Below are 60,948 nucleotides of genomic sequence, written 5' to 3'. Positions count from 1 at the left end.
AACCTTTAAACAAAAAACACTGTTTTATCATGCAAAATTTTAGGCATCCTGTGGTGCTGTTATTGTCTTCTTATATTAAATCACAACCACATATGCTATTTACAGTTCTACAGTTATTTGTCTCCTTGTATTTTTAAGGCTTCCCATAAATATTTACAAACTTGCTGTGTATATGTGAGAAAAACAAATAGGCATGTTTAAATAGTCTTGTTAGTGAACTTTTTACTAGATGTCTTTTTAAAATATTTCAGAGACATTATATTTAAAATCTGCCAAATCTCCTGGATTGCTAGCTTTCAGTCAATAAATGTCTTGGACATTAAGCTAGACTCATCAAAATAAGTGTTGATATCTCTGAGATGATTTTCATTTATCTGTCAAGGTATTCAAGAAGACTTGAAATTACCAGAAGACATTATCATTTGAAAATTACTTGATATTTTATTCAATGAAGAAGTAGACTTCTATAACACACTCCTCCAACCAGATTACTCTGTATATAATTGATTACTACATAGAGAATAAAGCAGCTAAGAACAATCTAGTTATATCCAATTTAATAAATGATTTTTATAGTTTGTTAATTATGTTTATTGTATATTCAGAATTTAGATGTCTCCTTTAGTATTTTCAGTTGTCAAGTTTGTACATGCCTGCTTTGATGTTAAGTGTTTTTGTTTCTTCAACTCTTGGGATAGCTTTTCAGCGGTAGTTTTTATAACCGGTGTTCACCTATCTTTGAGAGCTCAATAAGTGGAGAAGACACCATACGTCTAGAAATTCTACCACTGTTCCCCATGTGACCTCCAAACCCGCTGCCTCTGGGATCTTCAGCATTGCCTCTAGGAACTTGAGGATTATCTATGGGAATTCCAACATTAACCATGGGGATAGTATTGACATTATTCTTGGGGATTCTACCATTGCCTCTGGGACGTGCAGAATTATCCTCAGCAATTCCATTGTTTCCTCGAATTGCAGAATTGTTGAATTTTGGCTTGATGGAAAGATGTCCAGAAAGTGGCGGGATTTCTTTTTGCCAAGCTCCCTCCATGTTGTATCTTTTCTTGATGTTTTCTAAAATACAAAGCCAGAAGTTAATAAGTGACTAACAGTTTTGATAACAAGCTATGAATAAGGATGAGAGATGTATCACCAATTTGTACTGCAGTCCAATTACCTCAAAAAGACATGGTGATTTTACTGCAGTATGTAACTTTATTTAGCAATCTCACTTTTGGATGCAAAAGATGGACAAAAGAAAAAAAGTGAGTAAATGGTTATTATATATCAGAAGTGTAGGTTGATAGGAAAGTAGAGGTGGAGCAAGAAGATGAAAAATAATATAATAGAAGAAGAGCTACAAGCTGAAAGAATTTTAGGAACAAAATATTTTACTATGCAATTTTATTTCTTTGATAGTATGAAAAATTAATGCAAGTATTTAGTAGGAACAAGAATTAGATGAGAAGTAACCATGAAAACTATATATACTCAGGAATGTGTGTGTGTCTGTGTGTGTGTGTCTGTGTATGTGTGTGTGTCTGTGTGTGTGTGTATCTGTGTGTGTGTAGGTCACACAACAAGATAGGGTGTTATTCACCTGGAATTGCTCACTTTTTTATTTATTTATTTATTTATTTATTTATTTATTTATTTATTTATTTTGAGGCAGAGTCTCTCCTTGGTTTGAAATTCCCTAGATAGGCCAAACAGGCTACCCAGCAAACTCCAGTTTCTGGATAACAAACACACATACTACAATGTCTCTCTCTTTTTTAACCTCACTTAAAAATCAAACCCAGTTCTCTTGATTCTAAGGCAAGATCTTTATTGACTCAGCAGTGTCACTAGGTAACCCTATAGCATTCTTTTTTTTAATATATTTTGTTAATTTATTTATATTACATCTCAATTGTTATCTCACCCCTTGTATCCTCCCATTCTTCCCTCCCTCCCATTTTCCCATTATTCCCCTCCCCTATGACTGTGACTGAGGGGGACTTCCTCCCCTGTATATGCTCATAGGGTATCAAGTCTCTTCTTGGTAACCTGCTATCCTTACTCTGAGTGCCACCAGGTCTCCCCTCCAGGGGACATGGTCAAATATGGGGCACCAGAGTTCATGTGAAAGTCAGACCCCACTCTCCACTCAACTGTGGAGAATGTTCTGTCCATTGGCTAAATCTGGGTAGGGGTTCAAAGTTTACTACACGTATTGTCCTTGGCTGGTACCATAATTTGAGCACCTGAGAAGGGTTTTCAATTTGAGAATTAGGTTAAAGCAACTTTACATTTCAAAAGGTAATGTGACCTGAGTGCTGACCTTAGGTTAGACTTTAATTTCTTCCTGTGATAACTTCTTAGGGTCCTCAATATTTATAGAAAAAAATTACAGAATGGGATGTTTTAATTTCCAGATAAACCCTGAGTTAGATTTCAGACTTATTGTCGAAATCATCTTCAGTAGTTTGGTGATGCCATTTTATAGAAATATTTCTAGTTGGTATACTTTTCATGAAGTTATAGAAATTGGTTTCTAACAGAAGTTAGACATGAAAATTCCTAATACCAATGCTGAAGCATTTTTGGATATGTTTATATAGATAAAATGATAAAGCAAAAATGTTATTAGCAAATTTCAATCTAATATTTAAAATACAATATAAAAATAAGTTATGCTAATATTACTTTTAGTCAATTATAGGTTAAAATATTAATGGTTCATTTGCCAATTCATATTTTGTCAGTTGCTTCTCTTATACAAGAGGAGATAGAGAAGTTATTTGGTTTTTAACCAGTTGGTTAACAATTACCATTATCTCATTGCTTTTTGTTGTATCTACTCTTAGCTATTGGGTAGTAATGAGTGTGTTAGGGAACTTCTTTTCTCTATTCTATGGGTTACAACTGAATGAGTGAGGACTACTAATTTTCTCATGCTTTTCTTCTTAAGTTGAAGTTCTTTTTAAAAGGTGAAATTTTATTCCAACCTTGAAGTCTTAAAAAGTTTGTATATTCCAGGACACACCTCTATGTTTATTAAATGTTGTGTGATTGAATTAACCTAACTTAGCATCATGTTTTAATCACTGAACATGAATATAAGGCATACATTTGTGAAAGAATAATTAACTCCTTCATAAAAATGTTTAATGATATAGAAATGGATAGATAATCTAGGTGGCAAGTTTGAAGATAAACTTACCAGGGAAAGTCTACTTATATGAAAAATTATATGTACTTACAATATAGTGACAGCAAGAAAAATCTTACCTTCTGTTAGCAAATTATGGTCATGTGCGGAGAACCGAGTTTCTTCTGTGTCTACTTCGAATTCAGGTGTATTTAAGTATTTGCCTCTGACTTCACTGTATCTTGGTAAGCTACGACTGCGCTGCCTCTGGAGCTTAGGGCGCTCTGGCAACAAGGGGAAAGGGCCTTGCAAAGCCTGGAAATGTTGATCCTTAGGACACGTGGATACTTGATTCTCTTCTTCTGATGTTAATTTGTTGAAACCCATATCTCTGTCTTGATTATTGGGGACAGTTTGGAGAATATGGAGCCCCTCACTGTTTAGTGGTGCCTCTAAGAGCTCTGCCCAGGAACGCCGAAAGATGGATCTTTCTCTAAAAGGATACATGCTTCTTGCTACTTCCATATCATCACTTCCCGGGGACTCTGCATTTTCTGGAGATTCCATCCATAGATTTCTTGGGGTTCCTGGGCGACTGTATTCTGAGGATGGTGAAGATTTATTTATTAAAGCTTCCAGGTGAACAAACCCAGTGAATTGCAAAGTTGGAATTTCTGTATCATCTAGCTCCTCCTTTCCAGGCACACCGGCAACAAGTATTGCGGTGCCTTTCCCCCTTTCCTCTGGACTGGCAATTCCTGTAACGTCTAAGCGTTGAAATTCTGGAACCCCTGGAGACTTAATTGATATTTTCTCTATGCGAAGAAGCCCTGAAGTTTTTGGTTTTACAAGGGCAGTGCTTTCTAACTCGTTAGTCAGTGGGGGGGTGGTAACCATGACCACCTGACTCATAAGCCCCAAGTCCCTCTGATGAATACCTTCACGGGTTGATTGCTGGGAGGTCAATGTTGGATTCTGTTGTTTTTGTTTTCTGTCCCTTTCCGGAATTTCCGCATTAATAGGACGGAAATAAATGAACTCATCAGAAATATTTTGAGGACGTCTGTATTGGAAGTTTGGATTCATGGAAACAATCTGAAAGAAAATTCAAATATACAATTCATTAAGTCAACACTTTGAATAATATTCTTGATTCTGATATATCATGTCTTTTATAAGGACAGGATAACACTAATAAAGATACTATAGACATTTTGTTGATTACTTCAAATTGAAAAATATGAAAGATTTCCACCAAAGCATCTATTTCTTTCAGGAATAGATTATTTTATTCTCGTCTTTCCAAAGTTTATTTCCTAATAACCTACTCAAAGACTCTTTGTTATCCTCTGAGAAAATACATTATCTATAGAAAATAGTCATCATAATATGTAGGAGAACTCATTAAAGGTTTGTAGAAAGTATTTAAAATCTGTTTCTTAATTTTTGTATGCATGTCCATGTGATTGCTATGTATACATACATGCATATGTTTGTGAAGTGTGTGTGTATGTATGAATGCAAGTACACCTATGCCATAGCAGCTGTGTGGAGGAAAGAATAAAACTAATCAAATCAGTTCTCTCCTTCTATTTTGTTTCTCAGGCACAGTCTTTTTTAATATTTATGCTGCTTCGATATGTGCCATAGGTATTCTGGGGTTACAGATGCAAGCTACTATATCTGGCATTAAAAAAAAAATGAGTTCTAGGAGTCAAACTCAGATGTTTAGGGTTGTGTGACAAGAGCTTTTAGTTGAATCATTTTTGCTGGCTTAGAAATCTTTTAATTGATATATTGCTTATCTTGAAGGGATTGAGCCTTCAGGGTTGCTACTTCTTAGAGACAGTAAACAAGTTATCTTTGAGAACACTTTTCAAATGCAAGCCAACCAAGCTATTGTCCATATTTCCAACCACTAGGCCACTATTGTACGCATATATGTATGCCACTTGCATATGGTTGCACACAGATGTCAAAAATGGTGTCAGATCCCTTGGAGCTGGGGTTATTGGTGGTTTTGAGCCACCTTATATGGGCGATGGAGGACAGGCTTAAGTCATTTGGAAGAGCAGCAATTTTGATGGACTGCTGAGCAATCTCTAACCAATGAGTAGTATTTGTCTTAATGTAGTCTTATGAGCTATTTGTGAGTTTTTCCTTGTTTGATAAGTATTAGGAGGTGTGGCTTTGTTGAAGAGGATATGTTATTTGGGAGTGGGGTTTGAGGACATTCCTGTGGCCATTCCTGGTTAGCTCTCTCTGGCTTATGTTTGTAGATCAAATGTAAGCTTTAAGCTACTACTCCAGTGCCATGCCTGTCTTCCTGCTGCCATATTTCCAACCATGACATGATGGTCATGGACTCACCCTCTGAAATTATAAGTCCCCAATAAACTCTTTCTACTGTATTAAAAAGTTCTCCTAATAAATGCACTGGAAAAAAACACTGCAGAAAACATCAAAATCAACTTTCAAAACTCCAGAAATTAACCAAATGCTTGGAGTAATTTCTGTTCATTTGAGCAATGTGAATGGGTGAACTGAAATTCTGAGCTTGTTGCACGTTCATTTTCCCCATTCTAACATCACTGTCTACTCCAGTTTTACAGTTATTCTACAAACTATCAATTTAGAATCAGGGTGAAAACCCAGAGCCTAACAACCACTGAAGGAGATGAAATAGAGTTAAAGCATCTTCAATATTCATTATTATTAATAGTCTGACTTGCTTTACAACTATGCCACATTGTATTCTAGTCAAAAAGTAAGAAAAATGAAAAAAAATAGGAAAAAGAAAAACAAAGGAACTTGCAGACACACGTTTGCACACACCCAAACAAGCTATGGTAAAATTTATCACACTCACTATTGGTAATTGGTAACCTTTAATTCATGAGGCTGCTGGTCTTTATATTGTTCTCTCCCTTTTACCATATGTTTGTATAAATGAAATCAAAGAAAGAGTGACATTAAAGTACCAGTATCATATTGAAAACGTTTGGCTAGTATTTGTCAGTTACATGCTGGGTTATCAAGTTCAGTTTGAGTTTCATTTTTTAAAAATCTTCTAACTCTAGAGAAAAGTGTGGGTATTTGATAATTCTTTTATTTTGTTAATTTGAGAGTGATAGTGTGAAGAGATCTTTGTGATTTGATTAGAGAAGGCTTTTTCCCAGAGTACTTACAAATGATAGTTCTAAAACAATATAAGTAGTTATATAAAGTTGTTGCATAATAAACTATATTTTGAGAAAAAGCTAAGTTAGACACAATTTTAGAAAACTTTCCTGGTTTACTCTCATCAAGAGTAAATAAGGATTCAACTTTATGCACACTCATCCTCACCAGCATCTGTGGTTATTTTTGTTTCTTGATGATAGCCATGCTAATTTGTGTGAGAGTGAATTTCAAAGTACTTTTAATGTTAAATTCCATTAAAAGTGGAATATTTTAAAATATTTATTGGCTACTTGTGTTTCTTATTTTGAGAACTGTCTATTCAGTTCATTGGTGGATTTACTATTGCCAGTTTACATAGTTTACATATTAGATCCTTGTCTACAGTATACTTGGTGAAGACCTTCTACCATTCTATAACATCTCTCTCTATTCTGTTCATACCTAGTTTCGCTGTGAAGAGAATTTTTAAATTTATGTAATGCTATCAATTCTTGGGTCTATTTACTATGCTATTGAGGGTCTAGTCAGAAAGCTATTGTCTATAACTATGCTTCAAGGTTTTCCTTTTGTATCACCTCAGTAGTTTCAGTATTTCCAATTTTTAAATTAAGGACTTTGGTTTGCTTTGAACTAAATTTTCCAAGGTGGATTTAATTTAATTTTTTGTAGCTATATGCCCAGTTTTGCTGATATCATTTCTTGAACAAGCCATTTTTTCAGTAATGTTTTTGATATATCTGTCAATAATTAAATGTACTCAGCTGTGTGGATTTACTTTAGGATTCTCTATTGTATCAACATTACCATGCGATTTTTGTCACTCTAGTTCTGTAGTGTATCTTGAGGGCAGCAAACGTTATAATTCTGGCTGTGCATTTTCTGCTTTGAATCACTTTATCTCTGTATTACATTTTGTGTTTCCATATGAATTTGGAGATTACTTTCTTTTTTAGTTTTGTGAAGAATATCACTGGAATTTTTATTGGGATTTCATTGAATCTATAGCTTACTTTTGATAGTATACTCATTTTTAGAATATTAATTCTTTCAATTCAGAAATATGGAGTCTACTATATAATATCTTTATCAAAAAATTTTCAGCATCTTAAGATTTCCATGTAGAAGTCTTTTACCTTTTTCATTGACTTTATTTTATTTATTTTTTTTATTTGAAGCTGATACGAATGTGATTTTTTCCAAATTTCATTATTAATGCTTGTTATTAGCATGTATACAAATCTACAGATTTTATATGCTTTTATGTATACTGTAACATTATTGATAGTTTTATCAAATCTAATTTTTTGTTGAGTCCTTGGGCTTTTTAATGTATATGTTTTCTGTAAATAGGAATAGTTTAACATCTTCCTTCCCAACATTATCTGCTTTACATTTTTGTCTTGTTTTAATTTCTATAACTAAGACTTTAAGCTCTATACTGAATTAAAATGGAGAGTGAGCAGTTTGTCTCAATCTAGATTTTGGTTGAAATGCTTTCAATTTTTCATGTTATACTATAACATTAGCTAAAACTTTGTTATATACAGCTTTTTATATTGAAATGTGTTCTAGTTTATGCAGGACTTCTTGTCAAATGCTTCTTTTCTATTAAGAGGGTCATATGATTGCTATTTTTAAATCCATTGATATGTTGTTTTACATTTATGAATTTGTGTATTTTGCATCCCTTAGGTGAAACTAACTTTGTCAAAATGTATGCTCTTCTTAATTTGATTTTGAAATGAACTTATCAGCAACTTTTGGAGAATTTTTATATTCATGATAATCAGATTATATTGTAACAACTCCCCTTTCGTCTCTAATTTTATTAATCTGGGCTTTTCTCTGTGTTTTTGCGTTGGTTTGCCAATCTTGTTACTTTTTCCAAAAAACAAACTCATTTTTCTGTCTCTATTAATTTCTTTATGATTTTCATTATTTTGTTCTATTTACATTTGTTTGACTTTTTATCTTTATAGAGCCTTTCATTGCATCACTAGGTTATTTATTTGAGGTTTAAAATTTTAAAAATATGAACACTTATAACTATAAACTTTCTTAGGACACTTTTGGCAGTATGTCAGAGGCTAAGATAGGCTGTGCTCTCATTTTCATTTGATTTTATGATGTTGAAACTCCCCTTTTGATTTCTGTAGTGTATTATTTGGTTTCCAAGTATTTTGTGATTTCTGACGTTAATCTTACTATTTATTTGAAGTTTGATTCCATTGTGGTTTGTTGAGAGGCAAGCAATTATTTTATTCTTTTTTGTGTTTGTTACTGCTTTCTTTGTAGACTATAATATATATTATATGTACATATAATATGTATACACAAATATATACCTATATAATTTTTTTAAAGTTTCTAGCACTGTTGATAAGAATGAATTTTCTATCTTCTGGGGTTTTTGTTAATGAGTTACTGCTATACCTACTGACTAGTATATGGCAACCCTCATCAGATAAATCAAGTCTCTCTTTGAAGTCAATGGACATTAACACAGAGACTCCTTAACTGGTCAAAGAGAAGGTGGTGTGCTCATCCCTAAAAGGATTTTTAGCCCTACCACCAAGGTTCAGGAGTTTTTGAGAAAGATAGAACAGAAATATTTTAAGAGCCAGAAGTGGTAGGTAACATCAAAGAAACTGTGTTTTCTAGATACCAAAGGACAGTTGCATGCATAAATTCACTAACATTGTGATAGAATGGACAAGATCTGCACAAGAACCAAACAGACAAATTCTAGCATAGATGGTAGAAGGTGAGTGTGAAATCACCATTACCTAAGAAATTTTGGACAATTAATAGCTCCTGGGAGACAGAGAGTAAGGTTTTTTGTTTTTAATGATATGACTCCCTAGTACATTACCCACATACCAGGCTGAGTCCCATTCCCAAGATTCTCTGGGGAAAACAACCTGGACTCAGTGAGGGAAAGAACAATAACAACAACTTAATTTTTTATTTTCTTTCTCTTTTTTTTAATGGTATAGTTCCTGGGCATGTGTAGTTAAAAATCTATAAATATGTATTTTAGAGGAAACATGTGGCTTGCTGCCACCTTTGCTGCTGTCTCCGCATCAGGATGGAGGCAGCCACATGGTTCACAGTCATCTTTGCTAGGGGTAGAAACGATGGACTTTGTCATGTAACTTTACTCCCATCTTGATGTGTCATAAGCTAACTAAGAAAAAAACAACTCTTAGGTGTGAGGCCCAAACCAGATGATTCTTCAACTATTTTTTATCACACTAAAGAACCACAATCCACAGTCTGGTTTTTTCTTTTCTCCCACCTCAGTGACAGGCTTCCCACCCAGTCAGGGCTGAGGCAGTCCCTGACCAGGACCATACCCTAGGGGACATTCTTGCCAGGGAACAATTTGTAACTTGCCTCCTGGCTGGTCTTCATAAGGGCACCATTAAGGAGGTAAATTATGAGAAATCCAAGAGGTCATCCAGAGCAAATAGAAAAATACTAATTTGGATCCTGAGAACCCCAGATGGAAAACAACTCCTTATGAGTTACTTCTCCCAGAGTATCCATGATGGGACAAACTTAAATGTCTAGTGTCTTTTCAATCTTTGTTTTTATGGTTTTCTTGAGTTTGTGAATGGGTGAGTCCCCATATATATATTTGTTTCTCATGCTTTTTCCTTCTGTTTGTTTTGCCCTATTATGGTGTGCTTGTTTGTGTTTTATCCTATTTTATTTTATTATTATCCCTTAATGTTTGTTTGTTGGCCTTTGAAAAATGCTAATAAGTACTTTCAGGAAGCCCTTCGGCCTTATAAATATAAAAGTGTGAATGACTATCTGAACATTTGCCAAAGTATAGATACTACTCACATAATGGGACAAGTAATAGCTTCTGCTGTTCAGGGATGGTCACCTTCTGGGGGAGTCCCGCCGAAAACATGTTTCAGATGTGGCCAGATAGGACACCTTAAGAGAGAATGTACTCAAAGGGAGACTGGACAAGCTCGAGATGGAGTTGATCATACTAAGCCAGGTTTGTGTCCTTTTTGCCAACGATGGTATCATTGGGGAAATGAATGCCACTCTAAGACAAATAGGCAAGGGAGGCCATTGCAGGGAAACGAGCCCTGGGGTCAGCTCCAGGCCCTGTCAAGACAGGTGTGCAGAACATTGCAGACACCTGCCCTTCAAATGACTCAACCTGTGCTTTCTATCCCCCAAAGAAACCCATTTTTATCCGAGATCTCACCCGGGGGACAGCAGGCAGGGCAGGATTGGACCTCTGTACCTCCATCAGAGTCATATTAACACCTCAGATGGGCCCCCAGGCCATTGGGACAGGAAATTTTGGTCTGTTACTTGATGGCTCATTGGGACTGTTACTGGATCGAAGTAGTGCCCTTATGAGAGGTCTTAAAGTTATTCCTGGAGTCATTGATGCTGATACAAGGGGAGAAATAAAAATTATGGTGGAAACTACTAAGGGTATTCTGGTGATTCCCCAAGGAGCCCATATAGCGTAAATAATCCTAGTACCTCAATTCTGAACAACAACCAATTTTTAAAGGAAAAGAGAGACAAGGGAGGGTTCGGCTCTACTGGGCCAGTGGCTTATTGGATTGCTACCCTTAATGACCACCCTATGCTTACACTGAAAGTTGATAGCGGAGACTTTAAAGGCCTACTGGACATGGGAGCAGACACCTCTGTCCTTTCTCTCTCCTATTGGCCTATGGCCTGGCCATTGCAACAAACAAATGCCCAATTGCAAGGAGTGGGAACAGAAAACACTCCTTTTCGCAGTACTAAGATGTTGACTTGGAAGGATGAGGAGGGACATCAGGGAATATTTCCGCCATATGTCCTCCCTCATATTCCTATTAATTTATGGGGAAGAGATATACTGGAAGGAATGGGGGCTGTATTGACCACACAGCTAGTACAAAGAATGTTAAATCAATAAGGAGTTTGTCCAGGACAAGGTTTAGGCAAAAACCTACAGGGCAATAACTGTCCTGTCTCAGACCAAGAGATAACTCTCCGCCATCCTTCTGATAAAAGGAGGCTAGGGTATTTTCCATAGGGGCCATTGTTGAACAGCTTCCAATTCCCACTATTCCTATTAACTGGAAAAATGATACCCGGATTTGGGTTGAACAATGGCCCCTGTCTAAAGAGAAGTTGGGGGCTGCCAATATGCTTGTACAAGAGCAGCTCGCTCTAGGTCATATTATACATTCTACATCCCCTTGGAACACACCTATTTTTGTTATCAAAAGAAATCAGGAAAATGGAGATTGTTACAGGACCTTAGAGCTGTCAATGCTACAATGGTAGTTATGGGGGCCACTCAACCTGGCCTCCCTGTTCCAGTAGCCATTCCTAAGCATTGGCGTATGATTGTAATTGACTTGAAAGATTGTTTCTTTACTATTCCCCTACATCCCAATGATTCACATTAGTGTGCCTTTAGTGCTCCCTCTGTTAATTTGTGAGAACCTTATAAAAGATATCAATGGGTAGTATTGCCTCAGGGTATGGCTAATAGTCCCACCATTTGTCAGAATTATGTGGCATCTGCCATAGAACCTGTCAGGATGCATTTCCCTGCCATATATATTATTCATTATATGGATATTTTGCTGGCTGCACAGACAGAGGAGGAGGTATTATCTGCCTTAGCTGACTTACAGGAGATGCTGAAACGGGCCAATTTACAGATCTCACCTGAGAAAATTCAAAAGCAATTTTCTTATCAATATTTACGTCATCAGTTGTTGCAGAATGGTGTTAAACCTCAAAAGATTACTTTAAGATTGGATTCCCTTTCCACCCTCAGTGATTTTCAGAAGCTTCTGGGAGATATTTATTGGATTCGTCCCAGTTTAGGAATTACTTCTGGACAGTTAAAACCTTTGGTCCATATTTTGCAAGGAGATCCTGATCCTACTTCTTCCTGATATTTAACACCGGAGGGTTGTACTTGCATAGAACTTCTGCAAAAGGCCGTATCTCAGGCCATGTTAATTATATAGATTATAACCAACCATTATTGCCATTGATATTCTGCACAGCCCATGCTCCTACTGGAGTTTTTTGGGCAGACCGGGCCTATCTTGTGGGTACACTCGCAGGCTTCACCTGCTAGAGTGGTAATTTCTTATCCTCAAGCTGTAATAACACTATTATTTAAGGCCCAGAAATCCAGCCTGCATTTTTTTGGAAAAGAGTCTGATAAATTAATCTCTCCTTTTTCTTCGGCCCAAGTAACGTGGCTTCAAAATAATAATGATGATTGGTCAACTTTTATGTCTTCTACCCTCAGCAAATTTGACAATCATTATCCTCCAAATAAGTTAGTTGAATTTTTAAAAATGCACCCTGTTGTTTTTCCTAAAATTATACAGAAGCAGCCTATTCCTCATGCTAGGGTGGTCTTTACTGATGGAACTTCTAAAGGTATTGCAGCAGTCTTTTCCTGGATGATAATCAAATGAGTTACAGTCACCACCCTTTCTGCTCAGGTGGCAGCATTGCAAGCTGTTCTTATGGCTCTACAGTTATTTCCTAATGCATCTATAAACATTTATTCTGATAGTAAATATGTAACTGAAATTCTCTCTCCCCTAGAAACATCTGCCTACGTAGCTCCCATTTCTTCCGTACATGGCCTTCTCTTACAGATTCAGGGATTAATTTGGCTGAGACAACATCCTCTTTGTATTGGACACTTAAGAGTGCACACATCCCTGCCTGAACCCTTGAGTGAGGGAAACAGGATGGTAGATGCCTTTACTCAAGAGCTCATAGCTCTGACAGTAATCACAGGGGTGGATAAAGCTCAGCAACTACACCATAAATTCCACCTCAATGCCAGGTCCTTACATTATCATACTGGTGTTACCAAAGATCAAGCCACCCAAATAGTTAAAGACTGTCCATCACGTGCAGAGTTCCTTCCAATTCTGCGAACTGGGGTCAATCCTAAAGGGCTCCTGCTGAATCATATTTGGCAAACAGATGTAACTCACTTTCCCAGCTTTGGTAAATTACAATATGTTCATGTATCTATAGACACATACTCAGGTTTACTTTTATTTCAGCTCACTCAGGGGAAAAGATACGAAACGTTAAGGAACATCTGCTCTTGGCTTTTGCCTATATGGGTACTCCCAAGCAAATAAAAACTGATAATGGCCCTGCATATATTAGTGCTGGTCTTGCCAAGTTTCTAGATGACTGCGAGATCATTCATAAAACCAGGATCCCATATAATCCCCAGTGACAAGCATTGGTAGAACGTGTACATTGCAACATTAAGGCTTCTCTTGCTAAAATAAAGAAGGTGGAGTATGGAGGAAAATCCTCCCCGCATTCTCAATTAGCATATATTTTGTATATTCTCAATTTTTTAACTGTGGACGATTCAGGCTTATCTGCTGCGGATAGACATTGGAGACCTCCCGAGTCACATAAGGGACTGGTTAAATGGAAAGATCTTTCCACTGGTCAGTGGAAGGGTCTGGACCCCATACTGGTGTGGGCCTGAGGGTCTGCTTGTGTCTTTCCACAGGACAATGAAGTACCAATCTGGGTTCCTGGGTGTTACGTGTGTCCTGTTGTTCCACAAGAGTCAGCCCAGCCTACAGGAGACTGTTTGGGCTCTGGTGAAGAGCCCCCTATCCTGATGCCAGTAGGTCTGAGCAGACCAGTATAGCTGTATTTGTCTAATTGCAGCCTGGGCACGGCTGCTGTGCCTGAGGATTTGGAAAGGAGTAACATTATGGGGACATTTCACTAAAAATATCATAAGTTCAGCTATCTGTGCTGTAGCACCTTTGTTTTTGTTGTTACTAATGCCTCCCTTGAGGGGGAGACTTTAAATTGTTCCCTGCAGGGTTGCCATCTAAGAAGTTGCTGGAATGATGAGAAGACTGCCATGGTGGCATGGACACCTGGAGTGGATCCATTTCCTGTGACGCATGACGGCTGGCAAGGCCTGGTGATCTATCATGAAAAGAGAGATTTGGGAATTACAGCTGCTGTTATTGTCACCATTGCTGTAGTATCTACTGCTGCCGCCGCTGCTGCGGGCATTGCCATTTCTCAGTCTGTTAACTACTGTGCACACGATGGATGAATTCTCAGGAGAGGTGGCCAGTGCATTGGGTACTCAGAATTCCCTAAATTCTATGATACAACTGGCTATCTAAAATCTTAATCAGTATCAGCCTTATTACAGGAGACTAGAGTTCCACACATTACGGGGAATGCCTTTATAAAGGGCCTACAGATGTTGGGAAGCTTGCTAAAAAGCTGAAGCGATGCTATTGTGCTAGGCATCCTGCTATGTGGCTTAGGAGATTTTCTGTTCTAGAGCCTCTGCCGCATAAGAACGCAACAGGCATTTCAACAGTTCCATACCAAACAGGTCCTCATGCCTTGGGCAGGGGATAACCCTACTGCCCTGACTTGGCTGAGCCTTGATAAATGAGTATCCAATGACGGGTAAGACCATGGAGGTACCTATCGACCTAAGACAGGAGGATTTTGAAGCACAAAACCTTTCCAATGACAGGTAAGATAGGAAACCAATGTCCTGGCGACCTAAGACAGGAGCTCATTTGTATTTTATATAAAGGGGGGATCTGTAGGAACCAGGCCTGACTGGGATGCCTGCCTGTCTTGCTGTTTCATGTCCTGCTTCTAGCAGCTTCCATGTCTGTGTTTATCTTAGTTAGCTAGTCATGTTTACTGCTCTGAGAATGCACCCCTCCCTTTCTCGAGACTTTTCCTCCTGTGTGCAATCACCTCTTGAGGGATTTCATCTGGGAGGAGGATTCCTGTTTTGCTGCCTATAAGAAGGCTCTTTGGAACTCTGAAGGGGAAGGAGAATAATAAACCGCTGCCGCGGCTGCTGTTGCAGCTGCTGCTCTCTTAGCACGAAGGACCCGCTGTGTTATTTTGTGTGTGTGTGTGTGTGTGTGTGTGTGTGTGTGTGTGTGTGTGTGTGTGCATGAGTTAAATCCGCAGTCCCTTGCCCTCGACTCGGTACCGAAGGGGCGCGGGTGCCACAGCATGAGTCTAATACAATGCTCCTTTAAAAACTTCAGAAATTAAAGAGTTAATTTTAAAATTATAAGATGTATAAAAATATTCATAAGGAAATATTTATATTTATAATTAATACCTTATAGGGATAATTACAGGGAAGAGGCAACCCTAAGCTTGTGTGTGAGCACAGGCTCATGCACATACAACTTTTAAAAGCACACCAAATCTTAAGAAATAATTGTTGCAGCCAGGTGCTGTGGAGCACACCTGTAGTTCCAGCACTGAGGTAGGCAGAGGCAGGTGGATGGCTGTGAGTTTAAGGCCAGCCTGGTCTACAAATTGAGTCCAGGACAGTTAAGACTACACAGAGAAACCCTGTCTCGATAAACCAAACCCAAATCCCAACAAAAAAGAAATAATTGTTGCAAATATAGAATTGCATGCAACACAATAAAATATTTTATGAAAAAGAATGTGTGTTTCTCTTCTGTTAAGTAGACTATTCTGTAGATAAGTGTTAAACCCAGCCCATCTATGTGGTGTAAATTATCTCAGAAGTTTCTTTGCCAATTTTTGGGTTGGGAGATCAATTTAGATGTGACAGCTGGATTTTGAAGTCTCCCACTAGTATTGTTTTAAAATCTCTATTTTTTTATGTCTATTGATATTTTAATGAAATTCGAGTTCCTGAGACCTTGTACATAAGCATTTATTGTAGTTATATCCTTTGGGTTTGAAGTCTGTTATCAGATATGAGAACTGTTATTCCATTTTGTTTGTGACTTTTACCATAGACTCTCAGTTTTCCTGTTTGTGAGGGTTTTTTTCCTTTTTAGACAACAGATAGTAGAAACTTATTTTGTAATCCATTTACTTTTCTTGTGTTTTTAGTTGGTGAGTTGAGGCCATTTGCACTGAAGATTATTATTGAGAAGTGCTTGCTATTATAAATACTTTCATTGGTGCTTCTAGTTGGTTAGTTTATTGGTAGGGTTTTCACCCTTTCCTGATAGCATTGGCTGTTTTCTAATTTGCTGTTTTGGGTATGATTAATTTCTTCCTGGTTCATTTCTCTCATCCATTGTACTCAATTATGGATGGCACTATTTCCTAGGATTGGATCTTAGACTGTATAAAGTGGAAAGCATGAGCTGAGCTCACATATTCATCACTTTCTGCTTATTTTTTTAAAATTTTCTGCACATTCATATTTTATTTTACTATTATTTTTTTTCCATTAAATAGAGAATATTTTGTTGTAAGATTTTTTTTTTTTAGAATCAACAAACAGGTGAATTTTGTTATCTTCCAATTTGGGCAAAATTTCTTTTGGAGGAGTTCTTTGAATTTTTTTTAATTATATTTCTTTTTTACATATATATTATTACACATAAATAAAATAAACTACATACAGCAAGAAGAACCATGAAACAATCAGGAATTATATAAATGTTACATTCACAGTGTTTCAGCCTCTGGTCAAAATGCCCTCATTTCTACCACAGACAGAACTCTGCCTAAAAAAGGGGAAGCTTGAATGCAGGCAGAGTCCATGGCCAAACTCTGCCAAGACAGAATAAGCAAGTCCTCAATAGTTCTTGCTTCACAAATATGTCTGTCAGATCTATTGGGCCAGAAGGCTGAAGATGATCCTCCAACATTATAAAATAATTTGGGTGACTGTTCAGGCAGCAAACTGTCATGCTTTTCGCTTTGGAAGCTGCTAATCTGCACTTCCTGTTTACTCAGGTAATTATTTTATTTCTTCTCAAGTCTCTGATGGGGTTGAAGACCAGATAGGTTTTTTTTTTTGTTTGTTTGTTTGTTTTTTACAATTAAGCTTAGTTGTTTAGGGGCTAAGATGTCTTTAGGTCTAGATAAATGTTTTAAGTTGATAGAGATAAGATATAATAGACACTGATTTACATTCAGAATTTTGGACTCATCAAGAGAGGAAAGATTTTTTTTTTTTATCAAAATTGCCAAATACACTTTCTGCTTCTTGATTGTAGAAGCAATGTGACCAGCTATGTCAAGTTTCTTGCTGATATGACTAACCCAGCATAGTGGATTGTGAACCTAAATAAACCCTTTCTCTAATAAGATGCTTTAGTCAGGGTATTTTATTACACCAACAGGAAGAGCAACTAGAACATACCAGGAATGAGGTAATTGTTGACTTAGCTCTGTGGCCCTCATAACTTTTTAACTAGCTTTTGGTAACAATGGGGAAGGGTTTGAAAGACCGTTGGAATAATATTAGCAGAGCTCAGTAGGTCATTGTAATGGGATCTTGGAAGGGAAGAAAGCTATGAGAATTATAGCTCGTAGACACCCTGCTCATGAGGTTTCAGAAGAAAATAAAAACTATAAAAAATGAGCATAATGTTCTCATGTGATATTTTGGGAAAGTATCTGGTTTCATTTTGCTCTCATCCTAAGAAGGTCAGTGAAGTTTTATTTGAATATAATGAATGAATTTATTTCACAGAAGAAATTTTAAGCCTTGAGACCTCAGGCTGGTATAAGAAAGCAACTTTAATTGTTAAAAAGATAGGCACCATTAGAGATAAACTTTCTATGATAACCTGAGACAACAGGAAAGGTGTCTTAAGGACAAAATCCCAATCATTTAGAGGATCAATCTTGTGAAGATCCAAATTCATTTAAAGGAAGAATGCCTAAACTGAAGACTTCCAAGGCAACTGCATAAGGTCATCACACAGAAGCTGTGGCCCAAATGACTAGCCTATACATAAAATGGGAAGCAGAACTTAGCGACAACATATACACAAGAATTAGGAGATAAAGGATTGGAAGGATCATGGAGTCCTTCTCCACAGTTTCAGAGCATAAATGAGAGTAGGCAAAGTGTGCCAGTATTGAAATTCCTCCAAGTAGTCTCTGAGAAGCCATTGTGTAATGTTATAAAGGTGAACCCTAAGTTGCAATGGAGAACCTAGAATACTGTACCTTATAGACCATGGGATGGATATTTGCTGAGGAAAGCTGAGGAATGGAGTACAGCCACCCTAAAAGAATGGCTGTTTTCTGCAGGTAGCAGATCTAGAGGGGAGCGGTTGCTTAAGCTCTTTGTACCCGTGTCAATTTCATCGTAAGCTCCAGTTGCTTGGCATACAGCTATGGGAGTTGATATTTCTAATGCTGAATTTTCTGTTGTTTATTTATTCTGTGACATTCTATATTGGAGGAATGTGACTTTTTATTTCATAGAAACTTAAAGTTAACAGATTTCTTTGTGTCTCAGATGAGATGTCAAAATTGGATTTTTAAATTGTTTTAAATTTGAAGTTGGATTGTATTTTGTATTATGAGATGAACATGGGATGAACATGAGAAGAGCATGGGAACAAGGGACAAAAGGTTATGATTTAAAACTTGTTCTAGATTTATTTTATGTGTATGTATATGTACATTTGCATGCCTGCTGCCTGTGAAGGCCAGAAGGGAGAATCGAATCCCCTGTAAATGTAATTACAAATGGTTGTGAACAATTTAATGTGTGCTGGGAGTTGAACTGGGTCCTCTGCAAGAGTAACAAGTGATCATAACCACTGAGCAATCTCTCCACTACAATGCAGGGAGGTTATAATCTAAAGTGGCATGTTCGGGAGTCAAGTTGACTGGAGATAGAACTGAGAGCTAATATCAATTGTTAACTTGAGGAAGTCCATAATCAGCTGTGAGGTGGGTCTCTGGACTGGTCTGTGGGTGAGATGATCTCTAATAGGTTAACTGAAGTGGTTAGAAGACCCAACCACTTGCACAATTGCTTGGGCAAGGGATCTGAACAGTATAAAAGGGAGAAAGTGAGATGGACACAAATACTTATTACTTCTTGACTGTGGATGCAATGTGTCCAGATGCCTGGACACAAACCCCTGCTTCTTTGATTTCCATTCCATAAAGGACTTTAACTTCAAACTATGATTCAGAATAAACCCTTTTTCCCTTTTATTGCTTTTGTTGAACTATTTTTAATCACAGCAACAGGAAAAGCAGCCAAGACAGTTACTCATCCTTTTTAAAAATATGATTCAACTCTTGTTTGTATGATTCAAATATGATTCAAAAATATGATTCAAATCTGTTATCTCATCATCCTTATTTTCTCATGTTGAAAAGCTATTGACTTGGTGGGCATTGTAATTGAATGCTGTCATATGCTTCTCCTTCTTTTATTGTATTTTACATATCTGTTGGTATGCATAGTTAGTGTGATTTATAGTTTTTCCTCCTTTCCTTACTGCTTTTATCTTTTTCTTTTATGTGCGTAGTGTTCACTTGGGTTTGTTTTCAGAGATAAAGCCAATCACAGTAACAAATACATTGATGTGACAGCAGTGCCAATATGATCTATAGTAGAAGATACTGTTCTCTTAAGCTTAATTGGTTAGGAATAGTGAAAAGTTTTAGAAGATGGTTGCACATCTGAATCTTTTATATTAAAGCTCATTAGATGTAGTTAGATGGTCCAGTCCAAAATTTTAACTACAAGGTGTAGTTAAAGACAAGCAGCCAGTCATCCTTTGATCTTGCCACATTTTATGTGGTTGAAAATCAACACTGATATAAGTGAGTATATGCCATTTGATTCTTTCTGCTTCTGGGTTAACTCACTCATTATGATCATTTCTAGCTCAATCCATTTATCCACAAATTTCGGGAATTCCTTGTTTTTAATAGCTGAGTAGTATTCCATAGTGTATATGTACCACAGTTTCTTTATCCACTCTTCTACTGAGGGACACTTAGGCTGTTTCCATGTTCTGGCTATTATGAATAAGGCTGCTATGAACATGGTTGAGCAAATTTTCTTGTTGTGTGCTGGATTATGACATGAATATACTTTTTTACACTACTGACTATACTTTTACATAATAGACACTCTGAGCTTTCTACATTTGACTGCTGTTGATCAATATTCAAATAGTGATATTACTTACGGTAGTTGCTTCTTCGCAGTAGTTACACCAAATCACAGGGAAGTTTCTCTTTAATGCCATAAGACATTTTGCATAAAGCATAGCACTCATACGTCTGTATTCTGTAAGAAAACATAGGTCTCTCTGATTCTGAAGACTATCAATAGTAAAGTTAGAGACTGACAAATTTTGTGAAAGCATTATCTATATGCTAGAGTTTGATTAGAGATAATGTAATTGAAAATAAACATTGTTATTGTCTTCCCTTCTATCACATAGCATATATAGTGTATACAGAGGCCCCTGTCTTCAACTACCTTTGATATTTTGGTTATATAGTTATTGCTTTGGCTGCATCCAGGGTTTTTACTATTTGCTGATATTTCTGGCTGGGGTTATATTAAGACAATTAAATTGAGCTTAACTATGCAAACAATAGTGAGCATAATATGGAGAGATTCTGCTTTCCCATTCTTCTGTGTGTTGGCAGAAGAGTCCACTAAAAAATTAGCTATCTTGAATAGCTCTTTAAGCAATTTTATTTATTATTCCCTCATATTAATGAACTCTGCTGTAAGTATGAAATGCTCTAATTCTGCAATAATAATTATAGTGTAACTGATTATCACAGAGTATTACAATTCAGCAAATCATTTCCAATTGCTTGTTAATGAATATGCAAAGAAATAAAAAGTATTTATTTTCCCCATAAGCTTTTCCACCTTTATTTTTTTCTCCTTTACTTTCCAGATCAGATTACATTAAGAATTTAAAAAATTATTGGAAAAATATACTTGATAGTATTTTACAAAATGATTTTCCCTAGGTCTCAAGGAAATTTTAAGTGGTTTTTTTCTATAACTGAAAGTGATCAAATCATATTTATTCATTTTGAAGGGAACTGAATATCTCTAGTACTGTTTCCTGTTCTCAAAAATTTTCCTAGAAAGAATACAATTTTATTCAGTATTATATAAGGGCACAGACATGATTATCCACTATATTAATGCTTATCAAATAATTAGTGAACAGGTCTGACATTTATTTGCTTTTTCAATTATGTGGCATTCAGGAAAGTAGTAAGCATATAAAAAGATGTCATGCCTATAAAGTATTCACTTCCAAATGTAACAAGCCAGTTTTCTCTCTAAATGATGATAAATTATTAATTTGCTTGTATGTTAGTTTTAGCCAAGTATAGAAATAAAATATTTTGATACTATTCAATAATTCTTTAATAAATATTTGAATAGTAAATGTTTTGTATTTGATAAGTTCATAAAAGGAAAATTTCTGGTAACATTCAGATGATATCATGTCAGGAAAGCTGTAATAACAATAAATTTATATATAATCCATATTTATGCTTTTTTCTTTGTTTTTTCAAGACACGTTTTTTCTGTGTAGCCCTAGTTGTCCTGGGCTCACTCTGTAAACAAGGCCGGCCTCAAGCTCAGAGATTCACCTACCTCTGCCTCCCAAGTGCTGGGATTAATGGTGTGCACCACCATTGCCTGGTTTATTTCTATATTTTTAGTAGCATAAATATTTGGAATTTTGGAATAATTACCTGCATTCACAGCTGCATCTCCAAAGGAGGACCCAAATGCTAACTGCAACGTCTGACAAACCCAACTGAAAAATAAAGAGGGGAGAGGCATCTGTTAAAGAACAGCCAATAATTATTGAGTAACTATATTTACAAGAAGAATTGCTGTTATTCTCATTCTAACATTATAATTCAAAAGGACAAAGCCTTCAACATCAAATTTCAATAATGTCTATAAAAGATGATGATGATGATGATATAGTCACAACTAGAATTAAAATAAATAAAGATCATGATTTGAGGTAAGCACAGTAATTAGAAAACAAGCATCTCTCATTATTAAGTAAAAGAAAGGTACATCATTAAAAGTCAACTCTTATAAGCTATATTACCAATAAGGAATTAATTGCTCACATGCCAATAATCATATTTATGGTAAAGTTTTCAAGATGAATTACAAGTGGTATTATGGTGTATGAATATGAAAACTAAGTTATAATTTCTTATTTCTAATATAAATTAATCATAGTATTAAAGTCATGGTAAGTAATAGTAACTTGAAGATATGTAATGCTACATTGGTTGGTTTAGACAGTATCTGTAAGTGACCTTTTGCCAGCAAAAGGCATGTCTCTGGATGCTTACACTGACAACAAAATAAGACCATCACTCCTTTTACTTAATATAAATACCAGTTTAACTACTTAGTATTGATTTCACTAAATTTCAGGAATCTGTATGTGAGTTCTAACAGAGAGGTAGATGTGACCAGTTTGAATAGTAAAAAATATTAAATGCTTTTAGCAGAAACACTATTGTCTTTCTGGTATGTTAACTATGGATGTCTCAAAAATTCATATTTAGTTTCCTTTGTTTAACCCCAAATATTTACTATAACATAGATTGACATTGAAAATACTGAATTTTCAGCAAAATAATAGACAACATAATTAGTAACTATGGTACTATAACAGTGAAAATTATGATACTAGGAGATTATTGTTTTTATATGTTCTTATTATTATTGATGAGTTACACATACAATACAGATTTCTATTTCTTGGTGACAAAATACAATGTAAAAATTCCTAGCTAGAATACCCTTTTTTTTTTTTAAGCCTACAGCAGCCGGTATTCCCAGGCGGTCTCCCATCCAAGTACTAACCCGGCCCGACCCTGCTTAGCTTCCGAGATCAGACGAGATCAGGCGCGTTCAGGGTGGTATGGCCGTAGACTAGAATACTCTTTTAACTGATAATATTTAACTACTTAGAATATAAAAATATTCTTCACAGGGTTGTCTATTAAATCAATGATAAATAGTAACAAGGATAGTAATTTCATTCATATTTTGCAGTCACATACCCTAATATCAAGAATTTATTCAAAATTTCAAGTACCATAAAAAATAAAAGACTTTTAAATTATGTTATGTACCTGTGCAGACAGAAAACTAGATAAAATTGGAATTCTTGTTTTATTTCTTAATTCCTGGTATTTGACATTTGTGACTAGTGGCTACTTATTACAGTTTGAAAATGAAATGATCCTAAAGGTTCATGTATTACAACATGTGGCCTCTAGCCATTAACACTGTTTTAGAAGTTTTAGGAGGTAAAAAGTGACTTGACAAAGTAAGTTTCTGATGAAGGCCTTGCTCAAAAGTAACTGCTTAGGAAAGTATTTTTTTTTTTTCAGATTCAATCAACATCACTTACTACAAGGGGCTAGACTACATTTGAGCAGGCAGTAGAACTAGCAGCAGCATCTATAGGTGCTAGTTTTGCACACATGAGAGATATGAGTGAGGGGGTCCTCAAGGCTGTTACCAAGGATATGGAAATCCATGATGCCAGGATATGTATGATATGGTCATATTCCCTGCAAGGAGGACACTGGTGAATGTGAAGCCCAAGTTCCAGGGAGATTCAATGATGCTGGAGTATCAGGATCATGGGATATATCCTGAAGAAAGCTTCAGGCATGGAGTGGAACTGGCCTTACCTAGAGGATATGTGTGTTTCAGGTGGCAGGTTTGGAGCTCCAGATGCTGGACATGGCACTCTACAATTTTAAATTTCCCTGCTAGGTTTCTGTGTTTCTTTTGTACAATCTTTCTTTGTTATACCCCCAGTCTTCCCGTTGGGGATGGGATATTTAATCTGTGCCTTTATAAGATGAAATATGTAACTTATTTTTATAATTTTACAAGAGATCACAGTTAAGAGATTACCAGAAGTCTCAGAAGAATCTTTGGGATTTTAAACAGTCTTATGACTGTTGAAGGCTATAGGGACTTCTGAAGTTGAAACAAATATGCTTTGTATTTTAAGATGGCATTACCCTATAGGATGTGAGGTGTCTCCATATGCTAATGTATTTGAATATTTGGTATCCAAATGGTGGTGCTGTTTTAAAAGGTTTTAGAACTTTTAGGAAGTAGAGATTTGTTGGAAGAACTGAATTACAAAAGATACAATTTAAGGTTTAATAGCCCAAACCCACTTCCTGTCTGTTCTCTGCTTCTTCACTATAAATACAACGTAACCAGTCACTTTCAATCTTGTTACCATGAATACCTTGCCATAATGGATTATATCCCTTCTTATTCCACATGTCAAGATAAATATCTCCTTCAACAAGTTGTTCCTTGACAGGTAGTTTGTTACAGAATAGTAATATACTACTGTATTGGATAGTATATAGAATATTTTTATTACTGTGTTTTATTACACAATATTGTTTAGGATGAGATTTAATGTTTAGAAAAACAAATTTTGTGATTTATAGTTGGTATCTGACAAAATTCCAAAATTTCATATTTTATTTGATTCAGATTTCTTATTGGTATTTTCATACTTTTGATGAAACAATCACTCCTCCACTGCCTCTTTAAAAGCATAATTATAAGTGAGGTGCTAAAGTTTACATTTAAAACAGAATCTCTTAATGTAAGCATTAAAATATGTTGGAGAAAAATAGTAGTATATAAGCATGGAAGAAAAGAAAAATGTCTAGTAAAAATTAATTTTTCTATGTATTTTCCTTATGTGTCTGACTCAGAAAAAATGACATTTATTGAAAATATCTCAGTAACATTGTCTACATCCAAATAAATTGTTAGGTGTGCATAAAAGCAGTAAGAGATTAAGCATGTTTCCCTGTTTGAATGTTGTAAGCCTACTTTTAGAAAATTAAAACTTTAAATTTTACTATATTTAACTATTAAATCAATATGTTATTAAATTATCAAATCCATAGACATATAAATTCTAATGGAATTGGGATTTCCTGCACACATATTTTTATGAAAAAATTTCTTTTATTCCCAAGTAGATTCAAACGTAACACCACAGACTGCAATTCTCCATGGTATTTCTGTATATTTTCTGATAGCATTTTATTGGACTATTGATTTTTAAATTTTAAAATTTAAGTGTTTTTAAAGATATACTTAATGATCTTTAATAATATGAGGTTGTTAAATATAAGAAAAACTGAAAAAAATGTAAAACTTGTGTTGGGGTTAACAAAGAAAAATTTTTAAAAGTTCTTAATCATACTGAATATATTCTTTCTTTCTTTCTTTCTTTCTTTAATTTTTAAATAGCATAGATAACAGGGTTTTGTTTTGTTTTTGTTTTTGTTTTTTTGTTTTTTGCCGGAATAGGTTAATAAGAAAGTATACTACTGGAGCAATGTTTGGGCAGTCCTGGCAGCAGTCCCTTTAAAACTAGTGGCTACTCAACTGCATCACAAAAACAGTGTGTACAGTACTCACCTGGTCTACCCTCCATCTCTCCTACTGGATTTGGAAGTGGTAAGAGGAACTAACATTAGTGAAGCCCATGCTACCTTCTGGGTCATGACTAATAAAGATCTTTATCTCTAATCCAGAAAGACCCATCACCTTGCCAGCCTCTACCAAAACCGTACAAATTCATTTTTATTTATCTTCCCACTGGCCTAGAGCTATCAACTTCAAACTAAAAAGGAAACTCTATATACACTAATTAGCTTTCATAGTGCTGGAAGGTATTATTTAATAGGCTGCTAGGGGCGAAAATACATTAGTGATTTTACCTTTACTGGACACTGGAGGCTACAATATTGACATGTCAGGCAAGATGTACCCAGTGGTGCAATTTTAGCATTGCGGTTATCGTAGTAACCAACCACTTTCTGATTGGCTTTGTGACCTGCATCACAGGAAAGATTCTCATAAACCTGGTCAAAAGCTCATGTCTGGGCGGGTCATAGGTCCAAAGGAGGAATAAGCCTACTATTGTTGCTGTACTAAATGGTTAGATTGTCAAACTACCCTCTAATTATTTGTTTATATCCGTAAACTTGTGCTGTTCTCAACTTTTCAGAGAATTTTTTTTCTTTTTTGTAGTGACTAGAGGTTTATGCTAATTAGACTCAGTGGGCTATTAAAAAATAGACATGAAGTTGGGAGAAAGACATGTTGGAAGAATCTCCATAGTGCTGGAAGGAGCTACTGGTGGTGGATAGAATAAAAACATTGTGTATATGTTTGTAATTTTCTTTTACTTTCTTTTTTGGTGACTTTGGTGGATAATGTATATACTTTTAAAATAATAAGAAATATAGTTGACCACCTCCCCTTGGTGGGGAGGCCTGGAGGCACTCAAAGAAAGAATAAGCAGACTACCAGGATGAGACTTGATAGCCTATGACCATATAGTGGGGGAGGAGGTCCTCCCCCCCTCCCCCGCACCCCTGGTCACAGTCATAGGGAAGGGGAATAGGGTGAAAACGGGAGGAAGGGAGGAACAGGAGGATACAAGGGATGGGATAACAACTGAGTTGTAATCTGAGTACATTAATAAAATTAAAAATAAAAAAGAAATATTATCTCAAAAAAAACTGTTAGAACTTTTTTGACCCTTACTGATCAATTAATTCATTATTACTTTTACAAAAATATTTATGGATTGAGATGTTTTAAGAATACTATATCTGCATTCATTTTGCAATCTCTAAATCAGTTTTACTTCTCTGACATATGTCATTATTTTGCCAATAGAAAGGAATTAAATTATGCAAACAATTTCAAAAAGGAAACAACAACAAAACATGCTATTTAAATGATTTTATAAAAAAATCTTAAAATATCTTCCCAGTAGGTCTTGGCACTGTGGTGCATGCCTGTAATCTCAGAAGTAGAGAGGCTGAGGCATAAAGATGGGTTACTTGAGATGAGCATGGAAAGCTATCTTTTGAGACCAAAGCCAGTATAAGCTACATAATGAGACTCTGTCTCACAATGTTCCCCCCACTGCTTGGTGAGACTGATTTTTGTCATCTAAAGCAATCATCTTGTAGTTCCTGTGTTTTCCAACCCTGAATAAATAAGGAAATCTTTTAGTCAAATACAAATTGAATCTGGTTTTACAGGTTTTTCCCACGCCACTCTTTCCCATATCTCCTCCCTCCTGTTCCCTATCTTCTACCAACCCCCCTTCCTTATCCCCTCCCTCCACTCCCTACCACTTTCTCTTTATGCCATTGTTTCTCCCTTTCCACTTTAGCTTGTTTAAAATACATGCAGTGTTTGCTCAAAAGAATGAGAAAAGTTTTAGCCTGGCCAGGTGGTATACCACTGTGATTCCAGCACTCAGGGAGACAGAGGCATCTGTGAGTTTGAGGACAGCCTGGTCTTCAAAGCAAGACCAGGACAGTCAAGGCTACAGAGAGAAACCCTGTCTCAAAACCAAACCAAACCAAAAACACAGCAAACACACCCAAACCAAACAAACAAGCAAAATGAGGAAACTTTCACCCTATAGAAAATAAGCAAAAGCAATTAAGTGAACCACCAGCATTGCTTTTATTACTACGGCCATGGAATTACATGGTGAAGTCACATAGCGAATTTCTCAGTCCACTCTCGAGCCAGTCTATCATACTTTTTCTTGTCCTTGTGGTAGATTTTTGCAATTTCAGGAACTAACGGATCCTCCGGGTTTGGATCGCACAACAGGGAGCAGATAGACAGAAGAACTTTAGAAACTGTTAGTGCTGGTGACCACTCAGATCTAAGGATATCAAGACAGATGCTTCCCTTCCGGTTGATATTTGGATGGTAAATTCGTGTGGTGAATGTTATCTTGGGTGGTTTGAAGGGGTAATCTGTTGGGAAGTAGATGTCCAGGAAAAAGACTCCTCCCTGGTAGGGGCTGTCTTCAGGCCCCATTATGGTCGCTTGCCAGTGGAACAAATCTTCCCCAAGAGGGCCTGCAGAGCACTGGGCTGGAGGATCACGAGCTAGTTCCAGGAGTTCTTTTTGAATACGCTTTAGTGCCATGGTCCCCAGGATGTGTTGGACAATCCTTTGTACTGGGCCTAGCAAGTGGGTAGAAAGCTTTGGTGATACTAGAGCCGGAACAGCTGTGAGAACCCAGAGTGGCAAATGATTGGAGCAAGGGCTGGGTTGGGGTGAGGGTTGGGCTGGGTTCTCAAGGAGCTGTTCAGGGAGATGGATCAGGCTAGAGAGGGCCAACAGTTAGGGGCATCAGTTTCACCTGAAGTACTGCACGATTCCTGTGTCTTGGGGCCTTGGTTGATGTGCTGCCTGGAGTTAGAGAATCCGCTGTTGTGGAGGACGCTGTGATACCGGGAGGCCGCACAACTGCTGGAAGACACCGCTGCCCGGAGAGGCCAGAGCTCTTGCTCCGGGCAGCCTCCTAACGGCTCTGGTCCTGCATGTACACCTCCTGTGCCTGGACAACTGGTAGGAGCCTATTGTGAGGTCACTGAAGATGCAATAATGAAAATGATACCTGTCACAGTACATGTCCCATAGCAGTAAGGGGAATGTGGGGTCAGTATCAGGGTTAAAGTGGGTGCAGGTGTCGATATTAGAGCCATGAAAAATGGCAGAAGGCACAATTTGGTGTAAACCTCACCCAGTGCTTATTCTTTGGCCTGGAAAATAAGGGTATAAATGCATTTCTACACCAAATTACCAGAAGGAATCAGATCAATGACTTCTCTACTGCCTTTATCATAATCTCTCTCCACAGTATATGTTTAAGTTACACAGACACTTACTCCCATGTGTATTTCCTAAGGACATTCTCTAAATAACTTAGCAAATTTAATATTTATATATCTTGTAATGTTTTGGTATACTTAATTATTTTATCTTTCTAAGCTCCACAGAACAAGATGGTGAAAGAATAAAGAAAGAAAAATAGCCAAAACCACTATTTCAATCTTGTATATATGGGCTTTAGTTATTCTTTATAGAAACAACTATATTTGTTTGGAATGATTTTTCTGATACAAACATAGCCACACAACACAATTTTTCCTTTTTGAGGGTTTTCAAACATAGCTATTGATTGTAGGTGTAGAAATCCAAAGCCAAATAATTACCATAAAACATGTTGGTGTATTAGGTGTATCAATTAATTTTGGTAAATTAGGCATAGAAATTTAATAAATTAATTTGTAATTTTTGCTCTTACATTATACATATTAGGTCACAGTTCCACTTGTACTGGATATTTTTCAGTTTTGAAACTCTTTTGCAGAACTATTCATCTAATATATCTATCCACCCAACTTAGGAGAGCATTACTTTGACAATACTTTACAAAGAAATGGATATGGATGTCAGAATCGCTCTTCTACTACTAAGCTAAAAATATCCTCACTGAAAGAAATTTCTCCAAATTTTTTGTTATATGATCTGTAAACATAGTTTCTGTGCTTAAGAGTGAGCTGTTCATCATATTGTCTTAAATACTAAAATTTAAAGGCCAGTAGTGCCTTAGGTAGGAAGTATATACAACATTGCAAGGTTTGGAAGTAAGCTTCCACAATTTTCTTTTTTCTGATGAGGATGAGATTGAAATTTTTATCAAAAGATTTGATGACATCAATTCTAATCTTTTTTATTGGGAAAGATACTAGGACCACCAATTTTATTTGTGTTGCCTAATAGAGAAAATGTGATCATGCTTGCCAGGTTCTTTTTTGTCATCATGCCTGTGGAATACACATTTCTACATCCCACAGTACTTTATCAATGTGGCTGACTTTAGTTAGAATAAAATCATTTAACACCTGGCTCCAATTATATATTTTTCAGTCTCAATATTGTTTTTTAAATATATATTATTAATTTATTCATATTACATCTCAATGATTATCCCATCACTGCATCCTCCCATTCCTCCCTCCCTCCTGTTTTCCCCTTACTCCTTTCCCCTATGACTGTGACTGAGGGGCACCTCTTCCCCCTGTATATGCTTATAGGGTATCAACTCTCTTCTTGGTAACTTGCTATCCTTCCTCTGAGTGTCACCAGGCCTCCCCATCCAGGGGACGTGGTCAAATATGGGGCACCAGAGTTCAAGTGCAGTCTCAATATTGTTAAATTGTCCATGTAGTTCCGGATGGTCTCACTTCAAACTCATATTTTTTTCAGTCTTCCTAGTGGTTGGAACTACAATTTTATTTCACCATGTCCAGCTACAACTATATGTAGATAATTCAATACCTCTGCCTCAGCCTCCTGAATGCTGGGATTATAGACATGAATACTGATACTCAAGATATTTTAATGATAATATATGCTATCAACTATTCCACTGTTAAATCTACCTTCCATACTATAATACAGTATGATCTCCTGTAGGAATAAGTCAATCACTACCGTAGTTGATGCTTAAAAGTTTTTAGTAACTTCCCATCACCTTCAGGGTAAATTTTAAATTTTAGTGCTGCCTCACTTAAGTCCTCTCCAGGTAGAACTGTTCATCATTCCATATATCTATTGAAGCATATATTATACTACTTTGGCATTTTCTTTTAATGTTCATCCTCTTACCCTATCTCATAACTTGTTGATGAGAGGGATGGCCTTCATCATTTTGTCCTCTTATTAGATACTATATATTAGGCATTCAATATTTTCCTGGGTATGCATGCATTTATTTAAAACTTGATATAAATTATACAAAGACTAGTTATAGTCTTTGAGACTAGATTAGATTACATAGGTATTAGATAAAGGTTATGGTTTTAATTTGTCTACTTCACTTAAAATTCAACTCAGAAACATTTCAGGGCCACAAAAATATTATACCACAAAAAGCAATATAGGGGGTACACTGCATTATTCATTTGACAAACCTTTTACAATAGTTCAAAGCCTTTTTAATGTTTATCTGACAATGTAATGCCTCTCTTAGCATATAGTTATAAGGGCATATTGCTTTCTTCACAGAGTCACTATAAAAAAAACTCAAAAATTTAAGAATAGAAAATCATATAAGTACCCTTTCAATGCAGTATCCTATTGAAACACATACTTAGTTTACAAGAGCACCATATTTAATTGCCTAAGGTATATTATGTGAATATGAAGCTGGTTTTCACAGGATCATACTAACCAGACTTGGTCATAAACTTTTGTACAGCCATGTACTTTTATTTCTTTGGGACAAATACATAAGCCTAGAATGACTGGATCATGTGTACAGTGTATGTCTAATTTCTGCTTTCTAAACTAATTTGCAGCATTCCCATTTTCAACAGTGATGTGTGGATATTCTAGTCATTCTGTACTGTCAATAGCACTCTGTCGTGTCAGTGATTTTTATTTTGATTATTTTTACTAAGTGATACAATGACTGTAAAATGTTGGAAGTTATTTTTGTGCTTATTTATTATCAGAATATCTTTGATAACCAAGTATGAGATGAAATCTTTTGTTTATTTGTAATTCTTCTATTCACTCATTAAATTTTAATTCTTTGTATATTTTGGATTATAAGCATACTCAAATGCATGGTTTTCTTCTGTTTTGTATTTTAATTTTCTTTATTATCACTCAGAAATAAGATATCTTATTATTATTTTTCTTTTTTGTTATATTTCTTTCTTCTTCCTCTTCTTATTCCTCATTTTTTTCAGCTTTTTAAGACAGGTTTCTCTGTGTAACAGAGTCCTAGCTGACTTGGACTCACTTTTGTAGACCAGGCCACTGGCCTTGAACTCACAGAGATATGCTTTCTTCTGCCTCTTGTTGCTGGGATTAAAGGCATGTGTCACCATGCCTAGCCCAAAATATTTTATTTCAATGTTTCAATTTATCAGTATATTTGTGGATTGCGATTCTGTTATCTTATTTATAATGTATTTGTTCCTCCCAGCGTTACTCAGGCTGATGGTCCTGGAGTAGATATCAAAGCAGGCTGAGCAAACCATAGGGAGCAATCCTGTAATAAGTATTCTTCTATGATCTCTGCTTCAGTTCCTTGCCTTGAGTTCAGAGAAATCTTCTCTGGTTTCTCTTGTCAATCGACTGTGGTGGGGACATGTAAACGAAAAAAGGACTTTCTTTCCGATGTTGCTTTTGGTTACAGGTCTTATTACAGCATCAGAAACCCAAATAGGGCAGTGTTTATCGTTATAACTTCCCTCTTAGCACTGGTTTTGCTGTAGCTCATAAGTTTTGGTATATTGCACTTTTATTCACATGAAGGTATTTTTAAATTTCCAGTTTGACTTTGATTCATAGGTTAACAGTACATTAATTTCAACATACTTGTGGATTTTTAAGTAAAATAATTGAGAGTTTAAGTATTATTTTGAACAAACATGAAAAGTAGAAACTAGAAATATCAAATCAATTATGTTTCTAACCTTTATTCCCACCAGTTGGATTTGACTTATACTCACTAGAGAACAAGACTGAAAAGATTTCTCAATATATGAAGCCTAAAATCTGTGATTGGAAAAGTTTGTCAGTCTTTTATACATGTGTACTCTGGAGACCTTTTCTATATAGAACTTCTAGCCTTGTCGTTTTTCTTGTCTAATATGTCTTTTAAGTTCCCTAGGTATTATGGTGGTACCTATTATGAAAGGAATAAGCACTTATTAATCATAACAAAACCACAAACTGCAGTTTTTGCGGCATTGGCAATTTATAACTTCAGTCAGATTTAAGAACAATGAAAACCCAGATTTTCTTTAGTTGTAATAAGGATATCTCTATTAGAGTCGTCTGTAAGGTTTGGCATGATAGATATGCTTCTATGTACTTCATCAGGTAATAGCCACTGTTAGCCTTTTCAATTAATAATTCTATTCTTGGCTGTTGAACTACTGTTTTTGAGTAAAGAATGTATTTACTATTCTTTAAGATTTTTGGTCTCAAATTCTATGCTCTTCCTCTACTGAGATGAAAACAGTGAGCAGTATTCCACAGTGTATATGTACCACAGTTTATTTATCCATTTTTCAGCTATTAAAAACAAGGGATTCCCAAAATTTGTGGATAAATGGATTGAGCTAGAAATGATCATAATGAGTGAGTTAACCCAGAAGCAGAAAGAATCAAATGGTATATACTCACTTATATCTGCATACTAGCCCAAGGGGCATGTCCCACGAAAGCCTTCACTTACCAGGAAACTGGGACAGAGGGGAGGACATCCTATTGGGACTCTAAATGAAAGAAGTCTGGGAGAATAGCAAAGTAGAAGGATCCAGAGGGTCCTAGAAACCTACAAGTAGAACATTATGATAGGCAGATTTGGGCCCAGGGGTCTCGCTCAAACTAAGGCACCAGCCAAGGACAATACAGGCGGTAGACGGTAAACTTTAAACCCCTACCCAGATCTAGCCAATGGTCAGAACATTCTCCACAGTTGAGTGGAGAGTGTGATACGACTTTCTCACGTACTCTGGTGCCTCACATTTGACCATGTCCCCTGGAGGGGGAGACCTGGTGGCACTCAGAGGAAGGACAGCAGGTTACCAAGAAGAGACTTGATACCCCCTATGAGCATATACAGGGGGAGGTAATCCCCCTCAGGAACAGTCATAGGGGAGGGGAATAATGGGAAAATGGGAGGGAAGGAAGAATGGGAGGATACAAGGGATGGGATAACCATTGAGATGTAACAAGAATAAATTAATAAAAAATTAAAAAAAAAAAAAAAGAAAACTGAGCAAGTTAGCATTCCATGGTTTATGGATGGCCACATTTAAAACAACAACAAAAAAAATGACTTCAAAGTTTTAATTCTCTTGTTCTTTTGATTTAAGAGGTTCATTCAGATGCTTCTTTTAATAAAAACTGATGCTGGGTATTGTCAGGAGTTAACTTGTCTTGTCAAAGAAATTTAGGATTATAAAAACAACTTTAAATGTCATATTCAGTGTATCTCTAAGGCTTTTGAAGACTTTATTAAACTATTTTACCTCATATATCAATAGAGTCATACTATCTGTTAGACTTGTGCTAAAATCTGACAATTGTATTAATATACTAAATTCTATAGCAATCACTTAAACATAACTTTCATTATGAGTAACAATTAAGGCCATGAGTTAAGGAGTAGGCTCAATTATCTAGCTTTTGTTCTATCTTTCCTCTATGTTCCTATATCTCCCTATGCACTTCTGATCATCAATATTGGGAACAAGTTTACTCACCTTGCCCCTTTGTAAAAATAATTTTTTACTTACTCCATTTTTTTCTGATTAAATTTGGATGTCTGTGTTTTCAATTTGTTTCCATTTTCTACCATTGTGCTAAAGCCCCAGCATAGTTTCCATTTTCAAGGGAAACTTTTTTCATCCTTTCATTTTCTACCCATGGGCAACCTTCTATGTGCAGTGATATAATATGGTTTAAATATGTTGTTTTTAAAAAATGAATTCAGACGATATGTCCTTTGACTATAGATATTTTTCCACTCAAATGTAATTAATCTTATTGAAGGACATTTGTTAGTTTTTTTCTCCAAGTATTATAGGTCCTCCTGCTTTCCTTTGAATTTAATTCACTTTGTTATAGTCATATTCAGTGACATTCTTTTTTTTTCTTTTGTCTATGTCCTATAGATGTTTTCCTTCTGGTTACCATTGCAATTACATAACATCTATTAATGTTATAACCTTGTATTTTAAATTGATAACTATTTCCATAACACTGAACAACTCTACTGACGAATCTTCACTCTACTATTTTGTTACTATAACAAATATGTATATTATTTTATATACAATAGATTATTTTTTTTTTTAGTTTTTCAAGACAGGGTTTCTCTGTGTAGCCTTAGTTGTCCTGGACAAACTTTGTAGACCAGGCTGGCCTTAAACTCACAGTGATGGCCTACCTCTGTCTCCATGAGTGCTGGGATTAAAGGTGTGTACCACCATGCCTGGCTATATTATTAATTTTTAAAATAATTATTTCAATATAAGATCTCACTATGTAGCTGAAGCTGCCCTTGATATTCTGCCTCACCAAAAGTATTAGGATTACAGATTTGTGCTAACACACCACTCAAAATATTTTCTGTCATTTAAATTGTATATAAAAATTAGAAGTTAGTATGTAGACAAAAATTACATTAATGTAGGTTATTGTTTTTGTCTATGTGTCTACTATTATCCCAAATATATGATTACACATTAATGTAAAACCAAATTTACATTAGAATCTTTATGATATTAGATGTTATATCAAAACTTAGATCAAAGAACCTATATTCATTTAGATGACACTTTAGTCATTATCTCTTGAACTCAGTGTATTTTGTTAAGTAGTTATTTCTGATTTCAAAGTATGTCATCTTTTTCACTGAGAGAAAATATTTGTAACATAAATCAATTTTCAGTGTTTCCCATCCAAGTATTAGCCAGGTGTCACCCTACTTAGTTTAAGATAACAGGTGAGCTAAGACGGCTTTCAGGGTTTTGATTTTCACTTTCCATGTGTATGTCTGAGATCAGTTATATTTCGATGTAGACAAATATTTATTTTAACTGAAACAATTTTACTTCATTTCATTCATTCTCAACATCACAACCTATGGGGTTTTTCATGGAAAATAATGATAAATAATGCTAATGAAAATAATGATAGATTGGCTTTAATTACCTCGCTTTAAATAAATATACTTGTTAAATTTTTACATTACATAAAATTTCTGAGAAAATGTGAAGATTTCTGGGTTCTTGTTGCACATTATGACATGGTAATTTGAATATTTTAAATTTAGCCAACAAAGATTTATCACAGAGTACTTTTTAGCATTTCTTTGACTAGAAAAAAAATTGTTATGGAAAGAATGCCATGGAATACATTCACTTAGGCTGCACTTGAACATTAAAAGGTAAGGAGAACAAGTCACATGTTAATTGTTAGGGTTAAAACACTTATGCTTTGAACAGTTGAATTGTTTTGATGTTATTTAATGCAGCCAAATGTCTCAGGCTTGTTTCTGTTAGTCATTTTCTATCTAATGACACATTTCAACTCTTTTGTATGCCATTTAACAAACATCTAATGGATTTAACTCTTTTGGAGCACCACATCTTCATCTTCCTGAAGACAAGAGGGCAACAGGCATGATTATACTTAAACGCTGCCTTTATTCCCTATTTTCTGCCAAATGCCAATCTTCTCTTACTTTCTCTCTTGACAGCATAAAATGCACTTCTTGTTTCAGTATAGTTTTGGTGCTTTTCCAGGAGGCTTCTAGCTATTCTAATTAGTATGCCTTTTTCTGGGAAAAACTCACATACCCTCTCTGATAATTTTCAGAATTTTATTTTCTTCTTATCACAAGTTATTAGTTAAGTGCTGTCAAGAAAGAGGTTATTTTTCCCTCCAGACAATAAAAACGTTGTGCTTGGGTCTCTGAGGCATAAATTATAGACAGTAGCAACGTAACAGTATTAAATTCAACATAATTAAAATTGAGAGCGGCATATAATAAACTCACTAAGGGAAGAACAACCCTTCCTTCCGGCATGTTGAATACAAATGTAAGCAATATTCTCTTTGAAATTAAGGGTAATTTAATTTAAATTTAATTAAACATAAATATAAGAGCCTGCTATAGAGAAATGTTCATTGTTAATGTTAGTCTACTCACTTTAAAATTTGTAGGATGTAGTTTAAAATATCAAAGAAAGCTTTCTGAAATTGGAATTAATATCTGGCAGAGCATATTTTATTTACATGGAATTTTTGTTATAATGTAAAATTGCATCCATCTACTTCTGTAGAAATTATGTTTAATAAATAAAGAGATTGGAGGTGATATACTTGAAAGAATAATAAACGTTCAACTAATTTGTAGCACTATGCTATAGTCAGTTTATGGACAGCAAAGTAATGAAGATAAATAAGAAATGATGTGTCAATTGTGACTCCTTTCAAAATTCTAGCAAATTAATATGAAAGTAATCAAATGACACATTCCTTTATTATACAAAACAATATCAGCCTGCAAGATGCAGCCAAACATCCACTTCAATAAAGGCAGTTAGTGTCAAGTATTCTCCAAAGATTTTAAGAAGCACAAAACAACAGTACATGGAATATCTTATTTGTTCTATAGTTGTAAATGGCAGTAAAAACACTGATTATTGATGAACACTTAATGAATATATTATATAAGGTATCTAAAGGTATTTTGGCTTTTAGTTTTGCACTGAGAAAACACAGAATGATAGATATTAGACAGCGCTGATTAAAATCATTTGGTTTTTAAATTTAGGCACATTCTTAGATAATTTTAAGATACAGGAAATGAGCACTTATGCTTATATCTACTGATATTTACATATAACTTCTGGGGCCAACATCATAAATGCAAATAAATTGTAGTTGTAAAAAGCCCTCAGTTAGAAAGTGTATCACATTTTCTTCCTCAAAGGCACAGTAACTGTCTCTGCTACAGAATCTCAGGAGTATATAAAATAATCATGCTTAGAATCATTGCAATTATTATCCTATTTCTGAAATTTCTATTTTACAGGTTATATTCAGCTATTAAATGTTTAAATGTCCGGGGCTCTCTTCTCATCTTTATCTTTCTTATGCTCCTTTTCTAAGCCAATGTTTCTCAGACCCCTAGACTCATCCAAATCCTCATCATCACCAGAGGCTTGTTAAATGAGTGAGTTGTATGTGTTAGATATGGGCCCCAGAAATATGTTTTAATAAGACCTACAGTTTATTTTGACCTTTAGAGCCATTGTCCAGATTGTTTCCACCTATGCCTGTAGTTTCAAATATCATTATCACTGTAGATGATTCACAAATTATATCTCCAGTTGAATCTTTTGCGGGGCATTTTTTTAGAGAGAGAGTTTTACTGTTTAACAGCCCTTACTGTTATGAAACTTGTACTGAAGACCAGGGTGACCAAGATATCAAAGAGATCCACCTGCCTCTGATTCTGCCTCCTGAGTGCTGGGATTAAAGGCATGTACTACCACCATTGAATCTTTTACTCTGAGTTCTCTATTCAAAAGAACTGTCTATTTAAATTCCATAGGATAAATGACAATACCCTACATGCTCCCAGACAAAACTCATACTCTTTTCCCAGAAACATGATCGCCACTAGTCCCCATCTTATTGAAAATTATGATGAAATATATCTTGGCTTACCTGTAAGAAACCTAGTAGTCATCCTTGACACTCTCTACATCTCCAGTTCTCATAGAAATCTGAGTTGCTTTACCTCATAAATGTGTCTTGAATATATCTACTGGTTTTCCATTTCATTGCCACCATTATAGTCCAAGCAGGTATTTTTATCTAGCTCACTGTAATCCCTTTACTCCTTTCCCCCTGAATTTCTTCTCTGTATTATCCTACTTTTTCTGAAATGCTTTTTAACTGTTTCTTTGCTTCTTGAAATACAGTTATTTACTGGATGGTTCATAAACACTTCAATGTATGAGCGCACCTTCTCTGTAAGTCTTATCTTGTCTCATTTATTTCCATAATCTGTTACACTAGCTTTCTAATACACTAAATCACATTAGGATAGAAATGAAATAATTTTCATTTTTAAAATGCCATTATTTTCTATGATTGAAGGACATACCTGTAACAATTATTCTTCAATATACATTAAATAAATAAATGATCATAAACTACTTACTAGTTCATCTCATCCAAGCATGTACCAGCAAAGTAGAAATCCTTGATTCTTGCATGGGTGGCTTGGAAAGCACTATGGTAAAAACGCAAAAAGCAGAGCATTCATTTTTCTTTCTAACAACTATTAAAGCATTTAATAATGTAAGACTTAGAAAGGTTTGATGCAACCATCTGGTACAATATCTAATACAGTGGTTCTCAGCCTGTGGGTCACAAACCCTTGGGGGTTGAACAATCCTTTCACAAGGGTTACATAAGACTATTGGAACACACACATATTTATATTACAATTAATAACTAGCAAAATTACAATTATGAAGTTGGAACAAAGATAATTTTATGGTTGGGGGGTCACTACAACATGAAGCACTGTATTGAGGGTCACAGTATTATGAAGGTTAGGAACCAGAGTTCTAATATATATCTAAGTAAAATGAAGCCTTAAAGATTTAAATAACTCAACAAAGGCAATATGTTAGTAACAGAAGCTTAAGGAGAACACTGCTTTTTTTTTTTTTAATCAGGCACTCTGAGGATATTCTGATTATTAAGAGATTTAGAGAACTATTGTTTTTAAGCAAACTGGTGAACTAGGATGATTCAAAGTAACTGAGTTATTAATCAGATTTTATATTTCTGCAGAATCGTAAACTTCCTATCTGACATTTCTTCTTCAGTAGGTATTTTTAATCGATATATAAAAACAAACAAATAATACTATCTACTTTCTTTTGATCTATCTTGTCAATAGCATATGATGTGTCTCTGCCTATGAATTAATTTATATCTATCCATAAATCTATGTATTTTCTATCTGTCATATATCTACTTATCTCCCTACATATTATCTAGCTGTCTGGAAAGAAATACAGTACTTGAATACTAGCAATAATAGAAATTATGCCTTATTGGAAAAAATAGAAATTTTCTGAGGATCTTGCTTTGCTTAACTTACTCATTATTATCATTAACAATTATATATGAATACAATCCCGCTTTTCATCCTTTGTTTGCATGCTAGGTTCTCATGTATTTAAATGTTACTAGAATTAACAGAACTTTTCATGTACCTCTCATTAATTAATGTATTTCATGGTTTAGATTTCCATGCAAAAAACACATACTTCCAAGTAGAGGAATGATGGAAATAAAGACTAAACAATGAAGATTTTAAAATATTCTGTTAAAAAAAAAAACTCTGAGAGCATCAATTTGAATGTAATTTATGCAATATAAGGCACTCTGTAATATTACAGGATATTTATAACACTGAGTTTCTTTTGGTAAAAATCAAACCCTTCTAAAGTTCCTATCACAGTATTTTTCTAGTAAATACAATATAATTTTATCAAAACCTAGTGATATAAGCTCTTGAATGCTCTCTTGTAGATTTTATGTACATTTTATAAGTCATTTTACAAGGCTGAGTTTCCTGATATTCACTTTCATATAAAATGTTGTTTTCCTAATCACCTTAATTCTGAAATTTTATCCTACTCTAGCAAGAAAGGATCATCTTTATACTGCTTCACTTATTATGGCATTACTTTCAAGTAGTATGAATTTACAGTTATCTTGATTCTTTTCCATTGACTAAATGTGTTTTTAAATGGTTACTCAGTGCCATGTGATATTCTCAGGAACTGGTAGAACCACCCATCTTACTCAACTGTAAAATAGGGGTGTCACTCTTGATTATGAAAGCCTCTTTTGGAAGTCTTTAAAAAATTAAGTCTATAATTATACATAAAAGCTTAAATCCAAATTACTTCTTTTAAGGGCAGCCTTGACTAAAAACTGTTTTGTACTCTTTGGCAGCATGATAATGAATTAAGAGCTCAAATTTGCAGTTCGGTTTGTAGCTCAGCAGGAGCATGTACAGAGCACATTCAAAACCCTTGGTTCCAAGCTTAGCTCTAAAAAAATGCTCATATTTCCTTAAATCTAGCACACTGCTAGGTGCTAGATGAACAACTTGGGCAAGTACATTTAATTCCTCAGTCATCTTATCTGTAGAAGCAGGACAACACCCCCCTTTCTGGAGATATGTTATATTACATAACATAGGGAAACTGCTTTGCACCCAGAACCTGGTAGACAGTGTGTATGAAAAATATAGTAATTAGGAATTTCATAGGATGAGACCATTTCAATTATTTTTCAAGGCTAGCAACAGCAACATTGTGCAAACTTTTCAAAGGGGCTCTAGTTCATAGTACTGTGAGAGTTGAGACTGGATGGAGACATTCAGGTTTCCAAGTTTTATTTCAGTAAAAGTATGCATGAAGCATGTTTTTTTGATATTGCTTTAAATGCATATAGATGTGCAGTGAACTTTTAACTTTCTCTTACCAATTCAGGTCTATAACTAACTTATTTAATCATGTTGGGTTTGTATATACATATCAGTTTATGATTATTTGAGGTGTCAATTCCAGTAACTCTATATATTCAAATTCAGATATGAAATTTCAATTCAGGAATGAATTCTCTCATTTACCCACATATGGTTTTTTAATCTTATAGTTCATAGCTTACAATTTCCTGTACTGCAGCCATATTAATTTCTGAAGCACTCTTAGTAACCTAGCAACAAGAATATTACATACTTGCCTACTTTCTTCTATTAGTTCCTGGGCTAAGTCATATATCTAGATGAATGCTACTATTTTTCATTCAGATATTTAGTTATAGCTTATGTTCCTATGGTAAATCTCTTGGAATACCTTAGCTTGTTTTTTCTTTCTTTCTTTTTTTTTTTTTTATAAAAAGAGAACACTTTTAAATAATGTCTCTCAGCTTTTTAAAAAGAGGTTGCTGTAGAGCTTTGTTAATATAATTTTGTTTTTAACTTTCCCAATAACCAAAAATAGTACATTAAGATTCCATAGATCAGTTTATGCAAAAATTTAAAGTTTAGTTATTTAATCCAAGTTTTTTATGATTAATGATGACTTATAGAAAACATTTTTACAAGTTCTTAGTTTGTCTAAATCCAAGCAGAGGGAAGGCCATTAATCATTTCTAGAAGGACCCATTTTAGTAATTTGGTAAAGAATGCAGCTATCATATTGCTGGTTTTAATATGCAACAGTCACTGATATAGTGTTTCTCTAATACCTTTGAAGAATAGCATTCCTGTGGAATAATTCCAGAAAGAATAAAAATATAAGATTTATAGGGAAATAAATAATATAATTATAAACTGCTTCTGTATTTTGTGTTTGTACATAAAACTATTGTATGTGTAAATTCACAAACATCATTCTCAAGAATTGGCTTTTCACATGAACATATGCTAATGACACTAGGCCTGTTTAGGGAAGGATGGCTGTATACCATATGATCATAGTCTGCCATAATTTATTTAATTCTAGGAATCTTAAAAAATAAAACTAATGTGATTTTGCTGCATCAAGGACGGAAGGCCTTTATTACAAAGCTATTTCCCCCCATGTATCCTGCACAATTAGGCCAAACATTTGATCCTCAATTTTCTATAGTCTTGGTATGACATTATTTGAATTTGTTATTATTAAGAATAAAACATCCGTGGCTCACATAAGGATATATCCTGCTTGGCATTCACTCTTTAAAAAAAAAAATAATCAAATTTAGTGAATATTCTTTGCATACCACTATTAGAATATTTATCATGGTCAATTACTTTTCTATTTCAGTGTTCTTTCCCCCTAATTTTAAGTGTTTCAAGGCACTATACTTTTGTGTCTTTGCTTATCATAATTATAAATATGCTGTAGTTGACAAAGAAATTATGAAACTACTAAATGCCTCCTTAAATTTAAAAACTTGAACAACTGAGTCCATCAATGGAGATTTAACATGTCTCTTATGGCATAAAGCACTTCTGAAATCCAAAGCAAAATATGATAGTACAAATTAGATATTTTAGTTTACTCTATGTTCAGAGTATGGCTTATCTAAGAAAGAGAATTGAAGAAGAAGAAAGTAACAATGATGGTGAAAAATGGGCTATCCCTTACTGTTTATATAACTCATCAATTCAAAGTATAACATTCCTCCCAGAATAAATAGATTTTCAAAAGTTGGGTGTTATTCCTCTTCATTTCTAAGTCATATATTGTCACTGAAAAACATATTACTTTACAAATGCTTCATCTAAAAAGAAGCTCACTTTTTTTAAAGTTCAGGTATTTTCCTGAAGTAAGGATTGTTTCATAATGTGTATTGTATATTCTTATCTATTTTAAATTAGAAATTTTCAACTAAGTGTCATACATATAAAACATTAAAACCTGAAAAAATCCTCTTTGTTCAGAGCTGTATAATATTTATAGCACAGAATCAGTTCCAGCATCTTTCTCTTAGCAGAACAGTTCAATTTAAGGGAACTTAGTTAATAATTATTTTATATATCAGATTTAAAAAGAACTTAGATCACATAACTAGACATATCAATAGAGAAAATCCACTAGAAATGTTAGAATTCACTGATTTTCTACGATGTTATAGATTTAAATTTTTTATTTAAGTAAGTAGATGTATCAAATTTATATGTATATGGCCTCCCATTCCATAGACCACAGTGCCTTTGGGCTTCCCTCAGTTTCTGCAAACCGTCAAGTTGTCCTACTGTTTCATAAACATACCCAAGATATCACAGGGAATAAATAAACATGTCAGGAGAATTAATAAAATGAAAGTCCAAGAAAATACAACAAAACAACAAAATGATGAGAATTAATGCTCATAAATAATATAACTTTTACTTTAAAAGTAAAAACTCATGGTCTGAAAAAATGTATTCTTGAAGTTTAGTTTATGAACTAGTATTCTATGTATTTTTACTTGAGTGGTTCTCAGTTTATAAGTTCTTTGATTTGAAACTACCTCTAACCATAATCAAAAGTGATTTTGAATATTGAGTTTCTTTAAGTAACTATTCATGAAATTTGGGTTCTTTTCAGCTACAAAAGAGTTATAATTTTTGTTACTTGAATTATATATGTCTAGCAATTAGTTTCCTGTTTATAGCTACATTAATATTTGACTATGTAAATGGCATAAAAAAAGAATTAATCAGAATTAGAAGATGTAAATGGGTTAGAATTCACCTCCATGTGTTTTTGTGGGGGTCACTTGAAGGACACAGGGGATACTTGAGAACTGTGATGTGAAGACCTGGTCTACACACATATATACATATATAGACATATGAGGTTCATTTTGCTTATATATACTTAAATACAGTCAAGTAAGACAAACTATCCCTTAAGGTTTATAAAGAGTCTAACATTTTAATATTTGTCTGCTGATAGTATTCATTTTCTAATTTCCAGTCTCTTCCTTTTGGCCTGGACTTTTAAATTCTGAAGCCACTGACAACCACAAGAAAAAAAAATCAAGCTAGTCTACCTTTTCAAGCTATTTCTATATAGCTTGGGACATTTGCCTGTTATGTTCTCCTCAGAAAGCCTTGTTCTGTAAATAAAACATTTTCTTTGTAGTCTCTTACTGTGTGGCATATTAACATCTGCACCAAGTCCAGGAGTAGTGGGATTGGGTATTTATTCCCCTTCTGTGGGGAACCTTTTTCTTCATTTTTAATTATGATTTTTTACTTATTATAATTTATTCAAATTGCCTCTAAATTGTTATCCTCTTGCTTGTGTCTTCCAGTCCCCACCCTCCCTCCCTCTTCTGCCCTATTCCCCTCCCCTAGACTTCTCTGACAGGGGGCCCCTCCTCTCTCACCATCTGATATTAGCCTATCAAGTCTCATCAGGATAGCCTGCATCCCCTTCCTCTGTGTGCCAGGAAGGCCACCCTGACAGAGTTCCTGCACTCCTCCCCCTTGTAAACGTGGAGAATAAGCTGATCATTGGCTACATGGACAGCTAGGTTCTCTTCTTGCAATGTCCTTGGTTGGTGTATCAGTCTGTGCAGACCCTATTGGGTCTAGATCTGCCCAGGCTTGATGGTCTCCTTGTGGAGTTCTTGATCCCTCAGGTTCTTCCATCCCCTAACTCTTCCATCCCAGTATCTGTCCTGATGCCCCTCTGGGTGGAGTCTCTCAGAGGACATCTATGTTGGGCTAATATCCACTTATAAGTGACTATATACCACGCATGTCTTTCTGGGTCTGGGTTACCTCACTCAGGATGATTGTTTCTAGTTCCGTCCATTTGCCTGAAATTTTCAGGATTTCCTTCTGATAGCTGAATAGTATTCCATTTTATAAATGTATCATATCAAACAAGAAACACTGATTTAAAAAGAATACTTGCTCTATGAATGACTTGTCATTATAATGATTAGCAAATACTATGAAGAACATGACAAAATGAGAATAAATAAAAACTCAAGTTTTGGGGATATGTGATAACAACATATAAAGACTGAAATCATATTTTAAGAGACAGGATCTATATAGTTTATTTATATTTTTATTCTATTTATAATATGTGTTGATTTCCAAGTGACTCAGGCCTTGAATAATTTAACTCTTTTCTACTTTTAAATTAAGACAGGCTTTCTGAAGATGGCCAGGCAAGGGCCCCAAACGGAGGGATTGGGACACCAACCTAGCCACAAAACCTTTAACCTACAGTTTATCCTGCCTGCATAGTGGCCTGGGACTGGAGTCTAGCATAATCATCATTAGAGAAACCAGAGAGACTTCATCTAGCAACCAATGGAAGCAGAAGCAGAGTCCCCATTTGGGGTGTCCTGCCAAGGATGGGGAGGAAGGATTAGAAAAATCAGAGGGGTCAGGGACACAAGAACCTGGCCCACTGAATCAATTGACTAGTACTCATGGGAACATGTAGATATCAGGGGTCCTGTAGGGGTGTGACCTAAGTCCTCTGCATATAAATTATGACTGAGCAGCTTTGTGTTCTTGTGGGATTCCTAACACTGGGAGCAGGTACTGTCTCTGTTTTGCCTGTTTTGGGACCCTTTTCCTCTTACTGGGTTGCCTCATCCAACCTTAATATGAAGGGAGGTGCCTAGTCTTACTGTAGCTTGTTATGCTGTGTTTAGTTGATGGCCCTGGGAGGCCTGCTCTTGTCTGAGAAGGTTGGTGGATTTGGGGGAGAGGGGATTGTGAGGGAGACTGGAGTAAGAGGAGAAAGGGGAAACTGCAGTCAGAACTTAATATATGATAGAAAAAGAAAAAAAGAAAGAAAAAGAAGACTGGTTTTCCGTTCTCAACTTTGTCCCTGGTCAATAAACCACACTTGTACGTCATAGACTGGACATGCAAAAACAATGCAAATTGCAATACCAACTGAACATGTAAATACTGTCTAAAACCATTCATTTAGCAGTAGCTCAGTCTTTATAGTTTAAAAGCTACGTACTAGAACTTTTTTCTACTTTTTACTTTAATCATGAGTACTTAAATACTCCCGTAGACATTTTAAGAAATAATAAAATGGAAACTACATCACCTTCCTTAATAGCCATTTATTAATCTTATTGATAAATATAACAATTCTTCAATGTGATGCTTTCCAATTTATTTCCAAGTTTTCCTGTCTTTTAATATATCAAGAAATAATAAATTAAATAACATCACTATCACTACCACTAATATATACCAGGTACTAACTTTGACTCATGTAACACATTTATATCTCTTTAATTGAATTTATTATCTCTTTCTTAGACTTTCTGAAGTCTTTCTACCTCTTGAATTCTGGTAAGTCCAGATATTCTTATATATATATTTTAAAATATTTTATTAATTTATTCATATTACTTCTCAATTATTAGCCCATCCATTTTGTAGTCCAGATTCTATAATAAGAATATGATTTACGTGATTAAAAGTAAGCCATCCAGTTATTTCTAAATAGTTAATTTATTCATCATATAGTACTATATAAAATAATTAATACATTATAGTAATATATGATATTAATTAGCATATAAATAATTTCCTGATTAAAGACTGGCATCCCTCTAACATGTTAATTTTACAACACTTATATACTACCTAGGGTAAATAGCTTTGACTTATGAAATTATAATTATAGTATATTTTAGAAAGAATTTGAAAATAAAGAAATATTATAATAATTATATAAAATATTCATATTTTAAACATGTTATAGTTAAATAAAGGTAAATAAGAGTGGTATCACAATTTGAGAATATTTTAACTATTATATTAATTCTATAGAATCTATTTACTATAAGTTCTATTCTCAGTATAATCCTGAAACACTACAACCAGAATGAACTGCACGAATTTAAAATTATAAGATGAACTCTGGTTATAGCTCTATTTTAGGGTATTAGCTTGAATTCTGAATTAAAAAGTCTATTATTACTTACTGGTCTCTTCTGCAATGTGGAGCTAAATCAATTCGGAATTCTGGTAGGTATATGAAACCATCAGCCTTGGTATCCTAGGAAAGAATGAAAAAATGTAAGCAGAAGATTTAAGAAAGAAAGCTACAACTTGAAATGGAGAACTAAGAGCCAGGTCACCAGTGTTATAACAAACAACATTTTTCTAGACTGCTTATTAAAGAATGCAGTTTGCTTAGCATGCACTTGAAATAGCTTTCTGCAAAGCAAATAGACCATGCATTTATTAAACCAGCGATGGTAATAACATACTCTTACATTAACACAGAATTATTTTAAAATATGCAAACAGCTATCACCATCATTAAGGCATTCAAGGCAGAGAAAAATATATCAATAAAAGCCAGCAAAATGATCAGCTATAGCAGCACTTAGCATGTTACTAAACCTTTAGTTGTCTCACATAAAACGATCATTACATGTGTCAATCATATTCAACTTCAACGCTCCTAAGCATCTAGTAGTGAAACATCTAAGGATCAAATTGTTTATTATATGAACATCATATAGCAGATTTTGAAATATAATATTTCATTCCTTGTATCTTTTATATCATATGAGCAATTCATCAAATTTGTAATATGGTGTGATGAATTGACCAAGGTTGAATATCTTCCAACATATTGATAGAACTTATTAAGTTTTAGTCATCATAAATCTGCCTATGTTTACCAAGTCACTTTTCTCTTGAATAATAATTTCTTCAAGAATAAAAAGGAAATCCATTTATTGCTATATTGTGATATTTGTAATTCACAGGAGAAGATATACTTTAGAAATATTAAAGAATGAGAAAATATAAACCTAATAATCTTGAAATTAAAAATAAAAATCTATACATTTAGTAATAATTTGATAAAAGGCAATCTAGAAAAATACAAAAGTAGAATCATTGAAAAAGTTTCCATAACATTGCTTTATCTTATACTAAATGAATTAATCACAAGAATATTCTTTAAATGAAATCAAACATGGTGGATATAATTTACTATTGTTTTCTATTTAATTTCAACAGGGATAAGTCATGTTATTCTTCATGTTTCATCAGAATATGAAATAATTTGATATTTCACATTTGCTCTTGAAAATTCTTGAATTTGAAAAAGAAAAATATTCACATTGTTTGAGAAAAGATAAATTGGAAAATATTATAGGAAATAATATTTATTAAAGAATTATGTGACAGACATTGTGCAATGAGAAGTAATAGGAATTAAACTGGTAGAGCAGGATCAAGAAATACATCTCTGTTCAGGAAGTTGTCTCCTGTGCCAATAATGTCAACCATTAATAAATGGGACCTCATGAGGCTGAGAAGCTTCTGTAAGGCAGGAGACACTGTCAAGAGAACAAAGCGACAGCCTACAGACTGGGAAAAAATCTTCACCAACCCTACATCTGAAAAAGGTCTAATATCCAAAATATATAAAGAACTCAAGAAATTAAACACCACCAAACCGAATAACCCAATTGAGAAATGGGGCTTGGAACTAAACAGAGAATTCTCAACAGAGGAGTATCAAATGGCTGAGAAACACTTAAAGAAATGCTCAACCTCCTTAGTCATCAGGGAAATGCAAATCAAAACAACTCTGAGATTCCATCTTACACCCATCAGAATGGCTAAGATCAAAAATTCAAGCGACACCACATGCTGGCGAGGATGTGGGGAGAGAGAAACACTCCTTCATTGCTGGTGGGAATGCAAACTAGTACAGCCACTTTGGAAATCTATCTGGTGCTATCTCAGAAAAATGGGAATAGGGCTTCCTCAAGACCCAGCTATTCCACTCCTTGGAATATACCCAGAAGATGCTCCAGCACACAACAAGAAAATTTGCTCAACCATGTTCATAGCAGCCTTATTCATAATAGCCAGAACATGGAAACAGCCTAAGTGTCCCTCAGTAGAAGAGTGGATAAAGAAACTGTGGTACATATACACTATGGAATACTACTCAGCTATTAAAAACAAGGAATTCCCGAAATTTGTGGATAAATGGATTGAGCTAGAAATGATCATAATGAGTGAGTTAACCCAGAAGCAGAAAGAATCAAATGGTATATACTCACTTATATCTGCATACTAGCCCAAGGGGCATGTCCCACAAAAGCCTTCACTTACCAGGAAACTGGGACAGAGGGGAAGGCATCCTATTGGGACTCTAAATGAGAGACGCATGGGAGAACAGCAAAATAAAAGGATCCAGAGGGTCCTAGAAATCTACAAGTAGAACAATATGATAGGCAGATTTGGGCCCAGGGGTCCCGCTCAAACTAAGGCACCAGCCAAGGACAATACAGGAGGTAAACTTTAAACCCCTTCCCAGATCTAGCCAATGGTCAGAATATTCTCCACAGTTGAGTGGAGAGTGTGATACGACTTTCTCACGTACTCTGGTGCCTCACATTTGACCATGTCCCCTGGAGGGGGAGACCTGGTGGCACTCAGAGGAAGGACAGCAAGTAGCCAAGAAGAGACTTGATACCCTATGAGAATATACAGGGGGACGTAATCCCCCTCAGGAACAGTCATAGGGGAGGGGAATAATGGGAAAATGGGGCGGGGGAGGAATGGGAGGATACAAGGGATGGGATAACCATTGAGATGTAACAAGAATAAATTAATAAAAAAATGAAAAAAAAAAAGAAATACATCTCTTCTGTAGGGAAGTAAGATCTGTATTGAAGTATGATCTGAAGGAAGATTGGGTTGTTAATGCGGTTAATAATCAGGGGTCATTAAAGAAGGAGGAAGACACATGTTAAGATTCCATGGAGCACTCATTGGCAAAGACAAAATTGGCCATTATAGCTGGAATGTAAAAGTCACAGGGTAGATAATGGAGGATATAGCAGAAGAGGTATAGGATTAATATAAGGCTTGGCATTCCATGTTAAGGACATTTTTGTGTAAGAGTAATGGAAAGTTGTTGATGGATTTCATTAGGGAAGAAAAATAAGAAAATGTGGTGAGATAAGGTGGTGGGGACATGGAAACATTACATTTTAAAAGATCTCCGAATTAGAGTGGTAAAATAAGTGAGAAGAAGGCTAAAGTAATTAGGACAAGACAGACTGGAGGCTATTGAAACTGTTTGAAAGTTAGCAATGGCTTGGATAAGACAGTGGAAATGGAGAGAAAATGGTGAATTTGATATGTATGAGTCCTAAGTAGGATAACAGAAATTTAGGATATAGATATAAATATATGTGAATTCTGTATACATATAGTAACTGAGGGAGTATAAAAGGAAAAATTATTATTGAAAGGTGTGTACAACAATAAGAAAACCTAGAGCTATTTCCCCAAGAACTGAAACTTAAGTGTTTTGGAAAATATGACAATTTTGAAAAACTGTTAAGTAGGAATGGAAGGACGAAATAAGGAAAGATCAAGTAAAATAAAGTCAGAAAGTGTTTGTTGGACTTAGCAGCATGCAAAAATTCATGGTTAACTTCTGAAAATTGTCCCAACAGAGTAGAGAGGAGAGGGCTTAGAGAACACTTGAAGGGAGTTCATGGAAAAAGAAGCCTGGTGTGCATGTCCCAGTGATAAGGTAAATGCTCGAATATTAATGAAAGCTCTGGACTCCTCTCCTCACTGAGGTAACTTTCAGAGCATCTTATACTAGGTACATCCAAAACAAAACTCATGACCTTGTCAATTTTGTACTGTAAAATGATAGCTGTTGGGCTTTATAACAAGTGAAAAATACACCACATTCATTTCACTTTTATTTAAATAAAAGGATTCTAGCACTTTAAAAAACATTTTTGAGATGGACCTGGTTGAGAGGGATAGGATCAATACATAAGAGAAAGGAAGGAAAAAATTGCAAATATTATGATTCATTTTGAAGAAAATGGGCCTCAGAAAAGATAAGTCACTTGCTTGGCCTTTTCAAGTTAGAAAGTGAAACAGCTTGGAATAAAACCATTGGTTAAAACACCTTTACTAGATATACTATACAGCTTAGCCAGCACTTTTAAAAGCAAGAAGTAGCATCAATTGTTTATTCCTGACTTTAGGTATTATGAGATCTTTTCATTTGCCAGAAGTGTATGCCCTTACCACTAACACAAAGAACTATTTTCAGTGATAGACTCTTTCCATCCTGGTGCACTTACATTCAGATGTGAAAACCAGTAGAGAGTTGAGTGTTTCAAAATGAACCAGTATTTTTTCCAACTAAAAAAGGAGATTCCTCTCGACTCTCTTTTATGCCAAAGCCATCCCTCACATTTTCCGTGGCCCAGTTCAGTACAGGCTATTGCACAAAATCGAGTTTTAGACCAAGAACGACGGTCTTCTTCAGAGAAAAATGTTGGCAAGAGCCTTCTAAACCAAGACACTGCAAAAACAAACAGGAACAAAATATTAGTTTGAAAATCATAACAATGCAGATTTCACATTACCCTAACATTTTCACAAACTTATAATAATCTGACACCCATCAGTATTAGTTTTTCTTCCCACTATGAATGGCAATATTTTTATTTTTCTTTATGTATAGCCATTTGTATATCTTATTTTGTCAACAGTCATTTAAGCATTTCTTATTTTTGTTCTATTGTCCTGTCAATTATTTAAAACTTGCTGATTGATATATTAAGGATATTAACCTTTTGTCTGTCATATATATTTGAAATATTTTCCCCAGGTTATCTGCCTTGTGCTTTTGTTTTTGGCACTGTGTATGTACATATTTTTCACTAGTTAACCACAGATATGAAAGTATATGTTTTCTGCTTTTATTGTTAGATTTTTATTCATTTTTTATACTCAAATCACTAATACATCTTGATTACTCTATATTATATAAAATAGGAATCTAGAGATATTTCATCTTTCTAAATGTTCTGATAGTTGCTGTGAACCATCTATTGAATAATATTTTCTCTACTCACTTAAAATATTATTATACTCTGAATTTTGTACATTTGCTCTATTTCTATATTTACAATTTATCTCATTAAAATATAATTTCTGTGTTTATAATTTTTATTAAAATAACAAATTATGACTTATTAAGGTGCATTTATTCTAAGTTAATCCTATAACTTTTTTTTTGGATTTTTTTTTCTTATACTACTTTCCCCTAGACGAACTTTTAGAACTAGGCTTAGTTTCTAAACACATTCAGTTAGAATTCTGATTGAACAATTTAAAGTGAATTTAAGAGGCATAATACTTTTATTATAGTGGGTATTCTGAGACTTATACATGGCCATTTAACTAACCATTTATCAAGACATCTTTTACATTTTTTAAATTTTGAATATATGTTTTATATATTTCCTATTCTTTGTTTTTTGTACTGTATAGTTTTGTTTACACATTATATCAAAATTCCATCTAGTTATTAGTATTCTATTGTTGTTATGCAATGAGGAGGGGGGATATAAATGGTTTTAAGCATAGAAGTTCAATGTCTCTTATTCTACTTCTTGGTAAGTAGCCTACATCTGTAAGGGTAGGTCTGAAATTTAAATAAATTACTGTTTTAATTAAAGTAAGTTAATAGATATAAATTAAAGCTCATTTATATCAATATAAATGAGATTAAGAATGTGATCAAGAAAATAATTTGGCTCTTTTAAAAATACTTCTAAATTAAGGTATCTCAATATAATAAAGACAGAAGTTTGGCCTTGGAATATTTTATGTATTGGACTTATCACCCATTGCTTTTTTAAAAAGTCAAGACAAATCTATTTCTATTATTTGGCTTTAAAATATGTTCATATTATATTAATTATAACTGTCTTATATGTCACTATAAGCATATCACTCCAGAATGCAGCCTGTAAGAATTATTCTACTAACCAATTTAATCTTCTCCTGGGGTTCTACCAATATAAGCAAAATTTCCAGCAGGTTTAAGTTGAATAGCTGCTCATATTAGGTTATTTTTATTTGAAGAGTTTATGTCAAAAACTATACGTCTCTTTATAAAGCTACACAAAATTGCACATTTTTTCTTATGTTCAGCTATTTCTTAGGAGCACATTATCAAAGAGAGCATTTTAACACAGAATTGGAAAGCCCTGGTATTGCTTGCACAGAAGCTCACTTTTGTTACAAAATTAAATAGCATATCTGAAAAAGACATCCCTTTTTAACAAGGAGAAAACAAAGTAATTTGTCTATTTTATGAATTCTCTGTAAGACAAAAATAAAAGATAATGAAAAGAAATCCCTCTATAACATACAGCTTCATATATGAAATGGGGTAGTTTGAAGAATGACTGACAAAAGGAAATTTTATACAGTCAGTGAAACTTTGAGTCAGGTATAATTCTTAGAAGCCATTCCTTCTGTTAGTCATTGCTATTTGGATATTTTTCATGTGACATACATACATTAATAAAACAATTTGTTCATGCTACCACTCTTTAAAAGGAACTCTAACAAATATGTTCTATAACATCTCTGAGACTTTTTAGGGCTGACATTATAATATAATATAATATAAGCAGTAATTTAGAGAAATGAATTTACAAGAAAAGAAAGAAAAGAGTCCAACAAAGAGAAACTTACAATCAATCCAGTTTTGGGCTTTTGCCTTCATGAAACAATTTATAAAATCCTATAAAGAAAAGGACATATAAAGGTTATATGCAAATTAACTCATCCATCAAATTAAATGCTTACAATAATTTTCTATTTTCATTTGATCAGGTAATTATAATACTTTATCTTCATTTAAATGTAACATAAAGATAATATAGAAATACTTTAAAAACTTTAAAAGTACACAAAAATTTTCTATAATCAGAATTGCTAGTTATTTTATTGTAGAAGAGAGATTAATTAGACTATAAGAGCCATAGGATGGGCAGGATTGCTGTGAAAGGCTGGCCTCTGGACAGGACATGGCTATTGTACATGTAAACTCACAGTAGTTGTGGTTGCTGCCTAAGACCTACACAAGAGCAAGTGAGTTTAATATTCTGGCATGGAGGAGGGAGGGGGCTCTTGATGCCCTACCCCAAGTTGAGGAGCTAGTGGCAGTTAATGGCTGCTAAAGAAGGTTGTGGCACTTTTCACATTGTGTGTGAGAGGATGGGATAACCTGTGGTAGGTAGCCCAAGAACCAGTTGATGACCCTCTTCATGTGCACACATGGGAATCACTAAATGGACTTAGCTATAAAATAACAATGATAAATACATAAACAACTAAAGTCATGAACTTGGGAAGAATGTGGGAATATGCTGGGGAGGGGTTAATTAGAAGGAGAGAATAGGGAGACATTTTGGAGAGGTTATAGGGGACTGAAAAACATTTGTATGAAATCTTTAAAAAGCAATATTAAGTGATTGGATTAATATCACTCTATTAAATTTTTGAATTTCTAGAACAAACTTTAGTTTCATCAGTCATATTGTTCTCAATAAAAGTTGGATGACCACATTATTAGGTATTTCACAATTTTACATTTATAGCTATAACTGACTCTTCTGATAGTTTATTATTTTGTTTTTGTAATAAGGTTATTATATTTTAAAAACTTACATGAATTTAGAATGATTAACTGAAGTATGAGAAAATAAGTTTCATAACACTATACCAGCTTCCTTTGTAGTAGGCAATTTTATAATTTTCCAATTTATTCTGTTGTTTGTATGTAAACTTCTAACTTTTTGTATCAAATTTTTCATTTATATTTTTACTGGAAAAATTTCTCATTCAACATACATACCTGTAGTTTTTCTTTTTTAAATTCTTTTAAATTTTAAATTAAAATATACTTACATCATATTCTGACTTTGCTGTCCTCACTTTTCACTTCCCTTGTCTCCTCTCTCCATCCCCTCCCGTGTTTCCTGCTGACTCCCTCTCCAATTATCCAATTGACATCCTCTTTTTATTATTATTATTACACATATATAAATGTAAACATATATAAATACACCCTTCTAAGTAGTCTTTCTTTTGGATTTTAAATATAATTTCTCACTCTGAAGCCCAGGTTGGCTTTTTTATTAATTTATTCAGATTACATCTCAATTGTTATCCCATCACTTGTATCCTCCCATTCCTCCCTTCTTCCCTCCTGCTTTCACCCTATTCCCTTCCCTGAGGTCTATGACCAATGGGGACTTCCTGCTCCACTATATGGTCATAGGTTATCAATTCTCATCTTGATAGCCTGCTTATTCTTTCTCTGAGTAAACCCAAGATTCTATCATGTGATCCAGCTGGCATACAAACATGCCTTTAATCCAGGAGACAGAGGAAAACAGATCTGATTTCAAGACCAGCCAGATAAAGAGCAAGTGTCTTGTAAAGAAAAGTTTAGATACAGGCTTGGTGCTACATGCCACTAATCCCAAAGGAAGATAAAGTTAATTTGTAGAAGGAAGCACTCATGCTTGAAAGTGATGTCTAATTGACTGTCAGAAAAGGTGATGAATCAGAGAAGATTTGACAGAATAGGATATGCCCAACTCTCAGGAGAAGAGAAAGGAAAGGGAAGCTACTAAAGAGGCAGTTTTACCGAGAGAGGAGGCAGTTTTACCAGGACAGTGACAGAGAGATGGGTGCAGAGAAGGAACTCAGGTGAAGACTGAATGACCCAGACAATTAGAAGAAGCCAGAAGATTAGAGCAGATTGCTGTGTTAGTTTGAGGCCAAGCAGAGCATTCTGGGCCAAGAGAGAAGCCAGATTAAATAAGTCAGCTGGATGAGGAGTTTGTGCCATAACAGCTGAGTTGAACCAGCCAGCACAGAGCTCAGAAAGAATAAAGGTGAGCTTATTAAGTAGTAAGTCTCAGAGTCTGAAAACATTCTAGGCCTAGCTTAGATTATATGGAGGCTAGAAGCTTCCAGGACTAGGACTAGTTTAGCAGAAGGAGGTAGTAAGCCTCCAAGACAACAACTGAGTCAGGAGAATAAAAATTACTTTTACAAATAGAAGGTAAAACAGACATATTCTAAGATAGAAAGCTTAAACATATAATCAATATTTCAAATTATAACTTAAAATGTATTTATTTTTAAAAATCCAAAACAGTTTGTGTTTATCATACTCTGTATAAATACAGAACAAATTTTTAGAAATTAAGGTAAAAATCAAGTCTTAGCAATGATATACATGTAATTCTGTATATATAATAAATTATATATATAACTACATGTATAGTTATATATACTATAAAAATATTTTAACTCCTTTCACCTTAACATAGCAATAGAAATCTAGGCTATCTGGATACAATGATTATTACTTGAGATATGCTAATAAGAAAATATTTAGATATAATTATGAAATAAGAGCAATTTCAGGTAAAAATATAAACACATGAAAAGCATTGTGACAATGTATGTGTGTGTGTATTATTTGAGAGATCAATTAATATTCTTTTTTTGGTTTTGTTTTTGTTTTTTCAGTTTTACCTCAAGAGCCAGCTATACCACTCCTGGACATATGCCCAAAAGATGCTCCATCATACAACAAGGACATTTGCTCAACTATGTTCATAGCAGCTTTATTCATAATAGCTAAAATCTAGAAAAAAACCCTAGATGTCTCTCAACTAAAGAACGGATAAAGAAACGGTGGTACATTATGCAATGGAATACTACTCAGCTATTAAAAACAAGTAAATCTTGAAATTTTCAGGCAAATGGGTGGAACTAGAAAGGATCATCCTGAGTGAGGAAACCCAGATCCAGAAAGATACATGTGGTATATAGTCACTTATAAGTGGATATCAGCTCAACATAGATGTCCTGCCAGTGGGGGCTTGAGACAGATGTTGGGACTTGCAGCTGGACTCTGGGTGGAGTGGTGAGAGTGGAATGGAAGAATGGGGAGATGGAAGGACCCAGTGGGTTCAGGAGCCCCACAAAGAGACCATCAAGGCTGGAGGATCTGGGCCTAGGGTGCCTGCACAAACTGTTTCACCAACCAAGGACAATGCATGCAGAGAACCTAGACCCCCTGTTCAGATATAGCCAATGGACAGCTCATTAACCAAGGTTGTCTGGGGAATGGGGACAGATTGTGGCATGAACTCTGGTGCTTGAGATTTGATCACTGCCCCTTGGCAGAGAAGCCCTGAGGGCACACAGTGTTAGGGCATGTAGGCTGTCCTGATGGGACCTGACAGGCTGTGCTCAGAAGGTGGAGGAGGATACTCCCGCCTCATCCCTGTCAGACGTCTAGGGGAGGGGAGTAAGGCAGAAGAGGGAGGGTGGCAATGGGAAGATACAAGCGATGGGAAAAACAATATGGATGTAAGATGAATAAATTATAATAAAAAATGAACTCATATTATAAAATGGGGAAAAGCAAACATTAAACTGTTTTATACATTTCAAAAATATTATATAATCTCCAAAAATTAAAAACCTAATAAAAGTATTACAAATCATATATCAGAAGTCACATTGTGTACAAAGAATACTAATTCATATTTGACCTTATGGTGGATGGTTTTATGTCAACTTATCACAAGCTAGAGTAATATGAAAGGAGAAAAACTCCATTGAGCAAATGCCTTCATAAGATCAGGCTGTAGGAAATTTTCTTAATTAATGATTGATGGAGAGGGTTCAGACCATTGTGGGTGGTGCCATTCCTGGGCTGGTGGTCTTGGGTTCTATAAGAAGGCAGGCTGAGCAAGCCATGGGAAGCAAGCCAGTAAGCAGCATCCCTTAATTGCCTGTGCATCAGCTCCTGCCTCCACGTTCCTGCCCTGTTTGATTTCCTTCCCAGACTTTCTTTGATGGTGAACAGTGAGTGATATGGAAGTGTAAGCCAAATAAATGTTTTCCTCCTCAACTTACTTTTTGGTAATGGTATTTCACTGAAACAATAGAAACCTTAACATAGACAGAACTTAATTCATTTATGCAGAATTTTTTACTTTTATGAGTCAATCATTCTTCTAGATAATTGGGATGCCATAGTTAATAAAATACATTTCTCCCTTTATGGTCCTAACTTTCAATTTTTTAAGATGGAGGAAATACAACAAATGAATGGACAATTGATATAGTTTCAAGTAGTGATAAGTGTGTGGTGCTTTCTTTTTATTTTATTTATTTATTTACTTATTTATTGTTTATTTTTATAATTAGACACAATGCTAATTGAAATAAATACTTAAAGACTACTTTTGCTAAATATCATGGATTCCTCGTTTGTGCCCCCAACGTAACATTTTGCAGACTTGAAATCTCTAGCTTTTTACTGCAGCTGTCTCATTTACTTTTGTTCACGTGCTTACTTTGGAAAATATCTGTATTAATTACTCAAGAAGTGTCTGTCTAACCTATTTTATCCCATTTCAAGTTTGAAGACAAAAGATAAAACTTTGCTTAAATCTGAAGAGAACCTGGATTCCAGAATCACTAGACTCTTATAACTCTCACAAGACAGAGTGCCTCCCGACCCCTGACTCTATAATAAGGACAATTATCAGTGAGTGTAAGGGTGCATCCTAGAAGAGAAGGAATCATCACTAGAAAACCACATTTGTCCCTCACAATGATACCAATGTAAAGGGCATCTTCAGACTACTGTGCAATACTGGAACTGAATCAAAGATTAGCCAGACCACATCTATACCAGGACTGCCTACTTATGCATAACTCTGGCCCTCTGATCCAATTCTTTTCTATTTAAACCCAAAGTAGTGTCAGTAAGCCAAAAACAGATTTAGGATTACAGGAACTCTTTTATCTATTCCTGATTCCAATGAGACCATACTGAATTAATCATTATCTATTTTCACCATTCCTTTAAATTTTATATTACATTTAATCAATTAATTAATTACTGAGTTCATTCTTCTCTGAGTCTTTGGACCAAAAATTCTGGCCTCTTCACTGTTGAGATGCGAAAGTGAATAAATTAATGTTAAGTGGTTTATGGGCAGCCAAAAATATGCTATAATTTACTTCAAAGGGACTATATTTGTTTTAATTAATTTTAAAAGTATATTTGTTACAAGGCACTTAGTATCACAAATCTTCTGACTATTTACCTTGTATTTTAAAAGAAATTGGAAAACCAAAGTTGGTTTAAAAATTGACTTCTTTACAACTTGGCCAAACTACAAAGTGAGACGAGAGTGAGTTTCTCCATGTTTTTGTCTAGAATAGTGCCATAGTTTTAAAGGAAAAATGAAGCAAGTGCTGGGAATTGATAGGTTAGTTTCAGTGAGATAACGTTACAATTCTGTGAGATTTCTTCCTATGTGGCTAGCACTTTCTATTGCTTGTATAGGGTCTCTAGCTTTGTCCTCCCATAACATGGGAATCCTGGTGATTTTAACTTTTATGTTCATTTTCAATAATTGCTCAAAAATCTTCTCAGGACTCTGACTTTATGATACTACCTCACTGTCCCTCTTAGTTTTATGTCAACATGGTGCAAGCTCAAATAATCAGAGAGGAGAGCGCCTCAATTGAGAAAATCCTACCATAAATTGGTGGATAGAAGGGCCTAGAAGGAATAGGAGCACCACAAAAAAACCAACAAAGCCAAAAACATTGGGCCCAGAGGGTCCTATAGAGACTGAATCACCAACCAAGGACCATGCATTGTGAGGATCTAGATCCCCTGCTCAGATATAGTTGATAGGCATTCCAGTCTCCTTGTGGGGCCCATAATATGGGGAGTAGTGGCTACCTCTGATATGGACTCTTGTCCACTCATTGATCACTTCCCTGGTGAGGCAGCCTTGCCAGGCCACAGAAGAAGAGGATGCAAATAGTCCAAATGAGACTTGATAGGCTAGGGTCAGATGATACAGGAGGAGGGCTCCCCCTTTCTGAGAACAACGGGGGTATAGGGGAAAGAGGGAGGGATGGTGGAACTACTAGGAGACAGGGAGGGGGCTATGATTGAAATGTAATTAATATTAGACGAATAAAAAATAAAAGTAAAAATAAAATGGAAAACATCAGGTTGTAGGCAAACCTATGGAACATTTTTCTTAGTTAATGATTAATGGGGGAGGTCTCAGATCATTGTGGGTGGTACTGTCCCTTAACTGGTGGTCCTGAGTACTATAAGAAAGCAGGCTGAGCAAGCAATAGGGAGCAACTCATTAACAATCCTCCATGGCCTCTGCATCAGCTCCTGCCTCCAGGTTCCTGTCCTGTTTCAGTTCCTATCCTGACTTCAGTGATAAACAGAGATGTAGAAATTTAAGCCAAATAAACCCGTTCCTAATTTTTGTTCATGGTATACTATCACAGCAATAGAAATCCTGACTAAGGCAAGTTGTTGCCAAGAGTAGTGGGATATTTCTGTGATAGGCTTAAGCATGTTGCTTGTTGGTAGAATGTGAACTTTGGGTTAGGAAAGCAGTTGAACACTCTGAGCAAGGTTTAATAGGGCATACTAGTAGCATAGAAGACAGTGGTGCAGAAAGCAATGCAGATTATGATTGTGGTGCTGAGGGTGATTTGAACCATGTGGGCCTGGTTTAAGAGGTTTCAAAAAAAAAAAAAAAAAAAAAAAGAATATTGGTAAGTGTTCTATAGACTGCTGCTTTCTGCCATTGTCCAAAAGATCTGCCTGAGGCTAAACTAAAGAGTTTTGGACTAATGGCACTGGCAGAGGATATTTTTTTTTAGTCAGCCTAGTATTGACTCAGTCATTGGGTATTAGTGGTTACTATTATACAGATCTATAATTAAAAGGAGCAAGTTGAGCAAGGAAAAATACAAAATATGCAGTTTGAGGAGATAAGGAAGACCAGGGAGTGTAATGGAGATAAGTTCAGTGATCAAGATTAAATAAAAGTCCCA

General features: G+C 35.0%; 2 protein-coding genes and 1 non-coding gene across 3 annotated transcripts; all 3 read right to left on the bottom strand.

The window, feature by feature from the left end:
• Nucleotides 1-713: 713 nt before the first annotated feature.
• Nucleotides 714-47,291, bottom strand: LOC127184919 (uncharacterized). Its single transcript, XM_051141375.1, has 6 exons — nucleotides 47,136-47,291; nucleotides 38,812-38,883; nucleotides 21,872-21,936; nucleotides 20,323-20,423; nucleotides 3,277-4,231; nucleotides 714-1,077 (listed from the first exon to the last, which is right to left on the bottom strand). Exons 2-6 carry the CDS (start codon nucleotides 38,817-38,819, stop codon nucleotides 716-718), a joined length of 1,491 nt encoding a protein of 496 aa, XP_050997332.1. The 5' UTR covers nucleotides 38,820-38,883; nucleotides 47,136-47,291; the 3' UTR covers nucleotides 714-715.
• On the bottom strand, nucleotides 22,967-23,085 carry LOC127185962 (5S ribosomal RNA). Its single transcript, XR_007830228.1, has one exon. It is a non-coding gene; the product is annotated as a 5S ribosomal RNA (ribosomal RNA).
• Nucleotides 27,738-28,199, bottom strand: LOC127184918 (ubiquitin-conjugating enzyme E2 D2-like). Its single transcript, XM_051141374.1, has one exon. The coding sequence runs from the start codon at nucleotides 28,179-28,181 to the stop codon at nucleotides 27,738-27,740; it is 444 nt and encodes a 147-aa protein (XP_050997331.1). The 5' UTR covers nucleotides 28,182-28,199.
• Nucleotides 47,292-60,948: the final 13,657 nt, after the last annotated feature.

This window comes from Acomys russatus, chromosome X, assembly GCF_903995435.1.
Source record: "Acomys russatus chromosome X, mAcoRus1.1, whole genome shotgun sequence".
Classification (NCBI taxonomy): domain Eukaryota; kingdom Metazoa; phylum Chordata; class Mammalia; order Rodentia; family Muridae; genus Acomys; species Acomys russatus.
Note: the sequence above shows the minus strand (reverse complement) of the source record. Positions and strands in the feature narration are given on the sequence as shown.

Bases quoted from the DNA above. Each gene is read 5' to 3' on its own strand.
- LOC127184918 (XM_051141374.1), bottom strand. From the start codon at position 28,181: ATGGCACTAAAGCGTATTCAAAAAGAACTCCTGGAACTAGCTCGTGAT.
- LOC127184919 (XM_051141375.1), bottom strand. The intron at 4,232-20,322 runs GTAAGTAATATC...ATTTTCTTTCAG, and splicing joins ACTGCGAAGAAGCAACTACC to ATTGTTTCCATGAATCCAAA. The intron at 1,078-3,276 runs GTAAGATTTTTC...TTTGTATTTTAG, and splicing joins CCATAATTTGCTAACAGAAG to AAAACATCAAGAAAAGATAC.